Source organism: Carassius carassius, chromosome 41 (assembly GCF_963082965.1).
Source record: "Carassius carassius chromosome 41, fCarCar2.1, whole genome shotgun sequence".
Taxonomy (NCBI): Eukaryota; Metazoa; Chordata; class Actinopteri; order Cypriniformes; family Cyprinidae; genus Carassius; species Carassius carassius.
Genome location: NC_081795.1, coordinates 13,356,803 through 13,428,891, shown reverse-complemented (window position 1 = coordinate 13,428,891; position 72,089 = coordinate 13,356,803). Strand labels below are relative to the sequence as shown.

At 40.9% G+C, this 72,089-nt stretch overlaps 1 protein-coding gene and 1 pseudogene across 3 annotated transcripts; one reads left to right on the top strand and one right to left on the bottom strand.

The window, feature by feature from the left end:
* Positions 1-22,840: 22,840 nt before the first annotated feature.
* Positions 22,841-22,969, top strand: LOC132123734 (U2 spliceosomal RNA; annotated as a pseudogene).
* Positions 22,970-25,187: 2,218 nt separating this feature from the next.
* On the bottom strand, positions 25,188-68,530 carry LOC132122781 (alpha-2-macroglobulin-like). Of its 3 annotated transcripts, none has more exons than XM_059533183.1 (34): positions 68,400-68,522; positions 67,890-68,070; positions 67,661-67,817; positions 37,222-37,274; positions 37,080-37,100; positions 36,720-36,885; positions 36,509-36,593; positions 36,256-36,370; positions 36,039-36,159; positions 35,812-35,921; positions 35,549-35,719; positions 35,229-35,462; positions 34,903-35,115; positions 34,679-34,828; positions 34,238-34,363; positions 34,003-34,096; positions 33,375-33,504; positions 32,931-33,156; positions 32,736-32,862; positions 32,533-32,654; positions 32,383-32,434; positions 28,881-28,964; positions 28,578-28,754; positions 28,347-28,422; positions 28,022-28,178; positions 27,794-27,868; positions 27,552-27,714; positions 27,251-27,444; positions 26,957-27,169; positions 26,720-26,838; positions 25,991-26,072; positions 25,825-25,908; positions 25,621-25,726; positions 25,188-25,500 (listed from the first exon to the last, which is right to left on the bottom strand). In XM_059533183.1, exons 1-34 carry the CDS (start codon positions 68,468-68,470, stop codon positions 25,460-25,462), a joined length of 4,296 nt encoding a protein of 1,431 aa, XP_059389166.1. In that variant the 5' UTR covers positions 68,471-68,522; the 3' UTR covers positions 25,188-25,459. The 3 variants fall into 3 exon arrangements, with proteins under 3 accessions (XP_059389166.1, XP_059389165.1, XP_059389167.1); XM_059533182.1 differs by lacking the exons at positions 67,661-67,817; positions 67,890-68,070; positions 68,400-68,522 and adding exons at positions 38,077-38,233; positions 38,357-38,537; positions 38,797-38,943; XM_059533184.1 differs by lacking the exons at positions 25,188-25,500; positions 25,621-25,726; positions 25,825-25,908; ... (26 more) ...; positions 37,080-37,100; positions 37,222-37,274 and adding exons at positions 57,522-57,628; positions 57,725-57,830; positions 57,924-58,007; ... (26 more) ...; positions 66,146-66,166; positions 66,284-66,336 and having other exon boundaries at positions 68,400-68,530.
* Positions 68,531-72,089: the final 3,559 nt, after the last annotated feature.

The following is a 72,089-nucleotide window of genomic DNA, read 5'->3' as shown; positions in this document are numbered from 1 at the left end:
TGTACTGTACATGTGGAAATTGACAATAAAGCAGACTTGAACTTGAACTGTCCATATATACCGGCCTGTTTTCATTCTGTTTCATGGAGTCCTTGTTTTCCGTCACCCGGTTTTCTCGCGTTCCCTCGTGTTTTCTGGTTTCTTATGTTTTTCTTGTTCTTTGTCTTTTGGACTGCTTTCATGGTTTTTGACCCCCAGCTTGTTTTGGATATTGATTTTTGGATTACCCATTAAAACACACTGCTATTGGATCTCTCGTCTCCTGTGATCTATCGTTATACATGGGTACAAGACCTGCCGGGGACAGCTACGCGGGAGCATCCAGCTGTTTCCAACACTCCGTTATTTTGAACCATAACCCACACGATGTGATTTGGTTTATTTATAGCCTGACTCGGCTCTACTTCCACTTTCAGTAATATGAACAACTGATGTTTATGGCAGAGAATTCGTCCAATTTTGTTACTGTGTAGATAACTGTATGCTTTAGTTCAAGTTCCTTGTCACACCCTCAGACAAAACAAGATAATTGAATTTGTCAACATATGTGACTGCTGGCAATTTTTTCATATCATTAAAACCAGGAGGTGGCACTGGTCAACTTCGTAGGATGTGGAACAGACAAAGTTACATTGTTTACGGTCTTTGTTAAATAGTCTTGATCTTGCTGCCACCGCAAACTAATGTTGCCGTTGCTTGTTGACATTATGGATGCTAAAAGTAAGTAAAACAATTACAACTGTCATTTCAGAGCTGTCCAAATAACTCTGTAACGCCTAATTAAATGCATCCTCCATATGCGCAAAGGGGAAAAGGGGAAAAGACAATCAGTTAATGGACAAAACTGTATGGTGGATAAAAATGTTTTCTTATATTATGCACTTTATGTAACATTTATTCATGATAAACTTCATTTGAATGCTGACTATCACATGTAATAAAGTCCAGTAGCCAAGGAATATGGTTAATATAATAATTTAATAATGAAATATTTTCTATAATAAATAATAATTTCGTAATTCAAAATAAAATATGAATGAATACATCTCTGAAAATCCCGAGTTGCTATGGTCATACGGGTTTGTTTACGCATTAAACTCGTGGTCACTAGAAAAACATGTCGTTCCCTCAACATAAGAAGTCGTGGCAACGAGAAATGGATTTCGTTCCCTCAACATAGCACCTCAAGGCCACGACATAAGGATGTCGTTACCTCGACAAAATGATATTGTGGCCATGACATAATATGACGTTCACACAAATTAATATCTCGTGGCCACAACATATTAGTCGTGGCCATGACAAAACTAAGTGAACCACCAACCATGTCCTTTCCCAGGCACCGTACTAAACCACCAACAGACAGTGAAGCCACCGTAAGAGTTTGATTTGCCATCTTACTTATCCCTACCGGCAGAGAGCACTATTTGAGTCACATGCGAACCGCTCACCTAAAATCACCTGATTTGAAGCAAATCAGTCAAACGGGATTCGTTTTTTTCTTCATATGCTATCTGCAATGTTTATGTGGTTTTTTTTGGGACAAGATAAGCGATATATTTAAACTGTTTAGGTGGGTGTGTCTGCTGTGCACTGCCAACAAAGGTAACTGATACAACACAAAATATAGCCTATTTCCTTATGTACATAATTATTCAGCAATTATTACACATGAACATATTAGTATCAGAAATGGATTTGAATATACAATGAATAATACAATTGCCTCTTTTACTTGCTCTATTGAAATGAAAAGCCTAACTTACAATATTGAAATAATGCTTCATGCCTGTACTTTATGTACTAGTCAGTTATTTCTCTGAATAAATTATGATGTGTATATTTTTAATGTCCTGACTGAGCAACATCTATTTCAGACTCTTCAAAATCATGTGAATAATATAATGTTTACTAGCATTACAGTACGTTTCCATGTAAAATGTTGTATGCCTAATTAATATTTAATTTAACCACCATTTAAATCAATACCTGCTTCAAAATGAATGCTGTTAACGAAATCATTGTTGAAACATTTAAAGTTGGTGCCTACTGTATGAAACAAACAAAAAAACACTATAACAAAATTAAATAAAAAATGAATTACTATTCAAGGTGAATAAAGGTGGGCTATGTGTATACAAAGCATAAATCTTTCTTCATATTTCAGAATGAGCACTTGTCATTTGTTATATATATATGTTGAGGTGGTGTCCATCTGATGTTTATCATGTTTATGATGTTCACTACTGTAATGAACATAGCTTTTTTTATAAGTAACGTTAGGGGAAATTCCAGACATTAAAAAAAAAAACTTTTACATGCCTAGGCTGTTTGCATTGTAAGAATGTACAGAGGTACTTCAGATTTAAAAACATTTCCCAGGATGATGCAAAATGAAATGAGTTTTAACAAATTGCCAAAAAAAAAAAAGTGGAGAGAGTGCGCCGGGATGGGGTCCTTCTGCTGTTAGTAGACCCATTCTGGCCGGGCCGAGTATGGATCTCGAACCTGATTTTTGTCTTTGAAGGCACTCCAGAGATTTCCTCTCACAGGCAGAGGGCGCACCCCCGCACGGAGCTTGGAAGCTGTAGGTGTGATTACACACATGATTCAGGGCCGGTTACACTGAAGGGTCTTCCCAAAGCGTCCTCCGACGCAGCCTCTCGTTCCCTTGAGGAACCATGGTTACATGCATAACCTGAGACATATGCCCAGTTTTTATTTTGTAAATGTAACTCATGTATTATTATAACTCAGTTTTTGCTAAGAAAATTCTGATGTTGCAATAGAAATCAATTAGTACTAGTACTAAACAAATGTCTTATTTTTGAGCTACTGTCCTACTTTGTTGCCAGAAGATACTCTTCCCTCAGTGAGTCATTTCTGGCTGATTAAAGGGTAAATTTAAATTGTAAGATCATACTCTGGTTTTGATGCCATGGTTCTACTATGGTTATATTGTAGTAATGCTACACTAAAGCCATGGTAACCATGACTATAGTAACCATAGTTTTTGAAATCATGGTAAATTTTGTAGTTATGGTTTTACCTCAAATGCTGTAGCCTACTAATGGTTATTTATTGCACTTACAATGGTTTTACTGCAGCAGTCATAGTTAAACCATGTTTATTGTAGTAAAACTATGGTTGATTTTGTTTTTTTACCATGGTTTTACTGCAAATGCTGTGGTAAAACCATGGAATTATTTGAAAGAATACAAACAGTTGTGAATTGAATTCAGTGCTTCACATTTGTAAGTCACTTTTGAAAAAAGCATCTGATAAATGTATATGTATTTGTATATTTAATATATACATTGAAAATATTAATAAATTTGCAGCTGTTATTGAGAGTGGTGTGTATTGTTTTTTTATAAACCAGCGGCAGTAGCCGCGGGTGGTCCGTAACGATGCACAAGCACAGCTGAAGCACGTCCATGCAGAGCATTTACAGCTGCATCGTCCCAACAACAATATGTGGACAAGGCATGAAAAAGGTGTAAACCCTATGGCGTGTGAACCCGGATGTACCTCACACATCCTGAAAAGTGAAGCTGCGGGCACTTTGATCGTGCCCTGGTGGCTGGCTGTAGTACAGGTACGTTCAAAAAGTTCACAGCTTAAAGGGTAACTAAACCCCTGGTCAGGGCCTGACTCCAACCACTGGCAATATTTGAAAAATGCTGAAAAGTGGGGAGATCACAGCGGAGATAGAGGGGACGAACCTAGGGCGGGGCTGAGTGCGTTGGGCGTAAACTTGAGACCCGCAGTGACGGATTAATTTTAATTGCCCCAAATTCCGTGACGCGGCCACGGATATATCTCCAAAGCAAGTCAATGACACTGACCTTCCGTGGTCCACACACGGATACCCGTTTCAATGACGGAGTACAGAACTCTGTCACGGGGTGACTAAAAGCCAGAACTTTTCTTTTTGTCCCCCAAACCCCCCCCTGGAAGGTCTTTCCGGAAACCCCGAGTCCGATTCCGGTGGCTAGTGCGCATGAGCCTGAGACAGCTCACATTGATTATGAGAGATTGGCCGCACCTGTGGGAGGAGAACAAAGACGCGAGTGATATGCGAGAAAGACAGATAAAAGCAGCGTTCTACAGGAGTGTGCGTGCGTAAGCTGTGACGTTGGTAATTTGTGGCGTGAGCTTCTTGGGGAAAAATCAGCAAGTGCAGTGTTGGGAAGACGTGCTTAGTCCATCTGGCCAGCTTCTTCCAGCGAATCCGTGCATGTGGTGATGAATTACCGGCAGTGGAGTTGAGGAGGGAAGGATTATACAACCCGAATTCCGGAAAAGTTGGGACGTTTTTAAAATTTTAATAAAATGAAAACTAAAGGAATTTCAAATCACATGAGCCAATATTTTATTCACAATAGAACATAGATAACGTAGCAAATGTTTAAACTGAGAAATTTTACACTTTTATCCACTTAATTAGCTCATTTAAAATTTAATGCCTGCTACAGGTCTCAAAAAAGTTGGCACGGGGGCAACAAATGGCTAAAAAAGCAAGCAGTTTTGAAAAGATTCAGCTGGGAGAACATCTAGTGATTAATTAAGTTAATTGATATCAGGTCTGTAACATGATTAGCTATAAAAGCTTTGTCTTAGAGAAGCAGAGTCTCTCAGAAGTAAAGATGGGCAGAGGCTCTCCAATCTGTGAAAGACTGCGTAAAAAAATTGTGGAAAACTTTAAAAACAATGTTCCTCAACGTCAAATTGCAAAGGCTTTGCAAATCTCATCATCTACAGTGCATAACATCATCAAAAGATTCAGAGAAAATGGAGAAATCTCTGTGCGTAAGGGACAAGGCCGGAGACCTTTATTGGATGCCCGTGGTCTTCGGGCTCTCAGATGACACTGCATCACTCATCGGCATGATTGTGTCAATGACATTACTAAATGGGCCCAGGAATACTTTCAGAAACCACTGTCGGTAAACACAATCCGCCGTGCCATCAGCAGATGCCAACTAAAGCTCTATCATGCAAAAAGGAAGCCATATGTGAACATGGTCCAGAAGCGCCATCGTGTGCTGTGGGCCAAGGCTAATTTAAAATGGACTATTTCAAAGTGGAATAGTGTTTTATGGTCAGACGAGTCCAAATTTGACATTATTGTTGGAAATCACGGACGCCGTGTCCTCTGGGCTAAAGAGGAGGGAGACCTTCCAGCATGTTATCAGCGTTCAGTTCAAAAGCCAGCATCTCTGATGGTATGGGGGTGCATAAGTGCATACGGTATGGGCAGCTTGCATGTTTTGGAAGGCTCTGTGAATGCTGAAAGGTATATAAAGGTTTTAGAGCAACATATGCTTCCCTCCAAACAATGTCTATTTCAGGGAAGGCCTTGTTTATTTCAGCAGGACAATGCAAAACCACATACTGCAGCTATAACAACAGCATGGCTTCGTCGTAGAAGAGTCCGGGTGCTAACCTGGCCTGCCTGCAGTCCAGATCTTTCACCTATAGAGAACTTTTGGCGCATCATTAAACCAAAAATACGTCAAAGACGACCACGAACTCTTCAGCAGCTGGAAATCTATTTAAGGCAAGAATGGGACCAAATTCCAACAGCAAAACTCCAGCAACTCATAGCCTCAATGCCCAGACGTCTTCAAACTGTTTTGAAAAGAAAAGGAGATGCTACACCATGGTAAACATGCCCCGTCCTAACTATTTTGAGACCTGTAGCAGAAATCAAAATTGAAATGAGCTCATTTTGTGCATAAAATTGTAACCTTTCTCAGTTTAAACATTTGCTATGTTATCTATGTTCTATTGTGAATAGAATATTGGCTCATGTGATTTGAAAGTCTTTTAGTTTTCATTTTATTAAAATTTAAAAAACGTCCCAACTTTTCCGGAATTCGGGTTGTACATCGGAGATACCACTTGAAAGATAAGTGTTCCACTTTGTGTTGTGAGGAAAAAAAAGGGAGACCGTAGAGGAACATCCTTGACTGTGTTATCAGGAGTAAAGCTGTATTGTTTCACTAGATGTCCGCCATCGACCTGCATGGAAATATCTCGCTGGACTTGAACATTGTTCTAGTTTTGGGAATTGGAGTGATACTGCGGTGTCTGCTGAACTTTGCACGATTAATTAGAGTGCTATTGCGGTGATTGCACGTGTGGGGCGAAGTACAGTGTTTGCAGCGAGGGAAAGAGTGCAGCAACAACGTGTCGATGGACGGAGGATCCAAGCATCTAAGTTTAACGTGACCACAGGCTAAAGCGCTGTCTTCTATGCTGAGCCACCACAGCTGAACGCCCATTGTGAGTACTCTCTCTTGAAGTTACACTGAACGTTCTGAATGTCTCCTCTCTTTATGCTGTGGCATTGGCACCTATATGCTGAGTTACCACATTCTAAAGTGCTGTCTTCTATGCTGAGCCACCACAGCTGAATGCCCATTGTGAGTACTCTCTCTTGAAGTTACACTGAACATTCTGAATGTCTCCTCTCTTTATGCTGTTGCACTGACACCTATATGCTGAGTCACCACAGTCTAAAGCGCTGTCTTCTATGCTGAGCCACCACAGCTGAACGCCCATTGTGAGTACTCTCTCTTGAAGTTACATTGAATGTTCTGAAGCTCTCCTCTCTTTATGCTGTGGCATTGGCACCTATATGCTGAGTTACCACAGTCTAAAGCGCTGTCTTCTATGCTGAGCCACCACAGCCAAACGCCCATTGTGAGTACTCTCTCTTGAAGTTACACTGAACGTTCTGAATGTCTCCTCTCTTTATGCTGTTGCATTGACACCTATATGCTGAGTCACCACAGTCTAAAGCGCTGTCTTCTATGCTGAGCCACCACAGCTGAACGCCCATTGTGAGTACTCTCTCTTGAAGTTACATTGAACGTTCTGAAGGTCTCCTCTCTTTATGCTGTGGCATTGGCACCTATATGCTGAGTTACCACAGTCTAAAGCGCTGTCTTCTATGCTGAGCCACCACAGCCGAACGCCCATTGTGAGTACTCTCTCTTGAAGTTACACTGAACGTTCTGAATGTCTCCTCTCTTTATGCTGTTGCATTGACACCTATATGCTGAGTCACCACAGTCTAAAGCGCTGTCTTCTATGCTGAGCCACCACAGCTGAATGCCCATTGTGAGTACTCTCTCTTGAAGTTACACTGAACGTTCTGAATGTCTCCTCTCTTTATGCTGTTGCATTGATGCCTATATGCTGAGCCACCACAGTCTAAAGCGCTGTCTTCTATGCTGAGTCACCACAGCTGAATGCCCATTGTGAGTACTCTCTCTTGAAGTTACATTGAACGTTCTGAAGGTCTCCTCTCTTTATGCTGTGGCATTGGCACCTATATGCTGAGTTACCACAGTCTAAAGCGCTGTCTTCTATGCTGAGCCACCACAGCCGAACGCCCATTGTGAGTATTCTCTCTTGAAGTTACACTGAACGTTCTGAATGTCTCCTCTCTTTATGCTGTTGCATTGACACCTATATGCTGAGTCACCACAGTCTAAAGCGCTGTCTTCCACAGCTGAACGCCCATTGTGAGTACGCTCTCTTGAAGTAATACCGAGCAGCCTGAAGGTCCTTCCTCTTAAGCTGTATGCTTTGAAGCCGCAGTCTTGCGCCACTACCTTCAAGAGCCTGGTCCCCTACGTCGAAGCACCACCATTGAAGGCCTGAGCTGACTACCCGAACTACGATCTCTACCTACCTGAAGAGGTGACCCGAGTTCGATCCAGATCCCCAGAGGCCAGAGTGTCGGCTCCCCGCATTCTTCGAAGAGGTGTACAGCCCGAGTCCAGAGCCCGAGGCCGTTCCGGTGGTGCATTGATCCTGAAACACAAAAGCCGAAGAATAGATGATATAGCTACTTACCCACATTGACGCTGTCCCGAGCCTCCTGTAGTGCCATTTCTGCCCAAGCCGATGATCCTTCCCGGCCGCGGTCCAGGCTGACCCTGTGGAACAGATGCTTAACGTTAGCGCATTCACTCTCGTCCAACTGCTGCTGTGGAATTAGTGCTGCCACTTTCCTGTCCTTCCCTTGCTGGTTTCGGCCCGTCCTCGGAAGAATTCCCGCTTCCTGTAGTGGAGTCTGGCCTCGCTTCAAGAGAGCCCAGAGTCACTCAGGATCTGCCATAGCCAATCGCTAACGTGTGGTCGTGACATATGTCATGCGCCGAAACCGGCCGGAAACAACAAGTCCGTTGGATAAGATAGGATGTCTGTCAACGAGAGCTGCAGGTTTTGTGCATTGAATTTAAGAGTTCAAGGAACAATTAAACATTCTAAATATATATTTGACAAAAAGGACAGTGGTCTATTCAGTCAATTGTCGAAGCTGGGTCTAATCATTAGTAATACGCCGCTGCGGTCATTTCGGATCTGCAGCAAATGCTGTACAGTCATCACCAGGCTACTGCGCGATACCGAAACATTTCAAAGGTGGAAGAACGAGGAGACGAAGGAGACATGCCAGGGTGGAGATGCCAGTTCATAGAATGGCTACTTTGAATGTTTGTGTACGTGTTTTAAAATAGTTTTTTTGTTATGTACAGACAAGGAATAAATATTGAAATAACATCTGTACACTAAGTGTCCCTGTATATAATGATTTTATTTTATAATAGTTTAAATAATTTGCAGTGCATACTCTCTATCTGCAGAGGTGTAATAAACAAAAGATTTTCACATTATGTCTTATTTTTCTTAATTACCTTATTTAACTAGGGTATTTAAAGTTTTGTACATATTTATGACATTTAGTTTATTAAAACAAATTAAATATTTACAACAAGTAAAACTGAAAATGAAACACAAATTAGTCTTCAGAGTATGTGTTTTCACATGTTTATTTATGACATGTAAAAAATTTAGTAAAACAAATTTTAACTATTTACAACATGTAAAACTGACACACCAACCATGCTCCTGCACAAGTACACAAAGGGCCTCAAAGCTTTCTATTCAACACAAGAATCACTAAATTTACTGTTCAGAATCTGAGCTACTGACATGACTCCTGAGTGCATCTTCAACAACAGCATCATCATCATCATCATCATCGTCAAAGTAGTTACTGTAATACAGATCTGGATCAGTTAAATAACCCCCTGAATCATCTTGCAGATCCACATCAATATCACCAAAAACATCATTAATGATGATTAAAATCTCTCTCGCATGGTCCAATCTAAACACAGGAAGGTTAGCAGTAATGTATGTCAGGTCAAATATGTGTTGACAATGGTCCAAAACGGCGTCCATCAGTTGCTGACTGAATCCAGTGCAAGCTGCATGTGAGGTGTACAGTCGATTACAGGATTTGAATAAACTATCACTGTACTCCTTGAGCAATTCTGCAATCAAAGATTTGTCTTTTGCATCCACATGCCTACATCTCAGAGTGATTGGTTAATCTTCAATCAGTTCATAATTAGGCGTTGGTTCTGTACATGTTCCAGACGAACAAGAGCAAACCTTCTGACAGTTTGTACAACAGAGATGGCGTGGCTCTACATGGCTGGTTTCTGCTTCAAAATGTGCATAGAGACATTTCCTAAGACATGTGTTTTTTCCAAGATCAAGCAGTTGTTTTACTTCTTCATCCACCTTGAAATACCGTCCGGTGTTGTAGAGGATGGCATGTGCTAGTTGACCATGTCTTCCAGCCCTGCCGACCTGTTGTAAAATTGCCTCTATGTCCCCTGGAGCCCCATACATTACCACATGTGAAACATTAGGGAAATTCAACCCCATCCCCAAAGCTGTAGTTGCAACAACTACCCGGCACTTCCCTTCCCCCCTCAGTGAAGCCAACACTCTCTGCTTGTTTTGGGGTAGGGTTTTGCTGTGGAACATGCCAATGAGGAGGTTTTCACTTGTACAGGACGGATCACAATCTTCCCAGGCATGTCCTTGCAGTTCAGCCTTTAGGTATGAGAATACTCTCCCCACTGATTTAAGTGTTTGACAGTAAATTAAAACAGGTTGCATGGTTGAGCCCTTGTTTTTAGCATGTTGAACTATCCAGTCTAGGCAGGTCATGTTATGGCTGGGCACCTTGCACAATCCAAAACGGATGTTTGTCTTGTTGGGACTAGCAATGATTTGTACGGCATTGTCCATATGGAGTAATCTGATGACTCTGCTTCTGGACTTGATGTCAGCTGAGGCAGTCAGAGCCAAAACAGGTGTACCTGGGAGAATAAAAAATACACACTTAGATGTGTGTTTAAAAAGATAAACACACTTGCACAATTTTATAACGTACCAAACAATTTGTCAGGTGTGTTTGTGTTATAGGCTATGGCAGGGAGGACTTAATGAACATCACTATGAACAGTACTGCACTAAATCCATGTAATCACGCAATCCTTTTTTATTACAGGGAAAGTAATTAATCTGTGCAATAAGAGATTATACATAAACTAACTATTGACGTTACAATAGCCAACAAATGAGATATTCCACAACAACTTGGGCAGAAGCAACACAGGGGTCAGTGCATTTAACTTACCCTTCTTGATGATAGATCTCAGCTCTCTGAGCTTGGCAAAACTTTCTCTGAATGCCGACTCGCCTTTGGAAGCCTCGCCCCTGAGGTAAACGAAATAGAGAGTGCAACATTTCTCATGAATCTTGTATCATATTCTCAAATTACAACATTGTCTAAGCTATCGATTATGCAAAAAACAGCCCTTATGTTGTTTAAACGTATTTAAGTGTTAACTTACCATTTGTATGTAACGTGGACCTCATCCACAACGATGCCAACGAGGTTGTCCTGGTATATTGTCGAGGCTAGCATTTGACGCCATTTGTTGTTTAGCAGCCAAGACTCGGGGCTTCCGAACACCAGGCTAAAGCGTCTGTACAAAATGTCACGGTCATCGTGCACGCCGAGCTGCCCAGCACTAACTCTTAACTTTTCTGCCTCCTTCACTTGGTCCTCCATTAGTGCAACAAGCGGGGAGACGACAACAACTATCGGCTTTGCATCCCTATCGTTCGCCTTAGCTAACTCACTCACCACTAGCGGAGTGAGCTGGAAAATCAAACTTTTTCCGAACCCCGTGGGAAGGAGGGCCACAACATCATGGCCACCAACAAAACTTTGCAAACATTGTTCTTGCTCTGGCTTTAACTTCTGTATATTCGGCAGTTTTGCAACAACGGACCAAATAGCATTACTCACGTTTATCTCCGCTGCCATTACTCCAACTCAAACTGACGCACTACATCAACGTCATCGTTCTCAGCCACTCCCTCTGTTCGCTGATTGGTCCTACAAAAAATTTGGTTCTGGAAACCTAAGAATATACTGCAAACCCAGACGGAGTACTGAAGGGAAATGAAATTGAGCGGAAGTACGTAGGAGGGCGGAGCCAGGCTAGTGGTGCCTAGCCCGTCTAGCCGAATCCGGATCCTGGGAAGTAGAAATCAACGGTAAATAGTACCTCCATCGAGTCCCCCGCGCCCACCCCTTCGTAAAAGACAGAACGGCCACAAGGAGTGAGGATCTGCGCCACTGTGCTTGAGAGCTTTTCCCCCAGTGCCATACTCGCCCACCAACGGACCTGACCTTGGTGTCCAGATACTTACCATCCGTCCACATTCAGAGCAGTCTCCAGTTTTAGAATTATTTAGATAATAAAGTCTTTTAAATTGTTACTCTGTTGTCTGTCGTCTCTGGGCTGTGGGGTAGCTCCTCGGAAGGGCACTGCCAAGGGGTTAACGGGGAGGTCGGTCGGTCGGCACGGGCCCACACTACCCCGTACCTGTGACAACTCACTCAACGGACGTGCTTTCTCATTTGGAAACGCAACATTTGAAGTATTTGTTTCTTTTCCAATGCCATAATGACGTTAACCAGACAGTTATTGTAGTTATTACATTGTCCTGCCATCATAAAAAATTCACTTTGATTCTGTTAGCCTAACTAAAATCTGTGATACGAGCACGGAGTGAGTCTGTGCTGACATCACGGATAACTCTAACGCAAGTCAATGGCACTCATCTTCCATGGTCCACACACGGATACTCAGTCTCACGGCAGTTCGCAGGGCTCTCAAGTGTCACGCATTGAGCGTGACAGTCACTCATTTCGGTCTTTTGTCACGCACTCCCGCCACACATTGTATTTCTCACGCAGAAAAACTATTTATAATATATTTAATATGCCGCAGCGCCCAAAAGTTATCTGGTCGCGGCGCTCTCACTATGGAAACCGGCAGGAATCAAGCGCGTCTCGCCTGGAGTTCTTAATCAAGCCTGCCACTTATCAGCCAATCAAAAAAAAGAAATAGGCTACACATTAGCCAATCAGAAAATAGCACTATTGTATCTGGGTAAGATTTAACGCAACAACCAATGAAAAAAAGCATCCTGGAATTGTTCACCATCTTCCTCGTTCACCCACAGAGGAAACCACTGGAGCTCTGAGCATCACTTTGAGCACAAAGTAAGTAATGATCTCCTGTTACAACAAATTCACAACTTGTTTGACACAAACAATGACAACTTGACTGCTGTTAGAGAATGTTTCCCAGATAATTAGCATCAGTTTTTCATGAGTGTCTGTTACTTAGCCAACAGTTTTACAGCCTGTTCACTGACAACATCTGCTCAGAACAAGTAACGTTAGTGTAGGCCTAGTCATATTTTCGTTATCACACGATGACTGACATATTGTCACATTATAAATATATCTCTCTCCAATAGGCTTAATAATTTTATTAGCACTAAATTAATTAAAGTGTATTGCATAGTCGATGTTATAGGTCACTTTTAAAATCATGTCATATTTTATAATTATATAATCCTGGCCATGGATGCATTAATCATTGCATCTGTCTTTCAAAGATGTCAGGTAAAAGGCAACTAAGCATCCTTTCATTCACCCTGAGATGTAAGCCCCCCAAAAAGAGCAGGTTACAGGATGCTGGCCCAGAGAAGGTGGCAAAAATGGTAGGAGTCCAAAAAGGCAACAAACACTAACAACAAACAACACCAGTCATAATCTTTCTCTCTCTCTCACACACAAACACTCGCATTCAAACACACACACACACACAATTTAGAAATGGAAATTGAATAAACACTTTGTATTTGGTTAAATTGTCAGTGTCATGTGTCAAATATTTTCTTCTGGGGGGGGGGGGGTAGTGGTATGGTTTGGGGGTGTCACTCTTGCCTGTCTTCAAAACTTTAGAGCCCTGGTTCGTGATTTGGTCACTAAAAACTGAGCAACATACTGTATTGCTGAAAAAAAATCTAGGCCTATGAAAAAAATAAAAATCAATAAAAAAAGTAAAAAAAGAACCATTGCGCATTTTAAAGCAAAAAAAAGTTGTAATATGTGTTTTTTTGTCACCAGCAATACAGTATGTTGCTCAGTTTTGTTACAGTAAGTTAAGCTCCGATTTTTAAAAAAAAAAGTTTCAGTGAGTTTCTTCTGTTGTCCTGTGGGGAAAAAAAAAACTTAATCAGAAAGTATCGTGCTGATGCACGAAAGATGCCTCCAATTGAAATGCATTAGTTTAAAAAACGTGCTGCAATCACGAAAATAATGAAATAAACGTGTCCCTGCCACGAATAAATAGATTAAATTACATGACCAAATCACGAACTGCCGTGAGACTGGGTATCCGTGTGGACCATGGAAGATGAGTGCCATTGACTTGCATTAGAGTTATCCGTGATCTCAGCACAGACTCACTCCGTGCTCGTATCACAGATTTTAGTTAGGCTAACAGAACCAAAGTGAATTTTTATTATGGCAGGACAATGCAATAACTGTCACTGTTCGTGAATGCACCGTCTCCAGCTGTATTCATGTTATGTCATGTTGATTGGTTCATGTGGGTGCGACTCATTCCAACTGCCTATTTAAAGCCCTGTCTTTTGTCTCCCGTTTGTCAGATCGTTGTTTGAGGTCCTCCGTGTAGATGTCTGTTCGTTCTCCTGTGTTCCTGTCCTTGCTCGGTTTTCTGTTTCGGTCATCTCTGGATTATCACAGCCACTCACGGATTATCACCGCCTCTCACAGATCTACCACCACCGTCATCTCTACCAACGCACTCAAGTCACCAACTCACCTGTCTGTGCTGCCGTCGTGGTCCCTGCGTCACTCTCCAGCATTCATTCATCACACCTCCTTTCAATAAACTCTATTTACTTGCATTTGCCTCCTGTCCTCCATTGCTAGCGTCACAGAACGATCTGACCAACATGGAGGCAGCGAGTAATCAACCTTCCTCCCTCGAAGATTTCCTCAGCGCCAGTGTTCGGAGGATGGACTCCCAGGAGAGGAATCTTAACGACACTGGTCGCGCGGTTCAGGCTTTGGTGACGCAGGTGTCCGAGCTCACCCAACAGTTCCAGCTACTACGAGCTCCCACTGCGCCACTCACACCGCCTGTTCCACCAGAACCATCTGAGACCCCCTCCCAGCCGGAACCACGCCTCCCGATTCCGGAGACGTACTCAGGTGAGCCCAACTTTTGCAGAGCCTTTCTAAACCGCTGTGATATGCACTTTTCCCTCCAGCCCAGAACCTTCGCCAATGAGAGGGCCAAGGTGGCCTTTGTGTTAACCCTGCTTTCTGGGAGGGCGGCATTGTGGGGAACAGCGGTGTGGGAGTTACGCCAGCACAAGAGATCCGTCTCGGACTATTCGATCGAGTTCCGGACCCTGGTGGTGGAGTGCCATTGGAACGACGAGGCGCAGTGGGACATGTTCCTGCATGGGCTGGCTGACCGCGTCCAGAGGGAGATCTACGCCCTGGATCTTCTCCCGTCCCTCAATGGGCTTATTGAGCTGGCGCTACGGGTCGATGCACGTCTGACACGGATGGAGAGGAGGGGTCTACTCAGCACCCCATCCAGGGGACCGGCAGACGTGCGATTCAGCGGCAGGGACATGGCCAGCCCCGTCTACGATCACGAGCCCATGCAGGTAGGGCGAGCTCGGCTTTCCCGGGAGGAGAAGGAGAGGCGGAGGTCCCTGGGCCTATGCCTTTACTGCGGGGGAGCCGGACATCAAGCCCATGCCTGTCGGGTAAAAGGCCAGGCCCGGTAGTACGTATGAGGCTACTATCGGGTGGGATCTCCGCCGAGAAGACCTCATCATCATCATCATCATCTACGCTCCTCCCGGTAAGGCTGCGGTGGTCAGCACAGACACACCACTGTCAAGCACTACTGGACTCTGGTAACTTCATGGATAGCACATTAGCTCACAAACTCCACATTCCCCTAAGACCCCTTCCGAACCACATCACGGTTCACGCCCTCACTGGACAGCAACTCCCTACCATCTCATACATTACTGAAGACATCACACTCATCACATCTGGCAATCACTCCGAGACCATCTCCTTTCACATCCTTGACTCTCCCCTGGCACCCATTGTCCTCGGGCACCCATGGCTCCTCCTCCATAACCCTAGTATTGACTGGCCCTCTAATTCCATTTTGTCTTGGTGTAAAAAGTGTCATGAGTCTTTTTTAGTGTCTGCCTGTCCGTCTGTGTCTGTGTTACAGGAGGAGGCGGTGGATTTGTCTAACGTGCCCGCTGAGTACCTCCATCTGAAGGAAGTTTTCAGTAAGTCTCGGGCTGCTTCTCTTCCTCCGCATCGTCCTTACGACTGTGCCATAGATTTACTATCAGGTAAGTCTCCGCCTAAGGGCAAACTCTATTCACTTTCTGTTCCAGAGAGGGAGGCTATGGAGAAATATATTTCTGATTCTCTAGCTTCTAAATTCATCCGCCCTTCCTCTTCTCCTGCGGGGGCGGGGTTCTTTTTTGTGGAAAAGAAGGACGGATCACTGCGACCTTGCATTGATTACCGGGGACTGAACAACATCACGGTAAAGAATACTTATCCTCTGACGTTGATGTCTTCGGCCTTCGAGAGGTTGCAGGGAGCGTCAATTTTCACAAAACTGGACTTACGCAATGCATATCATTTGGTTCGGATCAGGGAGGGGGATGAATGGAAGACCGCTTTTAACACCCCCAGAGGGCACTTTGAATATTTGGTGATGCCCTTTGGGCTCTCCAACTCCCCAGCGGTCTTCCAGGCACTCGTCAACGACGTGCTGCGAGATATGATCGATCAGTTCATTTATGTCTACCTGGACGACATATTGATTTTTTCTTCCTCTCTCCAGGAACATGTGCAGCACGTCCGACAAGTACTTCAGAGGTTGCTAGAGAATGGGCTTTTTGTCAAGGCGGAGAAATGCGAGTTTCATGCACAGTCAATTCCATTTTTGGGGTATATCGTGTCGACTGAGGGAATACGCATGGATCCCGAGAAGGTTAAGGCTGTGGTAGAATGGCCAAGCCCAGATTCCCGTAAGGCCCTACAGAGGTTTCTGGGGTTCGCTAACTTCTACCGGTGTTTCATTCGCAACTTCAGCCAACTAGCCGCACCTCTGACCGCCTTGACCTCCGTCAGGACTGCGTTCAGGTGGTCAGACACAGCTGAGGCTGTGTTTGCTAAACTAAAGAGCCGTTTCATTGCTGCCCCTATTCTGGTTACCCCTGACCCTACACGTCAGTTCGTGGTGGAGGTCGATGCGTCAGAGGTGGGGGTAGGTGCGGTGTTATCTCAACGTTCTCCCTTAGATGACAAGGTCCACCCTTGCGCGTATTTTTCATATCGTTTATCTCCGGCAGAACGAAATTACGATATTGGTAACCGAGAATTGTTGGCAGTTAAGATGGCATTGGAGGAATGGCGACACTGGTTAGAAGGATCGGGGGTTCCTTTTATAGTATGGACTGACCACAAGAATTTAGAGTACATTAGCACCGCCAAAAGGTTGAACTCCAGGCAGGCTCGATGGGCACTTTTTTTCGGACGTTTTGACTTTACTATTTTGTACCGCCCGGGTTCCAAGAATATCAAACCCGATTCCTTGTCACATATTTTTGACCATTCCGAACGCCCGTCTACTCCCGAGTGTATTGTTCCTGAGACATTAGTGGTCTCCACTCTCACATGGGAGATCGAATCGAAGGTCAGAACGGCCTTAGAAGGGGTAACGCCTCCGCCCGGGTGCCCACCGAACCATTTATTTGTGCCGGAGGGATTAAGGTCCAACGTTATCCAGTGGGGACATTGCTCGAATGTAGCTTGCCATCCAGGGGTTAACCGTACTAGATTTTTAGTCAAGTAACGATTCTGGTGGCCACTTATGGCTCGCGACATTCACAGTTTTGTTTTGGCTTGCTCGGTTTGTGCCACTGGTAAGACTTCCAATCAGCCCCCGGATGGGTTACTCCAACTGCTGCCGGTCCCTTCGAGACCCTGGTCCCACATCGCTCTAGATTTTATTACCGACCTCCCGCCCTCCCAGGGCAACACGGTAGTTTTAACCGTGGTGGACCGGTTCTCGAAGGCAGCCCACTTTATTCCCTTGCCCAAATTACCCTCAGCCAAGGAGACAGCGTTGACCGTCGTAGACCACGTCTTTCGTTTACATGGCCTCCCGATAGACGTGGTTTCCGACAGGGGACCCCAATTTGTGTCTAAATTTTGGTGAGAATTCTGTAGACTACTGGGAGCGACTGTAAGTCTGTCCTCAGGGTTTCACCCCCAGAGCAATGGTCAAACCGAGAGAGCCAACCAAGATTTGGAAAGGGCGTTGCAATGTTTGGTCTCCAAGAATCCTTCCTCCTGGAGCCAACAATTGTCTATGGTGGAGTACGCCCACAATACCTTACCAGTATCAGCTACGGGCCTATCTCCTTTTGAGTGTAGTGTAGGTTACCAGCCACCTATTTTTCCCAGTATGGAATCCGAAGTTGCAGTCCCCTCTGCTCACGCCTTCGTCCAGAGGTGTCACCGCACTTGGACCAGAGCCCGTGAGACTCTACTCCAAGTGGGGGCGCGCACCAAGGCCAAGGCCGATCGCCACCGGTCTAGGCCTCCCGTATACGTCGTGGGTCAAAAAGTGTGGCTTTCTACCAAGAATATTCCTCTCCGTTCCGTATCTAATAAATTGGCTCCCAAATTTATTGGCCCGTTTACTGTCACCAAGATCATTAGTCCGGTGGCAGTCCGCCTTAAACTCCCTCCTACGTACAGGAGAATTCATCCCGTCTTTCATGTGTCCAAGATTAAGCCCGTATTTCATTCTCCCACTAATCCGCCTACCCCGGTCCCTCCCCCGCCGCGTCTCGTAGATGGGGAGACCACCTATTTGGTTAATCGCATTCTGGACTCTAGAAGGAGGGGACGTGGATTTCAGTACTTGGTGGACTGGGAGGGTTACGGTCCGGAGGAGAGAAGTTGGGTACCTGCTAGGGACATCCTGGATCACTCCCTTATCGATGATTACAATCGACAGGTAAGAGATTCTGGGGACGCCAGGAGGCGTCCTTAGGAGGAGGGGTACTGTCACGGTTCGTGAATGCACCGTCTCCAGCTGTATTCATGTTACGTCATGTTGATTGGTTCATGTGGGTGTTGCCGCTGATCGTCTGATTCCAACTGCCTTTTTAACGCTCTGTCTTTCGTCTCCCGTTTGTCAGATCGTTGTTTGAGGTCCTCTGTGTAGATGTTTGTTCGTTCTCCTGTGTTCCTGTCCTTGCTCGGTTTCCTGTTTCGGTCATCTCTGGATTATCACAGCCACTCACGGATTATCACCGCCTCTCACAGATCTACTACCACCGTCATCTCTACCAACGCACTCAAGTCACCAACTCACCTGTCTGTGCTGCCGTCGTGGTCCCTGCGTCACTCTCCAGCATTCATTCATCACACCTCCTTTCAATAAACTCTATTTACTTGCATTTGCCTCCTGTCCTCCATTGCTAGCGTCAAAATAACTACAATAACTGTCTGGTTAATGTCATTATGGCATTGGAAAAGAAACAAATACTTCAAATGTTGCGTTTCCAAATGAGAAAGCATGTCCGTTGAGCGAGTTCTGTACTCCGTCATTGAAACGGGTATCCGTGTGTGGACCACGGAAGGTCAGTGTCATTGACTTGCGTTGGAGATATATCCGTGGCCGCGTCACGGAATTTGGGACAATTCCGTGATGGTTTCACGGATTTTGAGTTAAGGGCCCGTGGACATTTCACGAAATTCTGTGAGACCAGGTTGGAACTCGCGGTCTTCCAGGCCAAGTGCATGCAACTGGCGCCTAAAGTCTGCTGGAAAACTATGCAGTCCAGCAGTGCTGTTGCAACCAGCAACACTACACCTACGTACCATCCTGACCACTGTACTAAATGCAGATAAATCTATGCTAACTTGAAGCTATCCTAACTGATGCAGTACTATGCTACTAACTAACTGTGCTTCTAACAATACTAACGTTACACTAACAACTATGCTAAGTAGTGGCCGGGGGCGTGGTCAACATGGACAAATAAAGGCCGGTCTTAAATAAAGGCTGGGGGGGGATTTCTGCAGCAGAGCTAGATAACGAACGTACACGCCCACTGCCGGAGCGTTTCTCGTTCTCGAGTCAAGAACCGGTTGCATCAGTTTTCGGATCACCAGTGCACTGAACCGAGAACCGTTTCTGTCGGACACGTCCGAATCGAGAACCGAGGAGCTGATGATACTGCGCATGCGTGATTCAGCATAAAGCAGACTGACACAAAGCGCGTGATAACCGAACTTGTTCTTTTGGTGATTGATTCTGAACTGATTCTGTGCTAATGTTATGATCTCTGTCCACTTGAACGCTATCCCTTTTAATTTAAAAAGGGTTATTTAAAACAATTACTTATCAAACAGATGGAATTAAAATTAAAGGCCTGCCTCTAATAAAAGCCTGCTTCATTTAAAAGCCTGTTATCTTCTGCAGTTCAGGTAAATAAAGGCCCCAGCTTTTATTTGAGGAATTACAGTAATTGCTATGCTATAAATAGATACTATAATAGACAAGATGGCTTTATACTGCCAAGGGCGTGGTAGCTCTTACCAAGGAGCATGGTGAGCTGGAAACTGCTTACGTCACCTGCCACCACTTACGTCACTTGCCACCGCAACATCCAATAGGAAAAATCAACTGCAGTAGCCACCGTTCAACCTGAAGAGGGCAGCACTCAGACGTTTTTACACCATATATTGTAGAATTAAAACACTTTATACTCAAATGTCAAAAAAGTTACTTGAATCAATGAACAGCACTAATAAAGCCCCATTCTTATAGATCATTAACTAAAAAAAGTTGGTTTAGGCTTTAGTTACTCTTTAAGTCATTTGTGGATTAATGCTTATTGGAGACGCGAACCATTTCAAATGATTCAGTTAGATGTGGTGAACTGGTTCAAGAAGAACTGGTTAAATTGAATGATTTGTTCGCGAACTGGATATCACTACACTTGAACGCACTCACAACAGACCCGGAAGAGAAGACTGAATAAAGTCATATTTTTTGTTATTTTTAGACCAAAATGTATTTTTTGATGCTTCAAAAAATTCTAACTGACCCTCTGATGTCACATGGACTACTTTGATGATGGGTTTCTTACCTCTCTGGACATGGACAGTATAGTGTACACACATTTTTTATATCTTAAACTGTGTTCCAAAGATGAACAGAGGTCTTACGGGTTTGGAATGACACGAGGGTGAGTCATTAATGACATAATTTTCATTTTTGGGTGAACTATCCCTTTAACCCCACGCTCTCCATGTAAACAAATGGCACATGAGTCAAAATAAAAAAAATTATTACACTTATAATACAATTTTCTGAAAGATGGTTTTGGTCATTTAATGTAATTATTATCATGCTGATATGTTAAATTGTTCATTTTCGTGATGCTAGTAATTTGATGCAATAAAACCGGGGTATGTCATTATGGTTGATTGTGTCTGAGGGCGTTTGGGTGGGAGTTTGATAAAGTCAAAATTCAAAGTCACCTTTATTTATATAGCGCTTTAAACAAAGTACATTGCGTCAAAGCAACTGAACAACATTCATTAGGAAAACAGTGTCAATAATGCAAAAATGATAGTTAAAGGCAGTTCATCATTGGATTCAGTTATGTCATCTCTGTTCAGTTAAATAGTGTTTGTGCATTTATTTGCAATCAAGTCAACGATATCGCTGTAGATGAAGTGTCCCCAACTAAGCAAGCCAGGGGCGACAGCGGCAAGGAACCGAAACTCCATCGGTGACAGAATGGAGAAAAAAACCTTGGGAGAAACCAGGCTCAGTTGGGGGGCCAGTTCTCCTCTGACCAGATGAAACCAGTAGTTCAATTCCAGGCTGCAGCAAAGTCAGATTGTGCAGAAGAATCCTCTGTTTCCTGTGGTCTTGTCCTGGTGCTCTTCTGAGACAAGGTCTTTACAGGGGATCTGTATCTGGGGCTCTTGTTGTCCTGGTCTTCGCTGTCTTTCAGGGATGTAGAGGTCCTTTCTAGGTGCTGATCCAGCATCTGGTCTGGATACGTACTGGATCCGGGTGACTGCAGTGACCCTCTGATCTGGACACAGACTGGATCTGGTGGCCACGGTGACCTCGGAACAAGAGAGAAACAGACAAATATTAGCGTAGATGCCATTCTTCTAATGATGTAGCAAGTACATAGGGTGTTATGGGAAGTGTTTCCGGTTCCGGTTTACCTAATTAATGCAGCCTAAAAATCCTTTAACGGATTTGGATAATAAAAGCATATTAGTATGTTATGTGTATGCCAGGTTAAAGAGATGGGTCTGTAATCTAGATTTAAACTGCAAGAGTGTGTCTGCCTCCCGAACAATGTTAGGTAGGTTATTCCAGAGTTTAGGCGCCAAATAGGAAAAGGATCTGCTGCCCGCAGTTGATTTTGATATTCTAGGTATTATCAAATTGCCTGAGTTTTGAGAACGTAGCGGACGTAGAGGATTATAATGTAAAAGGGGCTCATTCAAATACTGAGGTGCTAAACCATTCAGGGCTTTATAAGTAGTAAGCAATATTTTAAAATCTATACGATGCTTGATAGGGAGCCAGTGCAGTGTTGACAGGACCGGGCTAATATGGTCATACTTCCTGGTTCTAGTAAGAACTCTTGCTGCTGCATTTTGGACTAGCTGTAGTTTGTTTACTAAGCGTGCAGAACAACCACCCAATAAAGCATTGCAATAAACTAACTTTGAGGTCATAAATGCATGGATTAACATTTCTGCATTTGACATTGAGAGCATAGGCCGTAATTTATATATATTTTTGAGATGGAAAAATGCAGTTTTACAAATGCTAGAAACGTGGCTTTCTAAGGAAAGATTGCGATCAAATAGCACACCTAGGTTCCTAACTGATGATGAAGAATTGACAGAGCAACCATTAAGTCTTAGACAGTGTTCTAGGTTATTACAAGCGGAGTTTTTAGGTCCTATAATGAACACCTCTGTTTTTTCAGAATTTAGCAGTAAGAAATTACTCATCATCCAGTTTTTTAAATTGACTATGCAATCCATTAGTTTTTCAAATTAGTGTGTTTCACCGGGCTGCGAAGAAATATAGAACTGATAAGTACGATTTAAACCATGCTAAAGCACTTCCACTGATGCCAACAAAGTGTTCAAGTCTATGCAAAAGAATGTTGTGGTCAATTGTGTCAAATGCAGCACTAAGATCCAATAAAACTAATAGAGAGATACACCCACGATCAGATGATACTGTGGCTCCACCTCTCAACACTACTGCACAGACTGGCTCCAAATGACGTCATTTACTCAAGATTGCAGCGGCCAGACTGAGATGATTTGGCTTCACTTTTTTCTATAGTGGAAGGAATAGGAGACTCATCATCCATCTTTTCTTAAAGGTCCCATATTGTCAAAACTATAACTGAGGTCTAGGGGCTGTTTAACCACCATATCGCTTCTCTGCCTGTTGGCTAAGATCAAGTGTAGTATCTGTTCTTATCAGTTTATTATATGATACATTCCCTATCCAGGGACTACATTAGGAAAGCATGGCCTAATGGTTAGAGAGTTCGACTCCTAACTCTAAGGTTGTGGGTTTGAGTCTCCCATCCGGCAATACCACAACTGAGGTGCCCTTGAGCAAGGCACTGAACCCCCCACTGCTCCCTGGGTCCCGCAGCATAAATTGCTGATCACTGCTTCGGGTGGATGTTCGCTCTGTGGATGGGTTAAATGCAGAGCATGAATTCTGAGTATGGGTCACCATACTTGGGTGTATGTCACATCATGTCATATAAGTTTCAAAACAGTCAGTCCACAGTAAAATGCACACTGCCTGCATAAAGTAGCTGTTTTCACAAACCTTTGTGACTTCCATAAAAGGTTGACATCAGAACCACACAGCCTTCCCACCCTACTTTTGCCAAACCCCAAACAACATCGGTTCCATGACAGTGCTGAGCATTGCGCAACAAAAACAGAAAAATGCAAAAAGGTTTTGTAGAATTTGGGAATTTAGGCTATAAATGTATTATGTATTTTTTCAGTCAATATTAAACTAATGAAAGAACTAGAGTTTCTCCTTGCAGTGTTTTTTTTTTTTAGGTTTGATAACTTGAAAAGTAAAAGTACACTTGAAAGTAAAGTAATTATTAATCTGATTACTTTTTTAAATACAGTAATCAGTAATGTAATCAAATAAAATTTTTAAAGAAGTAATTAGTCATTTGTAGTGGATTACTTTTTTGAGTAACTTACCCAACACTGATCACTGAGGACTTGAAAGATTCTGATATAGATAAAGTTAAAGATCTGAGATAAACTTTCTTTATAACAAGCAAAACATAGTTTACCAGAGATATGCTTATAAAGCTTTTATTAGGAATCTTATCTTATAAGTTGAAGGTTAGTCAACACTAGTCAGTCGTATCTGGCATAATCTCAGCCTCAGACGTCACGTCCTCAGACCGTTGGTGAACATCTGATGCATATGGCATACACGTGTGTGTGTGTGTGTGTGTGTGTGTGAACACTTCAGGAGTTTCGACGTCATCATTAGATTGGCTGACTTATACAGGATTTCCGGGAGATGTGTGTCATGTGGCTTAATGCCACTTTGACTGTCGGGTAGAAGTCTGCTGCGGAGCTCGCCCCAGTGCAGGCTCATCAGAAGTGCGGATCAAGGGCGCATAATGGCCGCAGAGGGGGCCCTCGCGAGCACCCTTCTGAAGGCTAAAATGACAAATGGGACACCGTATGGCAGGGTGATTGCACTACAGATTGCAAGTGAACATGAAGTGTTCCATTTGGGACAGGGCCTTAATCTGGCATAAAGGATCCACGAATGAAAATGACCACTGATGCCATTAACTTTAGTGAATGAAAGGCAATCAGCAATATGCATTCACATATTTTATTTGAATGTTTCAATATGTGTTGGCACAAATGACTTTATTTGTGTGGTGACATCATTGCTTTTATGATGTCAGGAACCGATGATTTGACTTTTTGAACCGGTTCAATGAGCCTAACTGTCTGAAAAGAAAACCGGTTTTTGGAAAAGAATCGTACTTTGATTAAGGTACTGTATCAGTGGTGTTGCTGAGCCAGATAGTGAAGACGGAGGACAACTGAGGAAGGTCGGAGAGGAATGGCCAGATAAGTTTTTACAGGTAAATAGTTATAGGTAGATGATGGGAAATGTAATGCTTGACTATCATTGATTTGGTGACCCAGGAAAAGCACAAGGTTTAAGATTCTTTCTCATATATGCTTCTGTTTTTCTGTTTTTCTCCTTATTACTTGACAGTGATGGGATGTGTAACATTTCTATGGAAGGAAGCCCATTTCCACCAATAATAATAAAAAAACAAATTTTGGTCGATTTATTTTTTATCTAACAATTCTGATGTTTTTTTAATTCTCAGAACTGCGATATAAACTTGTGAATCATAAAGTCAGAATGGAATGACAGAAACTTGTAGTTTTGAGCTACAAAGTTACGTCTCACAAGTCTGAATTGTGAGATAAAAAGTCACAATTACATTTTTTATTTTCATTCAATGGTGGGAATGATCTTCTATACGTTTCTGACCACCTGGTTTTTGTTAAAAAAAATAATAATTGAATATTGTTGTTGGTTGATGCTGTTCAATCAATAAAAGGATAACACAAATATTCTAGAGCAGAAGGATCTATAAAATAAATTATTGTCTTAGTGTTTTAAGACGATCAAAAAGCCGAGCTGAGATAGAACAACCATCATAAAACATCTGATTCTGAAATGTTGCAAGAGCACGATGGTTCTAAACTTAAATTTTAATAAATTTCAACCAGTTCACCATTATTGTTTTCAACACTTTTATGAAACACATGTTGTGATTTGATTAGCCAAGATTTAAAAAGACATGATCATAAAGTCAGATTTAGGGTTGTGTTCAGATTTGTGTTGATGAATTGAAAATAATTGTGCCCAGGATAAAGAATAAACATCATAATATTAAACATTTGAGTGTTTAAACATCTTTTTCCAAGCTGAACTAGGAGCTGATGTGCTTCAGTTCTGCCGCTTCATTGACAGTGGAAGGAGTATTCAGTCTCTGACTGATCACCTGAAGAAAAAGAAGAATGTTAACATTCATACAACAATGGAAACTTGCACATGGAGAAAAAATAAAGGATTATCTACATTACATGATAAAAACATTCAACACTGGCATATAAAATCTTACTTGTTTGGTAGTAATCATACACTTTCACCACAGCTGGCTTGAGATTCTTCACTGGAAGAACCTGTTTCATTTGAAACTGGTAAATCAATGGAATATATTTTGGGATCTGTGGGAGGAAACAGTCACCTCAGTCATGACATTATGGATAAAATGTTTATGAATTGACCTAAACAACATAAAATATGAACGTTGCAGTTCTCTCACCTCTTTCAAATACACAATGACATGATCATCTTTAGCATCGACCCGCTCCACAAGTGTTTCAAACCATCCAAAAGTTGTTCTGTACTGTGTGGAAGAAGTGCTGGTTAATCTTTAAATACTGACCTCTATAAATTTTACAAATTTGTGATGAAACACTCAAATTCACCATTGATGTATCAGCTGTGAATCCAGACAAGAGTTTAATATCCACAATGACCATGTTAGTCATTTGCTGTAGACCATCATATCTGGAAAAAGCAAATGGAAAGGAATGGTTCTTAAATGCCTCATAAAAAAAAAACTGTTAGTGAAAATTATGCTTATATATTAGGGATGCCCTCTAATAGCAGACTAATCTTTAGTCAACTTGACAACCTCCTTTGACCAAGTACCACATATGGTAACCCCTTTCAAATAAGGTTAGCAATTAGATGTTACATCACAACCATGGAAACATTTGGATTCAGGCCAAATGAGAGAGGTACATGAGACCATACATTAAAGCCATTTGTCGGCTTTGAATTGCTTTTGCGATCTGGTCACACTATTTTCTACAAATTGAACAATATTCCATGAGTTACTCCAGAGTTATGAGTTATAGCTTTAATGTCTTGTATGTCTTGTAAGACAACATTTTCTCTTCACACCTCTCACAACAAGTGTTATTTGCTTTGGTACCTTGGTAGAAGACATGTAGATAATAGACAAGAGATAGTCTCTGTCCTGTCAAACATTAACTTAATTTCATACAGGTGCGATTAGTTGACAATAGCTTAAATGAACGACTAGTAGTCAACTAGGAAAATCTTTAGCTGATGGCAGCCTTCATATATATATATATTATTTACACACACACACACACACACACACACACACGGAAAGTGTGTGTTCTTACTTGACAGTTAATGTCAAGATGAAATTTTGTCCCAATTTTTTGCAGTCTCCCTCAATCTTAGCATCAATGCTGAATGTTTTATTTTCAGTAGGAGTGGGAATGTTGTAGAACTGAGCCACCTGAGAAAGACAACAAAAACAAAAACACATTTATAATCCATCTCACAGCAAAAGAACCACAAAATGCTAAGAGACGAAAGAGAGAAAGTGAGTCGGTGAAGCTGAACACACTACAGACCTGCACAGACACACAGGTTGAGCCCTTGACTTCAATGCTGTATTTGGCTGGAACGTTCTGCAGTTGCTTCTCTTGATACAGTAACTTGTTGTCTTGATTGACATCAAAGAGGTGAGTGTCTCCTGCTGACTGTACAGTCACTGTGCTGGAGCCGTCAGAGCTGAACACTTTAGTGGCGTACAAAGACAGAGCCTGAAGAGCCACCACTGTGTCCTGAGAAATAAATGTGTTCAGTAATTAGACATTCACCCATTATTCAGCAATCATTTGTCTGATTTGAGTAGTTTGAGTCACCTGTGTGGAGGAGAATCCTCCATATGAATTCTGCTGCTTCACGAGCCAGCTGACAATCCTGTTAGCAAATCCCAGATCAGCTGTAGTGAGTGAATCTGTAGAGAGAACAGCTAGCAGCACATATGAGCTGATCTCCACTGCCAGAGAATCAGAGTCATCAGCAAATGAAGACTGAGACCAGTGGAGATGAGACCCTTTAGGACACATGGACAAAAGAGACAACATTAACTCAATGAGCATGACAAAAACAATAGTGCAGTCATAAAAGATAACAGAAAGTCACTGGAAACAAATCTCTTACCCTCTGAAATAGCAACATCCTCAAGTTTCTTGAAAAGCTGCTGTCGAGTGTCCGTGTCTCTAGCCAGACTGAAAGTGTACGCGAGCAGAGCAGTGATATAAGTGTTTTTGACATTCTCAATGACGGACCTCAAGCAAGACAAACCTTTAGTGACGACAGGATCCTAAGACAAACATCAGAGAAACAGCTGCTGTGAGTTTTTTTCTATGAGGTCATAGTGCGTTTCCTGTAGATGAACTTACTGTGACTGGAGTTTCCAGTTCAAGTAATGATGCAGTAATGTAGGCAGTCATGGTCACATTATCATTCACTCCACCCTGCAATGAAGGAGAAACAGAGATAAATAAAGTAACACACTCAAAACTGTTAGAGGAAAGTTAATCTAGATGCTAAATGTTAATATTAACATTAAAGCTTAAATATAAAAAATACATTTACACTTTTACAGGTAGATAGATACAGAGACAGACCTTCATTCGGTTGTTGAACAGTCTTCCCTGTTGGATAAAACAGCCGTCTGAATCCCGTCTGCTTATTAACCATTGCTTTGCACTCTGAATAACTTGTGGATCAATAAATATGTATTTCTGTGCTTTGCCAAAAGACCTCAGGACAAAAGCAGTCAACCTGGTGGTTTGGAAGATTTACTTTAAAAAATGTAATCAGATGTTTAAATGAAAAAGAAAACAAATCTCTCAAAACAAATTATTTGAGCAGATAGAATTTTATTTTTTCTACTATGTTATTTAGATTACTAACAAAACTTACTTAACAAAAGAGTGTAAACAAATTTACCATGTATTTCCATCATCATGTCCAAATGTGCTGTATGCACCATCATAATGCTTGTAGTTCAGTTGTCTCTGGTATCCTGTTAAGTGTGATAATGGTTCACTTTAACAGTTTGTTTGGGGTGACACAATGTGTCTGACTATTCAGCTTATTTGAATGACATTCAGGTGTGTTGAAAAATGAGCAGTTTGTTTTCAGTCTCAGTATTTTCTTGACATGATTGGTTTCTCTCACCGCTCTTAAGAAAGCCGGTGGCTCTCTCTCGGATGGCTGAAGTGAGCTGCTCTGTGTTTTCCAGATACTGCAGGATGTAAATATTGGGAGAAAGAATAGCCATGTTTTGTTCTCCACAGCCGTACGGCATCCGTAATAATCCGTTAAGATTCCTCAATGCACGACCCAATATGTCTCCTACAAACAAAACACAAATATAACAATACATTTTTGAAATCCAAACAAAAATCTTCAATTTCTGATTGAATATGTACTAATTTCTGTACTAATTTACTCATTTCTGCTTGTGTATGTAAATGTTACCAATGACTGAAACAGAGGATCTGGCTGATCCCTCTATCACATCTTTAGGAAGAGTCAGATTCACTTCCTCTGAGAGACTGTCACCTGTGAACCAGAGAGACAGAAACACACATCAGTGATCAGCACAGTAATGCTATAAAAGAACATTCTAATATCATGTGACGAGTGGGGCGGGAGCCGAGGGACGTGGGAACAAGGAGTGAGGCCGGTGGAGGGATTGGAGATGAGCTACACCTGCGACCCACCATCGAGTCCCATGTAGGAGATGGAAGGATATAAAACTGGAGCGACGACAGTGAAGGACGAGAGAGGACCAGGCCTGGGCTTTATTTTATGTTTTGTGTTTATTTTGTAATTAAAGTTTCATTTGATTGTCCGCCGGTTCCCGCCTCCTTCTTCCGGATGAATATGAAGGTGTTAATATTACATATCATCTGTGAAATCCCATTAATAATAAAAAGATCATAGGCAGAAATTTTGATTCAAGCACATTGTAAAAAGAAGAAAAAAAATAGCCACAAGTTTGGCACAACTAGTTGTCATGAAAGGTTGACAAATTTGAGCTTTCTCTATTAAAATATCACACATATATATATACAGTACAGACCAAAAGTTTGGACACCCCTTCTCATTCAAAGAGTTTTCTTTATTTTCATGACTATGAAAATTGTAGAGTCACACTGAAGGCATCAAGGGCTATTTGACCAAGAAGGAGAGAGATGGGGTGCTGCGCCAGATGACCTGGCCTCCACAGTCACCGGACCTGAACCCAATCGAGATGGTTTAGGGGTGAGCTGGACCGCAGACAGAAGGCAAAAGGGCCAACAAGTGCTAAGCATCTCTCGGGGAACTCCTTCAAGACTGTTGGAAAACCATTTCAGGTGACTACCTCTTGAAGCTCATCAAGAGAATGCCAAGAGTGTGCAAAGCAGTAATCAAAGCAAAAGGTGGCTACTTTGAAGAACCTAGAATATGACATATTTTCAGTTGTTTCTCACTTTATGTATATAATTCCACATGTGTTAATTCATAGTTTTGATGCCTTCAGTGTGAATCTACAATTTTCATAGTCATGAAAATAAAGAAAACTCTTTGAATGAGAAGGTGTGTCCAAACTTTTGGTCTGTACTGTAAAAAAAAAAAAGCTGTAAACTAATTCCACATTGCACAAGGTGCAAACAACTTTACGCCTGTTACACATACTCCGTCTGCAGTGCGTATGCGTTGCATATTTTTTTACGCACCCATGTTAATGGATTCCAGTAGCGTTCCAGGAGCGTTGCGTCTGCAGCAGTGCAGCGATCGTTTACGTACCGAGTAGCGAACTGCAAACGTGTCCTGTGTGAAAGCACATCGAGTCCGTGCTGCACCACATACGTAACGCACACGGACTGCATACGCACTGCAGACAGAGTATGTGTGAAACAGGCGTGAGCAGGGCTGTAGGGGACCCGGTGAAGGTTGTACCAGTGGGCCCTATTTGAAATTGTTTAATTTGTATGTTCGTTTATTTTTATTTATTTGTGCTATTTACACAATGTTTAAGTTTTTTTCAAGTTTGTAGGTGTCAAGGTACAGAAACCAAATAATTAAATGTAAAATAGCACTGGATAGTCTTCAATGTAAAAATGAAATATACAATCAAACCTACATTTATTCAGACACCTTCAACATTTCTCACATTATTACAGTTTTGCTATATATATCAAAAATTATATCTGGTGTCTGAATAATTTTTGGTTTGACTGTTAAAACTACAAAGTAATTCAGTCAAGAGCAGTGAGTGATTTTCTTTTTTCATTTTCTTGGATCAACATTACAGCAGCCAGTAGCTAAATTAGGCGCGGTCACTTTAAGAGACGATGAATGCATCTAATATAATACACATCCCATTTTTTCCCTCAACTGTTTACTTTCACGTAAGAAATAACTGACAGTTTTTTCGAGCATAATTTCCAAGGTGGATATTTTGACAAATTTTGTATGTATTTGTCGGCACAAGAGCAAAAATAAGCAAATTCGATGTTCAAGTGTTTTGAGACGCCTTTCTCTGCGTGAGCCTTGAACATCAGAACACGGCGGTACTGAATTGGGCTCTTTCGCATCTTTTTGTTTGTTCAAACTGCGATTTGTAATTGTTCGTTCAGGTGCAGGAGGGACTTCGAGGAGAACTTCGCAGAAGAGAACTCGGTTCAGTGACTGCGTTTACATGCAGCCAATAACCCGTTCAAAACCGGGATATTAGCAATAACCCGGTTGCGCACGGCCATATAAACACCGGCAAAAACCCGGATATGCTCATATCCGGGTTTTTAAAAACCGGGATATTATACCTGGGGTACCCCTTTTCTAACCCGAATATTTGGTCTTGTAAACGCGTTTCGGCATATCCCCATCAAAATGTGTGTTCTGCGCATGTTCTATTCGCAAGGAATCTTGGTCTTTTGAGTAGAGACGGCGCATAAAAAAAACCCCGCGTGCAGTATAGAGGCACAGTAGTGTCAAGTGCTGCTGGTGGATCAGTACCAGTGCCAAAGCGCAAACAAAGACTATCGCTATCTGCCCCAAACTATTCATTATCCGCCTGCTGCTGCTGTTGTTGTTGTTTTCTTTGGATACAGGAAGAAGAATCGGAAATGACGCATATTGCGTCTTGTTGTCCGTACGTCCAGACGCTAACCATGCGTCGCCGTTTACATCGGGATTGGCGACTGATTACACATTCCATGCATACAGGAGTAACTCTCTCTGCTCACGCATGTAAACGGGTTATCCCGAATGTTTCAGAAACCTGAATAATGACCTTAACCCGACCATAACCCAAATTTTAACAGCATGTAAACGTAGTCAGTGTCGCTGTCCGTGATACGTGGCTCTCTCTCTCGTGCGCACCGAACACAGCGCGCAAGTGACCAGCTAAGTTACTCTGTTCAGCTTTTCTGCGTCTTGTGTTTGGATGCTTTAATGTTTAAATCGACAAGCGGTAAGGCTTAAAAACACGTAAAAAAGATAAGCTTTCGTGATGATGCGCAGCAGTGGCCCGTCAACTGTCCTGAGCTTCTTTTTAGGCTGGCCTCAGCCAGTCGATTATATAAAATATCAAGGTGAAAGTCATCATAGCTAGCTTAGTATAGACCCAGCTCCCAACCCAACTTTGAGAATAGAATAACGGCGGTATTTTTTTTATCGCCCGATAAAAGTCTCACGTTAACGCAGCACGTTAACGCCGATAACGCCCACCACTTATATATATATATATATATATATATATATATATATATATATATATATATGACATACAGTATAAGCATATGTTGGTTATATTATTATATGGTTTTTGTTTAGAAATTATTAGGCTAATTAGTCTTTACAGAACAAACATACCAAAAAACGACATTAATCTAAACTTTAGCTTGGACCCCTAAAAACTAAACACAATCCAAAGGATTCCAGCATTATCGGTGCTTATACATCAAAATATATTAAATATTTGCAGACAAACCCTTTGGACAGAGTAACCAGCTGTAGGTCTCTGTCTTTTCAGTTCCTTCAGCCTGCAGCATAAAACAATTACATTAGCACATCAAACTGGCATAAGCAGCTTTAGGATCATGGATAAATGATGTCTGAGAGCGGTTTGACGTGTGCTGACCTGCACAAGCAGACTTCGTGTGACTGTGTCAATGCGTCCTCTCTCTGGCACGCCCACAATCTCATTGTCACACACAGTCTGGGACGCCTCTGCCTCTGCACTGACTGTAATATTCATGATCCCTGCAACACAAGACATGTACGTGAAGATACAGTACAACAGACACAAACACTGAGAAACAATGATTCAGACTGGAAACTCACCAATAACAGAAGAAGTGAGGATCCATTTAAATGTTTTTCTTCCATTAGCACACAGACAGGATGAATCCTGATCATCGGCGGAGGCTTTGAGAGTGTAGTCTGAGGAAGGAGCTGGAGTCACTTTAACCTGTCAATCAAACACATGATTAGTGGCATATTTGATGTGATAGGATAAGACTGGGTCTGAAATCTCACCATGATGCACTTAGAAAGATAGTTGAAGACCGTGGCCTTCAGCTCAAAGATCTCCCCGCGGATGATGGAGTAAGGCAGAGAGAGCTCCAGGAAGAAGGGCTGGAAAACTGTCAGCTGAGCAGGAGGAGCCAGACCCAGACCTTCGGAGGACAGACAGAAGGCCTCCGTCTCCCAAGAGGTGATGGTGTCAGGAACCGTGACAGGAACCTGAGCTGATCCAGAGTCCCTGTTGTGGAATTACAACAAAAGGTCTATTTGATTCTGACTCTGCCATTAAGCATCAATTTGTTCTGTGTTATATATAACATTCAGCACAGAAAAAAGCTCAGAATCTGCAAAGTTAGAATTTTTTTTTTTTTTTTTTTGATGGGACTTGAGGGAATATGATATATTTAAGATATGTCTCAAATTTGATGTCACATGTACTGATTATTTTTCACAGACCCCACTTCAGCAAGTTCCCAAATCCATGTTTCTGGAAAAACTTTCCGAATCGTCACTTCTGGGGAATCTCTGCTAGATGTATCCGAAGTAGCATATTCTATTGACAATGCAATAGGATGATGATACATCCCTGAAAAAAGGTGATAGTAGGTTATAGTAAATGTGGAAATATGTATGTTGACAGCACATCCAAATAATCAAGTTTATATACTGTGGTGAGTAAAATAGCAAATGGAAGACAGATCATCATTATAATACAAAGATTATTTTTATATACAACTTCATTTTAGGGTTGCTTGGCAAAGTGTTTTACTTTCAGATCATTTTGATTAGTAATTTTAGTTTTAGTGTTTTAGGGCTGTCAAAGTTAATGCATCAACTTTCATTTCATTAAAAAAAAAAAAAAAGTTGTAGTTTTTTTTTTTTTTTTTTTTTTTTACAAAAAATAATAACGATTCAAAATAAAAAATGGACTAATGAACTAATTACCCCAGAAAAATGTTTGCCTTTTCCTACTACACCAGTCTAGTTGAATTTCAAATTGAACATATTTTATGTATGAAATACATTTCAAAACAATACATTTCATATTTTATTACAGCATAAATTATAATAATGCTTCATTTACTTAAACCATCTTCACTGAAATAAGTCAGGCCTCTGTATGACAGACACTGAGGGACTCGCACAGCCAAATTTGTTGCCATCTTCAATCCGACTCTCTGTCAAACAGTAACAAAATTGCACATTTAATTGTCAAGAAAAGAGGGCTTTTATGGATTTACTTATGAATAAACAGAATTTACTGAATCAATATATCCCAGTCATTATTTACTGCACTGTCACTCATATAATCCACCTACCTTTAAGGATTCATAGGCGTTGTCTGTTGGCAGAGCTCGACGGGGTCTCACATGCAGACACTCTCGCTCATCTTCAACACTGTAAGGATAATCTGACAACGATTGCACTGGCAGCAAGTTGAAGATCTGTGATGAGACCACATTCACACTGATTTCTAAAATTTCAACACTAAATAATATATATATATATATATATATATATATATATATATATATATATATATATATATATATATATATATATATATATACAGTATATATATATATATATATATATATATATATATATATATACATATATATATATATATATACACACATACATTATTTATTTATTTTTGATGGGGAAAAAAAAGAAGATTAATGATCAGTCTCCTGAGATCGGGATGTCATCATAAATACTGATGGATCACAGTTTCTGAGGATGGTCTGTTCTCACACCTTTTCAGTATCCAGACGTTTTCCAGACTCCATGATCAGGACGCTCTGATCTACAGCACTGAGGCCACACAGTGAACCAGGCTGAGCTGAGAGCTGGAGAGTGTTTTTCTCTCCAGGAACTGCTTTAGCAGGAGAAAACTGTAGTGAAACCTGTAATGAGAGTAAATACCATTTATTTTAGGACTGAGCCAGAAATACATCTCAATGCATATCTCAATACATACCTTGTTACTGAAACATTTTTCAACATCAAATTTTGTGCTACCAGCAGCCACATTTTCACTGGGCAGAACACAGTAGGCCAGAATCTGCACTGCAGGAGCCAGATCTGCACCAACAGACAGTTTGAACGTCACTGAGCCACTTGCTGCTCCATTAGAAGACTTCACTTCAACCTTCTCAGATCCATGATGAACGATCACTCCTCTGGACAAGACCTGAAATAGACAGATGACACTTCCATGGCAAACTGACCAGTGCAGCCAGTTAATGCTGTTAACAAACAATGAAGGCATCAGTGGACTAATGTACATACTACACATGCTCTCACCATGTAGACAATGTCAGTTTTGAAGTCTTCAGCAGTCTCTCCAATAAAATAATACTTGATGGTCGTTGTCAACTCAGCATCACACTTTAATGGTTGCTTAATATTCTCTATAATCAGTTCACTTAATGTTGGGGTGTATGGAGTGGCAGGCTGGAAAAGCTTAACTGGTTTTCCATCCATAGAGATGTGAGGTGCTTTGTAACTATCGTAACGAAGCTCTGGATACACACTTGCCTGAAAAACAAAGCAACTACAATTACTCAAGCAACTGAACTCTTCAGCGAACACAAAAAAGAACTAGGTAAATAAAGTGATCATACTATCAGATTAATATCCCTTTCAGGAAGACTGGATGTATTAAGAGAGAAGCTGGTGAAACCATCGCTGTCTGTTGTGAGATTTAGGAGCAGTTTTGAGGACCAAATTTCACCCTCAAAAAGATAAACCACTTTGTTTTGAATTGGTGCATCTTTGAAATTTGAGATTTTGATCTGTTGAAAAGAAGAGATTTAAGGAACAAACGATGGAATAATTATTCACAAATCAGTGTTATTAAATTGAGACAAACTGATTTTAGACCTACTTTTCCTTCAATAACTGATCCGTGTTCATATGTTTTGGGCAGGTCAGTGAGTGTGACTTTGCCAATTTCATAAGTGAGGGACACAGATTTATATTTTTTCATGGTGATCTCTGTAAATTGTTAAAAGAACAAATTATTATTTATTCAAACAAAATAAAAATAAAACATAAAAAAATGAAAATCAAGAAATGTAGGTAACAGGGACCTTACCAAATCCAAGAACTCACCTGTTCCTTCTTCTGTAACTATTGCTTCAACTTTAAGAGAATTCTCCAGAGAATACTTTAGTGTGGAGTTGAAAAAGACTGATGCATCTAAGGTATGGGTGGCACAGCCTGTCTTTTTTATCTAGTTGTAGTAAATGAACAAACATTAAAGAGTAGTTTACTTGGATAAACTGAAGACATATGTGGCATTACTTGTATTGCACTTTAACTCACATACCTCAGTGGTTTCCTCTAAACATACTGGACTGCTATCGATGGTAAGAACATAGTTCAGAAAATTACGGCACACTTTCACCCATGATTTACCAGGTACAGGCTGCCCGTAAGTGTATCTGTGAAAAAGGTACAAGCAACAGATATACAGCCCAGGGCTGAGTTAAGAAACTAAAATAATAGGTTGGGGGTTATAATAAGTAAAAATGGAAGAAAACACAGCTCTCTTAATGCAGGAAATAAAATAGACCACTCACTTTCCGCAAACTTCAATTAACAGTTCGTCTTCATCAACACTGACTTCATCTGGGCTTTGTACAGTAACTTCAAACTTAGGCAAAACTAGAATTCAGGAGGCAGAAATTAGACTTATTAGTAGTCAAATTAGAAATTAATATACTGTACAAAGATATCACTCATAAAAGTAATCTCACACAATATTATAAATCGTTTGTTTTTATGACTTACCATATTTTTTCACCTCAAAATCATGTGAGATCATCCTTTCACCAATATAAACCCCGAGTCTGTACACACCTTGACGTGCCTCTGGGTTTAATTCATAAGAACGCTGCAAAATCCACCTTGCTGAAGAAACATTTGTCCACTGACCAATTCTGTTATTTTGACTGTCCTATTTAATAGCAAAGACACAGTTCAGATATTTAGATCAAGTCAGCTACACATATCCTGACCATTAATGAAGAAGTGTAGCCTATAATTACTGAAAATACAATAACTGCAATTTTAACAGAATTTCAGCAGCATTAACAGGATTTAAAAAGTGTACTTGTTATGACTGTACAGAAGAAGGTTTTGTGTTCTTACCTCAAGCACGATTGAACCATACTGCAAAAGAGGATGAGGATATTAAAATGATTTAGCTGGAAATGTGTTGATTATTAATAATGCATTCAACAATGCAAAAGAAAATGAGGGAGATAAAAATTCAAGACAAAATACATCCGACCTGCTGATCAAGTGGTGCAAATTTTGTATCCACGGTAACAACTCTGAAGTTCACTGTGAAAACAGAAATGTGTATTATAAACTCTGCTTTTAACGTGTTAATCTTTTATGTAGTCCGACAGTCATTATAGCATAAAAATAAACCAGAACTATTTAACAAAATAGGCCTACTTACTGAGAAGAATCAAATTTAAGACCACATAAGGCTGGAGGACATGCAAGAATCTATTTGCATCAGTTGTAACCATATTAGTGATAGTCACTAAAGTAATATCAAAGATGACGCAAATGAAACTGTAAAGTCTTATCACATTAAACGACAAGAGTGGAGGAGAAAGTTCATCATTTAGAGCTAAATAACTTTTAAGCCTTTTTTTTTTTTGCCGTCATTTAAAAAAAAATATTTGAACATTTTGCCCCATTGACCCATTAGAATCAGGTATTCCAGACAGTCATGAAAAGTTTGTCACATGTCCATGTATCCCTATATCCTATAAAAAGATTCATATAGTGATTTATATAAAACATTTTTGGTAATGACCAAAATGGTTATTAAGGCAGAATATAGGTTTGAATGTGAGGGGATTTCTCACACTAGATGGCCATTCTTGTGTTAAAGCAGTTACCAGTGAACCCCTGCTCCTGTTTTCTGTTTACAAACCCATTTAACTTAAATTACTTAAATACCATCTGCTGGTTTTTGCAACATTAGTCATGTTTGATCTATGATTATATCAGTTAATTTCATGATAACATGCTTTACTTATATGTGCTGCATCAGCTGTGATCAGGGTTTAGATGTCAATGACACTGGCATTATTTACTGAGGTTTACCTTTGAAACATTCACAGCTCACCTGTCTGTCCTGGATTATAGATGGGTTTATCAGTCTGGATAAAGGTCAGAGGATTGTAAGGCTTGAACATGACTTTTCTCTCTTCAGTCATCTTGAAAGCATCTCCGTGAAGTTCTACCTTCATTCTCTGCACTGAGTCTGCTTCTACAAGAGGAGCCTGATGAGAAGAAATATGCTGTGTTCACAACCTCTGCAAACATGTTATCAAAAAAAAAAAAAAAACCCTAGATGCAATATGAAACAAACTATAAATATTCATTATAATATGCTAATGACAGACCCTGAAGTTAAAGCAGTTGTGAAACTCTTCCTCAGCTTTCTCCTGTAGCAGTAAAGTGCTATTTTCACCACGAACCAGATAAATTTTCATGACAAGGCTTTCATTGGGCTTGAGAAGACTTGCACACAGTTTGGCCTCAGATCCAGACTCGATTACTGCAGGAAACGTCACCATGAAATATCTATTGAAAGATAATAATTACACAATATTGCTCAAGGCATTAGATACAAATATTCCTTATACATGCTTTAAGTTGTTCGTTAAACAGCAAACATTTATCTTGAAGCCCAGATCAGTCAAATAAATACAGGAGAAATCACAACTTAACCTGCACAATGATGGTATTCTAATAATTTATCAGACCTAGAAAACAAAATATTTCTCGTTGTCCCTAGAATAACTTCCTATAGTATATTTAACAGAAATCATTAAAAACTTACGGCCCTGATGTTTGTCCATTCACACAGACAATGAGGAAAGAGACCAGAAGGAGCCATTTCCAACAGCGGCTAACATTCAGATCCATGATGACCAGTGACTGTGAGATCAACTGGACCGTCTCTTATAAATAAGACTCTCATTCTAAAGGAGGTCCTTCAAAAAAAGTTGTATTGATCATCTGATTAATGATTCAACCATGTATGCAATGCAGTTTGAAAAAACTTGTGCTAATGTGCATTGGTTTGTTTGTCCAAACATTAATTTGTAACGATGAGTTAAATAAAGAACAAGCGTCAAAATATTACAAGCAATCTCTGATAAGGAGATACAGAAGCTGTACTCTTGCACAAAATAAATATGAAAAACATTTAGTTCTTTATGAATGTCCCTCACAATCTAATTCTGAGTTGAACAATTTAAATTTTGAATATTGGAATGTCCAAGCATGTAAATAATCTAAATAGTCATTTTATTTGTAGTTAAAAGAGATGTTGAAGCATTCAATTCTTAGTCAATGGCATGCCATAACTCAACTGAAATCTTTAAAGTACAAAGTAAGTGTACACATGTGATCTTCTGAAAACATACTCAATTTCTTATCTTCATCTACATAGAAATGCACAGCTACTGACCTTTAACTCTCTGTAGACAAATAGTGTACTAGACTAGAGCAACTGATATTTACCTTCCAGAGGTACATACACCTACTCAAATTGAGTGGGAGAGTAACCAACTGTAAGTTACTGTTTGCATTCGTCTCATTTGTTCTCTGCCCACACAATAACGGTAAATGTGGCTTCTCAAAAACACCCAAAATCTGTTGTGTAATATTAAATGTGCGATTAAAATGTATTTCCTGCTACCTGCAATAATACGCTATTGCTATTTTTTTATGTCAAGGCAGAATATTAAATAATGCTGAAGTAAACATTAATTAGTATAGCATGGTTTTTATGTCATTATCTCTAATCTCCTGATTTCTTACTTTATTTCTGGAAAAAAAAGTATGGTTTACATACTCATTGCATTCATCTTAGCAAAGTCTGACGGAGTCTCTGCAATTTTGAGCAATCAGTGGTTTACTTTGGCAAGTTTACTTGAGTTTATTGAACACAATTTATCTTTGGCGGTATGGTTCCTTATGGGGGTTCTTTCTCCCACAATAACTGAACACACAAGAGCTTTAACATTAACCCCCCGGAACCATGAATTTAGAAATACATAACAATTAAGACTTTTAATAAAGTCTTTAAAGCAAACAGTGACAATCATGTAGATGTGGCAAGGGTACATCTATCCTATAGCCTGGTTATGAGATGGGTGTCTCTCAGCAGTGAGGTCCATGCCAGCTAAGATTTTTGGAAGCCTTAGTGATCTGAAACAAAGAAGACGACAGCCAGAAGGTGCGCAGTAGTGTGCTCATGCTTATAATGGGGAGGGAGGGAGGGTTGCGAGTCATTGAGCATACTTACCGAGCAGTAGTGCCACGTATATATATGTCCCGTGTCTAATAGGAGAGAGGTGGTGATTGGAGCGATTTGACAGCTGACCGCATCAGCTGTTCACAGCCTTGCCTCCATGGCCTGACTGAACTAACGCTGCGCTCGATTTTTTTAATTATTTTTTTTATTCTATGTGTTGCGGAAATTCTGACTTAATAAAGCAATAACATAATTGTGAAGACTGAGAATGAAAAACCAAACCGAGTTTGGTCTTTATATTGTTTTAGTTCTCTGCAGAGAATGACCTGGTTTACACACAGCTTGAGTCTGTGAGCAAAGAGATAACACATAGACCACTTTTTGTAGTACGTAAAAAGATACATCGAAGAACAGATTAGGACCTTTGAGCCAATCATGTTGCTAAGTGCACATCACCCCATAACACAAGCACAGCCCATGCACATTACATGGTAGATATCTGGTTATTCTCAAAACTGCCTGTCCCTGGTACAGTTTCCCCTTAAATGTTATTTTTCAACCTAAAGTAGTTACGTGCACTAGTTACACATAAAAGAACTCAATGTCCCTATGGACTATAAACTACCTCGATGATCATTGTATGTTTAAAAAGATACTTAAATGAGATGAATGCAATCAATGCAATTTCCATAACACTCCTCCCTTTTGATCATTATTGATCACTTATTTTGACTAATGTAGATACATTTTTGAACACATTACCCTTATAGTTCACATCAATCATGTAAATTCACTACGATTTAAAATACCATCACTCTCAAAAGTAGTAAGTAATATTTTTTTGTCATTCCTAACATAAGCAATATAAATAAAACAGAGAAAAACAATAACTCTTATATTTGATTATATGTAAAAAAAAAAATAAAAAAAAATCTTAGTGTGATATTCAAACAGAAGAAACATCTCTGGTTACTTGACTGTAACCCTGTTCCCTGAAAAAGCGGGAACGAGATGCTGCGCTCAATAGCGCTAATGAGAACATTCTTGTTCGACCGGTTGTGAAGCATGTGTGTTCAACACGCCAAGAATTGGCTTAAATAACCTCGGCATGTGACGTCACTGATAAAGTGCACCTGCAGGTTATAAATAGACGTGAAACGGAAACATCATCAGGTTACCCCTTTGTCTGAAGAGACGTCCGGACACTTCAACAGTGCTGCATTGAGGCGCAGCATCTTGTTCCCGCTTTTTCAGGGAACAGGGTTACAGTCAAGTAACCGGAGACGTTCCCTATCAAAAGCTACTCTCGATCCTGCGCTCAATAGTGCTAATGGGAACGAGAATACCAACGCCGCCGCACTGTAAGTGTCTGGACCCCCAAGGTTGTGTAGTGTGCGCACAAACATCGAAGAGGTCTCAGACATGACTCTGGGATGTGGACTCAAGGGCATGCGAGCCCGGAGTAGCATCGACATACAAACTATAGAATCTGACAAATGTGTGCGGAAAGGACCAACCTGCCGCATCACACACTTGCTGCAAGGGCGCACCTTTTGCTCAAGCCTTTGAAGATGCAACCCAACTGGTTGAATGGGCACTAACTCCTAGAGGCGAAGTTTGACCACGCGCCTCGTAGGCTAGGGCAATAGCAACCCTCACCCAATGTGAAACTGTTTGCCTGGTGGCAGCCGCACCTCTGACTGCGGCCCCCATAGCATATGAAAAGCCGCTCTGACTTACACCACTGGCTAGTGGGGTGGAAGTAAACCTGAAGAGCACATACTGGACACAGTAAGTGAAGTCTTTCCTGGTTCGGTGTTGTAAACGGCGGATGACAGAAGTCTTTGGAAATGAGTAGGATGGACATCCAAACTATAGAACCTGACAAATGTGTGCGGATAGGACCAACCTTCCGCATCACACACTTGAACAGGAGCATCCCTCACCCATCTCCTGTGAAGCACAGAGGTCCACTTCTGTTACTTGAAATCTTTCCCAGATTTGACTACTTAGGGGTGGAGTTTCCATTTCCTGTGTTTCACAGCTTGTCTGGACTGCAAGTCTGCTCCCGCATTCATATGCCCAGGAATGTAAATCACCCTGAGGGACAGGAACTTGTCCTGTGCCCAAAGCAGAACCTGGCGCGCTAACTCGTTCGAGTCCGCCCTGGCGATTTATGTAAGAGACTACAGATGTGTTGTCCACCCGCACTAGGACATGGTAGCCTCTCAACTGTTGGAGGAAGTATTTCAGGGCCAGAAATACAGTATTCATTTCGAGGCAATTGATGTGCCAATTCGAGAAGATGACCTCTCTAGATCCCTTGGGCTGGACAGCCAACTAAGGCCGCTCCCCAGCCCATGAGGGAAGCGTCTGTCATTAGCATCTTGCGATGACAACACGGACCTACAGTGGGACCCAAAGTCAGAAACCGGGGTCTGAACCACATAGATAGGGTATGAAGCCTCTGCCGCGTAACCCTTATTTGCCACTGGGGATTGGCCCTTGGATGAAATCCCCTGGCTCCCGGCCACAACTGAAACGAGACCTGAACAGTGACTTTCTGGCCTAGCTTGATGTTCTTTAGGGTATTTAGAATGGATTTGACGCATGCAGGAGATAGCTGTGCCTGCATTGTGATCGAATCCCATACCACACCCAAATACGTTGTCCTCTGAGCCGGAGAGAGAACGCTTTTCTTGGTGTTGAGTCTCAACCCCAGAGATTCGAGATGAGCTAGGACGACATGCTGATGTCGAAGCGCAAGCTCTTGAGACTGGGTCAGATTCAGCCAGTCGTTTATATACATTTTAAATGTGGATGCCCTGGAGTCGTAGAGGAGCCAGAGCTGCATCCATGAATTTCGTTTAAGTGCGGGATAACAAAGCTAGGCCGAATGGAAGAACCTGATACTGGTAAGCTTCGCCCCCGAAAGGGAACCTCAGGAACCTCCTGAGTTGTGGCAATATTTCAGAATGAAAATACACATCCATTAGATCTATGATTGGACGCAGACCCCCGTCTTTCTTGGGAATCAAGAAATACCGACTGTAATAGCCTGACTCTCTGTCTGGCAGGGGAACACATTCTATGGCCCCTTTGACCAGCAGAGTCTGTGATTCCTGTGTCAACAGATATGCACGGAAGGAGCCTTACACTTCTGATGGAATTTTCCAGGGTCCTCCCTGAGGGGACACACCCTTTGTCCTGGGCACAGCTTAAGGCCCTTGATTTGGTCGTGATGACCGTACTTTAGTCCAGCTCCATCTGCGGCTGCCAAGTGTTACAAGCTGCTCCCCAGTCTTATGAGGGGGCGCACAACTCGCCACACTCTTTGAACCTCCTACCCCAGAGGAGCTGGATAGGGTCGGGACTGTTTATTTATTTATTTATTTTTTGACAGCCCCGACACTTGAGCACAGTGAGTGAGAAACATATTAAAAGTCTCCTTCTGGCACTCAGATTTTTCAGATCAGCCTGATACGCCTGCAGAACCCATGGTGTGCAGGGCAGCACTAGTCTGACCCACAGCATGAAATGCGTTTAATCCAAGTGTAGATGTTGCTACAGTACGTTTGGCAGGGAACAATTGCTGTCTTTTCGTATATACATTTTATATATTTGTTATTCATCATTATCATCATCACTTCATCATAATTTTTTAATTTATATTTTTATTTAAATGATGTTGCTCAAATAGGGGATAGATAGCAGCTAGCGTCTCTCTCACCTATGAAATCATAATGTACAAAATCAAATTTTAAGGCTTTAATCTTGTCACTGCACGAGTCACTACCTAGTAACTCCTCATGTCTTTATAATCGCGTGAGGAGCGCTAGGAGAGAGCACTCTCAATGTCCATTTCAACAGGAGCTAGAGCTACAGCAGCCCAATCCAAAGAAGTGCCTGGGCACGCTTCGGAGGTGGGCGCGAGAACCGTCCGATCTTCTAGATCGGAGCGCGATCTTAATGAGCGGGAAGCAGCTCGTTACTCGTGAGAGCAAAGAGCCTAGCACGGATAGGAAGTGAACCGTGGTGCTCACAACTGCCACTCTAGAATGCGAAAGCAGCCTTTTTTTTCAAACAATAAACATGCAATTTCTCTTCAGAGATCGGCCATGGAGAGCGAAGCACGCATCTCTTATAGAATCAGCAAGAATAGTTAAGAAAACTTTCTTTTTCCTTTTTTTAACTCTCAACATACTTCCTTTTAAACTAATACTTTCATCAGCGTGACACACACACAATACGGTCTCTGAAGACAAAAGAAACCTGAGGATGTTTCCGTTTCACGTCTATTTATAACCTGCAGGTGCACGTTATCAGTGACGTCACCTGCTTAGGTTATTTAAGCCAATTCTTTTTTGACACAAAAAGAGTGTTTGAGTGTTTGACACACATGCTTCACAACCGGTTGAACAAAGAATGTTCTCATTAGCGCTATTGAGCGCAGCATCGAGAGTAGTTTTGATAAGGAACTTTCTTAACTTTCCTTCTGGTTGCATCATCTCGTAACACAGACAATGGCCTGCTTTAGACCCTCTTTATTTTACAGCATGTAATGCTTACATAATACTTCTGTAGATCTGCTGCAGGTCTTCATCATTTTCATCAGAAGAACTCAAATTATTCTTACTTTCACACAAGATATTGTACATTACCATCTGATGAACTACTGAAGATTCATGGTTGAATTTACAGCTCTTCTAATCATTCCCACTACACAAGGCCACATACACAGCAAAAAAAAAAAAAAAAAAAAAAAAAAAAAACATGGCCAGTGCTGAGACTGCAATTAACCCAATATATTCTGCCTTCTGCCATAAACCCTTAAACCAATTCCATCCCCAGTCATTATCAGCATTTACCTCTCTAGCTGTCAACCTGTTAATTGCATTATTCATGTTCTTAATACCCATATCTATCACGTGGCCATGATATCATATCATGACCACACAAGACAGACAATCTGCTCAGGATCACCCCCAGCCTTGAGGCACACAACATCCTGTATCAGCAGATTGAAACTGTCAAAGCAGATTACAAAAACTAAAACTACGATTCTACTACAACGAGTCTACAGCAGATGACAGAACAGGCAACAAGGGAGGAAGGTTGCAACTCCGGAACCTACCATCCACCCAAAATCCGCAGCACATTGGCCTACAGAGAACACAGTGCTGTCTCCATAGAGACAGTTAAAATCCTGCCTATCTCTGCACAGTACCAGATTTGACAGAAACAGACCAGCAGACTCCTTTTAACTACGAGCGGCATGAGAAACAAATAATCTACCAGAATGACTTCATACTAAGAGAAATGCCCAGATCATGACAAACAGTCTCTCTCCACAGAAACATCCATCCTAAAGCCAGACGTTCATGGTAACCAGACATCTCAGCTGGTCGGGAGAACCCAGTCTCAAGGTCAGACCAGCCCACAACCCAGATCTTTGCTAACCAGCCACTGAACACAGGGCCAGCCATTCCATCACCAAGTAATAGCATCACCCAGCCACTTTAGTTGATGGCTGCACATCCAGGATGATCCAACACCTTTCAGCATACCATTCATCACACAAACCCGGTATCAAGACTCCTGAGGAACCCAATCAAAAAGGGGGGCATGTTGGAAAACAAGGTGAAACTTGGAGCTCTGGTGACACTGAAGTAAACTCAACTTTTATGTCACCTCTAACTCTTTGATAGACCCCATTATAAAGCTCGGAAACTCTTAAGGCCCCAAAGGTGTGCACTGAACATGCAGTCAAACACACATACCACCTTCATATAGATAAAGAGCTGCTGGATCACATTGACCCTTTGCTGAACTTGAGACAGCCAAAACTCAAGGCTGAAGTGCAATGCACTTGCCAGTTTAGCCAAACAGTTTACCAGACAGACTGTCGGGTCACCGGGTTTACGAGAAAATCTCACTTGAGCCTCACACTCTTCAAAGCATGCATCAAGCAAACACCAGACCTGCCTTAACAAGCAAGTGCAAGAGCTTCCCAATGAGGTTTTGTTGTCAACCATGTTGACTGCCAAGGATACCTGCGTTTTAACCTGAAGTAAAATAACCAAAGCTCAACCTGCTACTTCCTGTTTCTCTCAGACATCGCAACCCCCTGGAGAAGCCCTGTCAAGTGCGAGAACTTTCTGCCAAGACCTTACCAGACATTTACTCTTGTGACTATATAAGACTGCAGTCCCAGCATATACAAAAAGGGGTCACTGTTCAGCTCAACAGACACGAAGTGTATATGTTCTCTGAACATACATATACTGTACAGAGTACCAACAGTACATAAACTGTGTAACCTCTCCTCCTCCAGGGATGCAAAGGGTGGTGAATGAAAAGCTAGCAGGTCCACTGATTGACTGCACCAGCGTGATCAAACACTTTGAGTACAAGCACAGGGTTAGTTTTAAGAGGGGCTTTTTGAATACCTGGAGTGAGTGTTGCATTGTCTGTCCTGACCAATACATGATGATTCTTGAGAAAATGCACAAAATGTCTCAGACCTAGTAACACTGTCAGTAGTTCTAGAAAATTAATGTGTTTCTCTATCAGTGCTGGAGACTCCCTCCCCTCACTGTTCTGCCCTCGACTGCCCCCAAGCCTGTTAGAGATGCATCTGTTGTCACCACTTTCCTCAATTGTACAGGACCCAGAGGGCATCCTGTCCTGAGAAAAGATGTTTTTTTCCAATGACAGAGTGCTCATGCATTCTGGTGATTCTGCTGAGATGGCTTATGGAGCATCATGCCCTGTGATGCTGTCCAGTTCTGAAAATCCCTCATTCTTAGCAGTCCCAGTGGAACCACTGATACTGTTGAGGCTATCAGACCCAGCATTCAAAGACACATTCCGAAAGAGACTAAACTCCCTCATTGAAAGAGGGAGAGGCAGTTGAGAAATTTTTTGATGTGCTCTTTTGATAGGAACACTCGAAACCTCACTGAATTCAACCTGAGACCCAAGTAGACTATTTCCTGTGAAGGAATAAGACAACTCTTCATTTGGTTTATCTTGAAACCTAATCTCTCCAGATGCATCACTAGTGTGTGTGTATTGATCTCTGCTTGATGAGGAGATGCATATGATGATGAAACTCTCAGAGCAGTCAGAGCTGCTTCCACACATTTGATAAATACCTTGGGTGCTAAAGCCATGCCAAAGGGGATTCTCATATACTCTTATGATAAGCCCTTATAAGTGAACCTCAGATACTTCCTGTGAGCAGAAAAAATATGTATGTGAAAATATGCATTCTGGAGGTCCACTGAAGTGAACCAATCCCCTTGACGAATACTTTGACACAAAGTTCTGAGCGAAAGCATTTGGAATTTTTATTTTTTGAGGTGTTTGTTGAGGACCCGTAAATCTAAAATGGGACGGAGACCTCCCCCTCGTTTGGGAATCACAATATAACGGGAGTAGAAGCTTGTCTGGCTTTCCTCCGTTGTAATCATTCTTATCAATCCTTTTCTCATTAAAGAGGATATTTCTTCCTCTAAAACCTGAGCTGTTTCCCCTTGGGCCACTGAAATTACCACTCCATTGAACAATTCTCCACTTGAGTAGCGAGTGAGCCCTTCCTGGCTTTGCTCACTAGCGGTGCTGTGGTGAGTTATTTGTAATTTTTTGTGATTATTTTACTTTTTTGTGATATCTTTTTGTGACAATTCTTTAGGGGGCGCCAGGGGAACATGGGCCATTTTCCGGCGAACACTTTGAACTGCCCATACGAACACTTTGCTTATTTAAATTCCTTCTCCATTTCCCTGCAGGAGGGAGAAAGCAATTGTTTTGAAGGGATGTTACAGATAAACCCTAAGTGCAGTCTCCAAACCCTGATTGTTGCCAAACTGATGTCGACCGCCTCTTTTTGTTCCCCTGAGGGGGGGCTGACTGGTGTTTCGCTGCTGTGACTGTGAACGATTGTTTCAGTTTCACGAAACCAGGCTTTGACTGAGCTTTGGTGATAAGGATGAGCTGTCGGCTTTCTGGGGAGACAGACCTCAAATGCTTCTCCCTTTTTTTCCACAGGTCATATTGCTGACACATAGCTGTTACTGTAACGCCGAACGTGGCCTTTGGATCGATAAGGGCATCCAAAAACTCCACATTTTCTTTGTCAGAGAGGCCTGACAAACCCAGCCATAGTGATCTCTCTCCCACAACCTTTAAGCACATACTCCAACCGCAACTTTGAACTGCTCCACTGGACATGCGCAGGTTTCCTGTGAGCAGGAAAAAAATAAATGTGAAAATGTGTCCTGGAGGTCCACTGAGGTGAACCAAACAAAAAAACATCTGCAATGATGCATATCTCCTTTCAGAGTGCTGGGTTGGGAGAACTGGAGTCCAGCTGATGCCCCAACTCCTCTAATAACTACGCTTGATAGGCTGTAAGGAGGTTAGTTGCATTCAAAGCATGTACGGCCAGTGCAGAAGATTTACAAATCTTATAAATCTTTATAAATTTATAAACCTTGCGGGTCGAAGTGCTCTGTTTTCCCTGGCAACGAGGCCCCGGTTGAAGAGAGCACTGCCTTGTGGGTCAGATTTAAATGATTCGCCACAGATGATTCTACAGGGGGGGGGGGGGGGGATCTGCCATCCCCAAATCCTCCATTCCCTGGACATCTATCCTCTTGAAGCCCTTAGCAGGTACTCATTGTGAAAAAGGCTTATCCCAAAAAAATTTTATCCCTTCATTTCAGCCACACAAGCCGGGACCGCTGGAATAAACTGCCTCGCTGGAGGGAGACATGACAGAAGTCTCTTTACGTCACACAAGTCTCTTTCAGCTCCTTGATCTGCTGGTTGGGATGGCCAGTCGATCGACAGTCTAGCCGCGGCCCTGCGACAGACCTCGAGAAGATCTGTATCCGTCTGCACAGGGGAGGGTGAGCTCTCATCCTGTGCACTCAGCGGACACGACTGCATCGGGGTGAAGAATAGCATCTTCATTGTCATCATCCTCATCCTTGAGGATGGTCGACAACACTTTGTCATCTTCCTCTCCCACTAACGCATCTTCAAACAGTGGGGGAAGGATGGGTGACACCTTCTCCATCATCTCACCCCAGGAGCTGGAGGCCTGTGGACAATCCATTGGTTCCTCTCTGGGTTGAGCAGAGAGGCATGGGTAAGACTTCTGCAACACGAAGCCTTCGCTCTGGGGTTTTGACCGAGAACATCGTGCAGTGGGGACAGCCCTTGGGGTTGGACAGCGCTGCCTAAGTGTGTTTAGCAACCAAGCAGGAGATGCAGAGACAGTGTGAATCTTTCGCAGAAATCCACATTCCGCATGTACACGGATGAGGAGGACAGCCTAGCTCTAGCTCTTTTGCAGTGGCCATGAAGCCTGCACTCTCTTCGTACGGTAAGCCCACCACAACATGACAACTAGTACGGAGCTGTGCTGCAATAGAGAGCTCTTCTCCTACTTTTTGGTGCATGGTGAACGCGGCAAAATCTTGGATAAATAAATAGAAAAACTTAAAGTAGAAAACTCACCTTGATGCGTTAGTTATCTTACTCTAAGTGACAAGTCACTTGACAAATGTTAATAATCTATTGCGTTTGGGATTTAACTTTCCTAAATTCTGCTGAGGACAGCTTCCGAAATCTTCATGGGGAAGAGAGCGAGAATGATGAAATGGCAGGTAGCTGCGGTTTATATACAGGGAGGCGGGACTCCCTGATCACTTCAGCGATTGGTCTGCCATGACGAGGCGGTCCCATAGTGAGATACTGAATGAATGTTAGAAAGAGAACTCACTCCTCAAGCTTTCTCATCTGTCCCTGCCTTTACCAAAACATCATATGACTCTTTCATGTTATTTTAACTGAGTGAGAAAATGGTGGGAATATTTTTTATTGACCTCCCAATCTCAATTCATCTTTACTCATTTTCAAAAAACATCTAAAGACTCCTCTTTTTCGACAGCACTTAACCAGCTAATACTAGCACTTACTTTTCTTTTCGTGTCTATCATATTCTTAAAAAAAAAATGCTATGTGCTCTGTATTAGACTAACTGAGACTTGTCATGGCACTTGTATACTGTTGTTGTTCTCATGTGTAAGTCACTTTGGATAAAAGCTTCTGCTAAATGATTAAATGTAAAATGATCTTCTCTTTAAAATTTATCTGTAAATTCTCTCTTTTCAAACTTTTCTACTTCTACAGTTAATCTCCAATGGACTCCATTCATCCTTTTGTACACGATTTCTATTCACATAAAGTATATATATAATATATATATTGTTATGTGTTTTATAGGTACACAGTAACCTTTATAGGAGGCTTAACACAAGGGGTGCTTCTCAATATCCCTACTCGTCTCCTCGCTCCTCCGTCCTCCATCCTATGACCCGGAAACCGATCGAACACAGCCATCTTGAAGGACATCTCAATTCTCTAATTGCACCACGAGGAGACGAGGATCAAGGAGGGAGGAGGCTTCATGAGGAGAGATGAGCGAGGATACACAGGTGTATCCTATGCGGAAGTATTTTATCGACTTAACGTGACGCACGTATAAATTCTCCTCCCCCTTCACATCTGTTGTAACAATTTTTATTTATATTTTACCTTTTCACTTCAAATAAACCATGCATGTCATATATTTCAAACAGGGCATCTTGCTTTATTAATATTTATTATGAATGTCTTAATTAACAAAGTTTAACAACATAAGGGCAGATCCCTTTAATTACAGCTGATGACACTTTGAAGTAACGCTGAAGGGAGCGAGGATAAATCATTTCACTTGATTCAAGTCCTCCATCCTCACGTCTTTTCCTTGCGTCCTTCCCTCGCATCCTGAAAGGGTGGAGCTAAGACATGAGGAAAGGAAGCGAGGAAAGGAAACGAGGATGCACAAATATGAATTGAGAAGCACCCAAGGACCACAGCTGCACATCCGTTGAACCCACGGCTTTATTATCGTTCCCCCCTACAACAACAACCTACACATGGTTCCTACCCCATTAGTTAACCTGATACTACATCCCCCTTTCTAAGCAAAGGATAATCTTTGTGCAGATGCAAAAATAACATTAAGGCATTTCTAAACTATAACAGAAGGCTCTTCCGATTACTTATACTGAAAATATAACCCATACCATCATTAAAATGATAATCAAGATCAGTAACAGTAATAACACACATTTATGGTTCTCAAATTTTTCCATCCTGTTCAGCTGTGAAGTACTATGAACATGTGCTTCTGTAAACACTTTATCAACAACATTAATTGGCGACAATCAACTACTCCCTGCCCTCCTCCATAAATCAGGTGCCATTCTTAAGACCGAACAAAGTCTTTCAAGTAAGATGGAGGATTCCTTATTTGGGCTGGGAAACGTCTTTCACACACAGGAGACTGCTGACTGGCTACACACTGTGCTCCGGGTGTGACAGGAGTGTGTCATCAAGAACTGTGCTCTCGGGTGCTGGTTCAATTAAGTTAGCAGGTTCTCCAGGAGCCACAGGGGTTGGTGAAAGATGGTAACTGTTCCTTCGCAGAGTGCCCCTGGGCGTCTCAATGATGTATGACCTCGGCGTGCCAGCAGTAGACACCACCATGCCTCTTTCCACTGTATCTTTGACCCACACATGATCACCGGGTTGAAGGAACGGCATGTCGCGTGCTCTGTGTCTTTGGTCATAATTCTGTCGCAGTTTTTGTCTGTACCTTTGATCTGTTCTTTTCAGGTTATCCATGTCTGCGCACCCTGGGTTGAGCTTGGATGGAATGACAGGAACTGGCGTTCTTATTTTCCTCCCCATCAGAAGTTCAGTGGGACTGTATCCATTTGCCAGGGGAGCAGCTCGATAGGCCATCAGGGCGAGGTAAGGGTCGCTGGATTTCTTGAGAAGACTTTTGATCGTCCTCACAGCGCGCTCCGCCTCCCTGTTGCTCTGTGGGAAATGGGGACTGGATGTCACATGACTAAACCCCCAATCCTGCGCAAACTGCCTGAAGATCTCAGATGCAAATTGTGGGCCGTTGTCTGAGCGGACCACTTCAGGTATACCATGATGAGCAAAGATAGACTTGACATGATCAATCACAGCTCCAGATGTTGTAGATGTTTTGCTACTTCAAAATATCTGGAGAAATAGTCCACGATGACCAGGTATTGTTTGCTGTCTATCTGGAATAAATCCGCTCCTACAGTGGACCATGGTCTTGGCGGAAACTCAGTAGACATCATCTTTTCTTTGAAATTGACTCTTTCACGGCTGCACACATCACATTTCTCTATCATGTTTGTCAGCTCTCTGCTGAGCCCTGGCCACCACACTGAATGCTTAGCTCTGCATTTTGTTATTCCCAGATGGCCCTCGTGCAGCTTGGACAGGATGTCTGCCCTGAGTGACGCTGGGATGACTATTCTGCTGCCATACAACAGTAGACCCTCTTGAATTGTGAGCTCACCTGAATATTGCAGATATGGCTGGAACAGTCTGTTAATTGAGATTTTATCTGGCCATCCTTCGACACAGAATTTCTTCAAGTGCTTGAGTATGGGGTCGTCATCCTGGTCTCTCTGAATTTCTCTTAATCTCTTTTCTGTAGCTGGGAGATTCGCTACAACAGAGTCAACATAGAGGTTGATTTCCTCCTCCTGCAATCCTTCTGCAGTGTGACTGACGGGAGCTCGGGACAGCACATCCGCAGTTGCGATGTCTTTGCCAGCCACATGCGATATGGTGTAGGCAAACCGCATTAGTCGCATGCGCAGGCACTGTATGCGTGGAGGAAGTTAATCTAAGCTCTTTGAGCCTAGTAGAGGAATCAGGGGCTTGTGGTCAGTTTCAATGTGAAAACTCTTTCCAATTAGGAACTCTGCGAACCTCTCACAGGCCCATGTTGATGCTAGCGCCTCCTTCTCGATCTGGGTGTATCGCTGCTCAGTGCTGTTGAGGGCTCTCGAGGCATACGCCACAGGTTTCCACTCTGAGTCTGTTTGCCGCTGGAGAAGAACGGCGCCCATCCCATATGAGGAAGAGTCAGCGGATACAAGCGTTTCAGCGTTCGGGTCATACAATGCAAGCCCTGGGGGTGTCGTCAAATCTTCTCTTATGTTATCGAAGGCCTGCTGTTGTTGCGGCCCCCAGGCCCACATACTGGACTTTTTCAGGAGGTCTCTGAGTGGTCGTGTTTTCTCAGCCAAGTGAGGCAGGAACTTCCCCAGGTGGGTTGTCATCCCCAGGAAGCGTCTCACTTTGCTGACGTTACTGGGTGCTGACATAGCTTTTACAGCGCTCACTTTATCAGGGTCAGCACTGACGCCTGATGCCTCAATGACCTGTCCCAGGAAATTCATCCTGCTCTTAGAAAACTCACACTTATCGTTGAGCAGTACTTTCCACAGTCTCTCATCATGCTCCGTCTGTGTGGCTCCCCAGATGAGCACGTCATCCATCTGTCATAGAACCCCCACCAGGCCCTCCAAGATGCGTGACATGCGCTTTTGGAAATGTTCTGGTGCTGATGAGATCCCAAAACACAGGCGATTATAACAATACCGCCCGAACTGAGTTATGAAAGTGGTTAGCAGAGATGACTCCTTGGCAGAGATGTATAAAGTACTAGAGACCCAGACTTGAGTAAAAGTACAAGTGCTCTATCAAAAAAGTGACTTGAGTAGAAGTTGAAGCACCACACTTAAGTAGAAGTACTAAAGTATTCAACATTTTTTGTACTTAAGTATTGCAAGTAGTCTATTTTAAAATTTACTACTCAAGTACTGAAAGTAAAAGTACAAGTATTGTGTTATGTAGTTATTAAAGAAAGTAGTCAAACGTTTGAACGTATTGTTTTTATTATTTCAAATGATTAACCTAAAGGACAATCACACTTCCTTTGACTGAAACTTTTTGTAAACAAAAAACAGATTAAAGGGTTAGTTCGCCCAATTTGCAAAATTACGTCATTAATAACTTACCCTCATGTTGTTTCAAACCCGTAAGACCTCAGTTTATTTTTGGAACACAGTTTATGATATTTTAGATTTAACGTTAGTCCGAGAGCTCTCTGTCCCTCCATTGAAGCTATGTGTACGGTCTACTGTTCATGTCCAGAAAGGTAAGAAAAACATCATGTGACATCAGAGGGTCAGTTAGAATTTTTTGAAGCATCGAAAATACATTTTGGTCCAAAAATAGCAAAAACTATGACTTTATTCAGCATTGTCTTCTCTTCTGTGTCTGTTGTAAGACAGTTCAAAACAAAGCAGTTTGCGATATCCGGTTCAACAACGAATCACTCAATGTAACCGGATCTTTTTGAAACAGTTCACCAAATCGAACTGAATCATTTTAAACGGTTCGCGTGTCCAATACGCATTAATCCACAAATGACTTAAGCTGTTAGCTTGTTTAATGTGACTGACGCTCCCTCTGAGTTGAAACAAACCAATATCCCGGAGTAATTCATTTACTCAAACAGTACACTGACTGAACTGCTGTGAAGAGAGAACTGAAGATGAACACCGAGCCGAGCCAGATAACGAACAACAGACTGACTCATTCACGAGTCAAGAACCGTTTCTGTCAGACGTGTCCGATTCGATTCGTGCTAATGGTATGAGCCCTGGTAAACCGAAGGCTTGCATTCATCGCCAATGACGCCATTATGTCGAGCGCAAAAGAACCTGTGAACCGTTTTCTTCAACCGGTTTATTGAATCGAACTGTCAGAAAGAACTACTGATGCAACCGGTTCTTGACTCGTGAACGAGTCATTATCTGGCTCGGCTCGGTGTTCATCTCTCTCTTCACAGCAGTTCAGTCAGCACGCGCAGTCTTCTTAATCGCTTGATTCGCTCAATCATGTGCCAGCTTCATCAAACCTGCCATCTACAGTTCTGGCAGTGGTAATGTGGGTTTGTAAAGGAATGATTCGTAACATTTTTATAATTATAACGAGTTACGATGCAGCACATTAAAAAATATCGGAGTAAAAGTATTAAACTCATAGAAAATATGTACTGAAGTAAAAGTGGAAGTAGGAGAAAAAAATAATACTCTAGTAAAGTACAGATACCGCCTTTTAGTACTTAAGTACAGTAGTGAAGTATTTCTACTTCGTTACTATACAACTCTGCTCCTTGGACAGTGGAATCTGTCAAAAGCCTGCGTTGGCGTCCAGCTTTGAAAACACTTTGGCCCCAGCGAGCTGTCCTAAAGTGTGTTCAACTGAGGGGAGGGGATGCTTCTCTCTCATGACTGATTTGTTCAGCTCTGTAAGATCGGTGCATATTCTCACCTTTCCTGTGCGTTTCGGCACCACCACCATAGGCGCACACCATTCAGTGGGCCCCTCCACCTTTGAGATAACTTCCTGCTGCTCCATACGGTCCAACTCCTCTCTGACCTTTGGCAGGAGTGGGAGGGTGATGCGCTTGGGAGTTTAGAGGGAGAAAGGCTGAGCGCCTGGTTTCAATACTATGTTGTTCTCGCCCTCCATTTTACAGAGTCCACAGAAAAGCTTAGGGAACTCCCTTTTTACTGTCTCTTTAGGAGTCTAGGCTGATGTTATTTATTCTGGCGACCAACTGCAGTGCCACTGCAGCAAGCCCGCCTAGCAGTGGTGTGCACAGCCCCTCCACAACGTAAATTTCCTCTTTAGTACTTTTACTGTTCTTACTGAGGGTGGCTATGAACTTGTCCTTCACATTCAGACGAGTCCCTCCTGGCCCCAGCAGAACCCTCGTTGACATCTCCAGCCTGCTGAACTGGCCCTGGTTATACAGCATTTCCGATATAGTGGTGACGTCTGCGCCAGTGTCAATTTTAAAGCGTGCATTGAGATTATCCTCATGTATGTCTGTCATCCATTGGCTGTCATTTGCGTCCACTGACAGTAAACCCAGAAATGCAACTTCCTCACCAGTGTCCTCAACCACTGTAGCTACATGCATTTCACACATTCTTTTGGTTTTGCACACTCTGGCGTAATGTCCTTTTTTTCTGCAGTTATTGCATATTACCTCTTTAGCTGGACATTGTTGTTGGCTATGCCATCTTGAATCACCGCATCTGCCGCATTGTACCTGTCTTTCCTTCAGTTTTTTCTCTGTTTGCTTGTATTGTGGCTTGAGTTGTTTTGCGCGTGCGCCGTTGCGCTGTCGCGCGTGCACGCTGTCAAGCTGAGCATTGGAAATATCTGCTTTAAAGTTCATTTTTAGCATTTCTTGTTGCTTCTTCACCTGCTCGCTTTGTCTAGCTCTGTTAATTGCTTTCTCTAGAGTCAGTTCGGGATCGAGTTGTAGCTGTTCTGACAAGCGTTTATCTCTCAGACCCACAACAAGTCTATCTCTCACCATTTCGTCATGCAGAGCCCCGTATCCGCAGTGCTCCGCTAGACAGTACAGCGCAGTGTGAAAGCTGTCAGCCGACTTGCCCATTTCTTGCTGCCTCTGGTTAAACTTTGCCCTCTCGAAGATCACATTTCTGCGTGTTATAAAGTGAGCATCCAGCTTTCTCTTAACTGTGTTGTACTCACTCGCTTCCTCTGGGCTGAGGTGCAGAGAAACCAGTATATCCTCCGCCTCCTCCCCCATTGTTTAAATCAGTGCATTAACTTGATTTTTGTCCGCTTGTGTCTCCAATCCAGATGCGATGCGGAATCTGTCGAAGCGTTTAATCCATTTAGTCCAGTCTTCGGCTTTAAATGTGAACTTTTCTGGTGGGGAAACTTGAAACTGATTCATTTTGCCCTCTGTGAGCTCGCTAGCATTAGCGTTAGCCCCAAACTTTCGGTAATCGGCAGAGAGAAAGCAAAAAAACAACTAGCCTGCGTCCTGTGTTATCTCTTATTTGTTCGACGTCCGTTAATATTAAGTTTTTGCTTCTTACACCATGTTATGTGTTTTATAGGTACACCGTAACCTTTATAGGAGGCTTAACACAAGGACCACAGCTGCACATCCATTGAACCCACGGCTTTATTATCGTTCCCCCCTACAACAACAACCTACACATGGTTCCTACCCCATTAGTTAACCTGATACTACATATATGAGATCATCAATATATTTTTTTTTTAATCTTTGAATCTTTTTGCCAAACAGTTTAAAGGAAAGTACAATAGCTATTTTGCGGTCTTGAAAGTACTAGTATTTACATGTTTTTATTTTTACAATGAAAAGTGTTTTCATTTTGTTTGGGATTCATTTAAATTAAGGTTGAGACTATAATAACTTTTGAATGGCTGGTTCAATGAATTATAAAATAATTTTTTCCTGGATAAAGAATAAACACTGGACAAAACAGTGAATCATTAAACATTTAATGAGAATAAGCCACTTTATTCAAGCTGCAGAACTGAAGCATGACACTTTATTCACAGTGGGACGTGTACTCTGTCTCTGACTGATCACCTGAGGGAAATGTTGATATGGAGAAATTAGCCTAATAGCAACTTACACTTTTGAATCATATAAAAATAACAGAGAAAATTGCACATAAAATCTTACTTGTTAGGTAGTAATCATACACTTTAATGACAGCTGGTTTGAGATTTTTCACTGGAAGAGCCTGTTTCAGTTTTATCTGGAGATTCACTGGAATATTTTTTGGAACCTGCAGGATGTTAAACAGGATCATGGAAACTGAAGATTTTAGATCAATTATTAATTAATCGCTGTAACTTATGAATGTTGCTTTTTTTCTCACCTCTCTCAGATACACAACAACATGATCATCTTTAGAATCGACCCGCTCCACAAGTGATGTTCTTGAAGGGCGTTGAGGTTCAAGCTGTGTGGAAAAAGTGATTAAAAAAATGAATAAAAAATATATTATTTGTCACATGCTCAGTAGAAGAACACTGAAAAGCTATTTTCTGTAAGTTATCACGCCGTTCAAGCAGAAGTGAGCCAGACAATATATTCCATCTTAGATTGCAGTGAATCAGTACAGTGAATCTAATAATTAATAATTTTACACTCAAACACACCAATGAAGTATCAGCTGTGAATCCTGATAAGAGTTTAATATCCACAATGGCCATGTTAGATCTTTCCTGTGGACCATTATAACTGGAAAAGAGAGAATATGAAACATCAGAGTTATGTTGAATAAACTAAATATTACCATAACCATAATCATGTCTTACAGCATAAAGTAACCTACTTCACAATGAAATTTAAGAATAGGTACTGTCCATAGGTTTTCTTGCAATCTCCCTCAATCTTAGCATCAATGCTGAATGTTTTATTTTCAGTAGGAGTGGGAATGTTGTAGAACTGAGCCACCTGAGAAAGACAACATAAACAAAAACACATTTATAATCCATCTCACAGCAAAAGAACCACAAAATGCTAAGAGACGAAAGAGAGAAAGTGAGTCGGTTAAGCTGAACACACTACAGACCTGCACAGAAACACAGGTTGAGCCCTTGACTTCAATGCTGTATTTGGCTGGAACATTCTGCAGTTGCTTCTCCTGATACAGTAACTTGTTGTCTTGATTGACATCAAAGAGGTGAGTGTCTCCTGCTGACTGTACAGTCACTGTGCTGGAGCCGTCAGAGCTGAACACTTTAGTGGCGTACAAAGACAGAGCCTGAAGAGCCACCACTGTATCCTGAGAAATAAATGTGTTCAGTAATGTGACATTCACCCATTATTCAGCAATCATTTGTCTGATTTGAGAAGTCTGAGTCACCTGTGTGGAGGAGAATCCTCCATACGCATTCTGCTGCTTCACGAGCCAGCTGACAATCCTGTTAGCAAATCCCAGATCAGCTGTAGTGAGTGAATCTGTAGAGAGAACAGCTAGCAGCACATATGAGCTGATCTCCACTGCCAGAGAATCAGAGTCATCAGCAAATGAAGACTGAGACCAGTGGAGATGAGACCCTTTAGGACACATGGACAAAAGAGACAACATTAACTCAATGAGCATGACAAAAACAATAGTGCAGTCATAAAAGATAACAGAAAGTCACTGGAAACAAATCTCTTACCCTCTGAAATAGCAACATCCTCAAGTTTCTTGAAAAGCTGCTGTCCAGTGTCCGTGTCTCTAGCCAGACTGAAAGTGTACGCGAGCAGAGCAGTGATGTAAGTGTTTTTGACATTCTCAATGACGGACCTCAAGCAAGACAAACCTTTAGTGACGACAGGATCCTGAGACAAAAATCAGAGAAACAGCTGCTGTGAGTTTTTTTCTATGAGGTCATAGTGCGTTTCCTGTAGATGAACTTACTGTGACTGGAGTTTCCAGTTCAAGTAATGATGCAGTAATGTAGGCAGTCATGGTCACATTATCATTCACTCCACCCTGCAATGAAGGAGAAATAGAAATAAAGACAAATTTTAAATGTATTACCAGACTGGTTTCTATTGATCACAGGAAACACTGCGAAACAAATAGCACACCTTCATTCGGTTGTTGAACAGTCTTCCCTGTTGGATAAAACAGCCGTCTGAATCCCGTCTGCTTATTAACCATTGCTTTGCACTCTGAATAACTTGTGGATCAATAAATATGTATTCCTGTGCTTTGCCAAAAGACCTCAGGACAAAGGCAGTCAACCTGGTGGTGTGGTAGTTATTAGTTATACCAATAATGTTATCAAAATTTACTGAATTAAAAAAATGTAGAAGACAGACTACACAATATTTTGTACTGGATGCCTTGGTTTATTATTGTTAATTAACTTATTTGCTTTGATAAAAGTAAGAGTGAACTGTATTTACCATGTATTCTCTTTTCCATGTCCAAATGTGCTGTATGCACCACTGTTATGTCTGTAGTTCAGTTGTCTCTGGTATCCTGTTTAGTGTGATAATGGTTCACTTTAACAGTTTGTTTGGGGTGACACAATGTGTCTGACTATTCAGCTTATTTGAATGACATTCAGGTGTGTTGAAAAATGAGCAGTTTGTTATCAGTCTCAGTATTTTCTTAACATGATTGGTTTCTCTCACCGCTCTTAAGAAAGCCGGTGGCTCTCTCTCGGATGGCTGAAGTGAGCTGCTCTGTGTTTTCCAGATACTGCAGAATGTAAATATTGGGAGAAAGAATAGCCATGTTTTGTTCTCCACAGCCGTACGGCATCCGTAATAATCCGTCAAGATTCCTCAATGCACGACCCAATATGTCTCCTACAAACCAAGCACAAATTTAACACTACAATTGAGAAACACAAACTACTCATTTCTGCTTTGTATATGCATTCATTTCTGTACTAATTTACACATTTCTGTGTATGTAAATGTTACCAATGACTGAAACAGAGGATCTGGCTGATCCATTTATTACATCTTTAGGAAGAGTCAGATTCACTTCCTCTGAGAGACTGTCACCTGTGAACCAGAGAGAGACAAACACACATCAGTGATCAGCAGAGATACACTATGATGCTATATATTGTCTGCAGACAAACCCTTTGGACAGAGTAACCAACTGTAGGTCTCTGTCTTCTCAGTTCCTTCAGCCTGCAGCATAAAACAATTACATTAGCACATCAAACTAGCATAAGCAGCTTTAGGATCATGGATAAATGATGTCTGAGAGCGGTTTGACGTGTGCTGACCTGCACAAGCAGACTTCGTGTGACTGTGTCAATGCGTCCTCTCTCTGGCACGCTCACAATCTTATTGTCACACACAGTCTGGGACGCCTCTGCCTCTGCACTGACTGTAATATTCATGATCCCTGCAACACAAGACATGTACGTGAAGATACAGTACAACAGACACAAACACTGAGAAACAATGATTCAGACTGGAAACTCACCAATAACAGAAGAAGTGAGGATCCATTTAAATGTTTTTCTTCCATTAGCACACAGACAGGATGAATCCTGATCATCGGCGGAGGCTTTGAGAGTGTAGTCTGAGGAAGGAGCTGGAGTCACTTTAACCTGTCAATCAAACACATGATTAGTGGCATATTTGATGTGATAGGATAAGACTGGGTCTGAAATCTCACCATGATGCACTTAGAAAGATAGTTGAAGACCGTGGCCTTCAGCTCAAAGATCTCCCCGCGGATGATGGAGTAAGGCAGAGAGAGCTCCAGGAAGAAGGGCTGGAAAACTGTCAGCTGAGCAGGAGGAGCCAGACCCAGACCTTCGGAGGAAAGACAGAAGGCCTCCGTCTCCCAAGAGGTGATGGTGTCAGGAACCGTGACAGGAACCTGAGTTGATCCAGAGTCCCTGTTGTGCAGGATAATATAGTAAGATGTCGTGTAAACTTCCAGGGTGACTTGCAGTCATAAAACTGTAATGCACACCTTATACATTTTTAATATATATTAAAATAAATTATAAATCATTTAGGTAAAAACGAGGCCCGTTTATCACTTTCAGGCACATTCCTGTGAAAGTTTTTTTTTTTCAGGTTCCCAAATGAAAATTACCCATGGTTTTAACAATAACACCAGAAATCATCGTTCCTGTAGCCATCGTAACTGCAAATTAACCATGGTTTTGTTACTGCAAATAATAATTTACAAAGAAGTATTAATATACTGTAATATTTTTGTTGTTGCTATAAAACAGACCCAAGTGATCAATATCCTTTAAAATGACTTAAAATGCATTATATAAAAAAACAATGAGGCAATATTGATTGGTTAATAATAACACTGTTAAAATACATAATGTTGGCAAATACAAAATAAACAATTTATGTACAAGTTATTACAAATGCCTGCAATGTAATGTACACTGCCAAATGCAATGTAATTGCTGCTGTTACACTTACAGGACAATCAAATTTTTAAACATTTAATTCAAATATTCACTTAATCTTTCCTTTTTGGCCACCTTTTTGCTATAGATGACACAGCCTTTATAATTCTTCAACAAAAAACGTGCATATCACAAACCTTACAAAAATAAACCATGGTTTTATCATAGTAAAAGGGGAGTTGTGGCCTAATGGTTATTTGAGTCGGACTCCCAATCGAAAGGTTGTGAGTTCGAGTCCTGGGCCGGCAGGAATTGTGGGTGGGGGGAGTGCATGTACAGTTCTCTCTCCACCTTCAATACCACGACTTAGGTGCCCTTGAGCAAGGCATCGAACCCCCAACTGCTCCCCGGGCGCCGCAGCATAAATGGCTGCCCACTGCTCCGCGTGTGTGTTCACAGTGTGTGTGTGTGTTCACTGCTCTGTGTGTGTGCATTTCGGATGGGTTAAATGCAGAGCACAAATTCTGAGTATGGGTCACCATACTTGGCTGAATGTCACTTCACTTTCAATTTCACTTAAAACTGCTTAATTTCCTTTTGCATGATTTCTGAATGCTTGAGACTATAAAATAAATTAGAGTCATAATAAAGTTATAGCCATAGGTAAATGTCGAGAGTTACAAATGTAATTTGTAAATAATACAATTTATTCATTTACATTTTTTATTTGATTTAAGTTCTGTTTTCACCCTTATAGTATGTGTTTTTTTTCCATCATCATATTTGAGCAAGGGGGCACAACAATACAATCCTGCTTAGAGAACCCATTTGGCCAGCAGTGGAACTGTGTATGAATTTCCCCTTTGCATCAAATAAAGTGGTCCTTAAGGCATGTACATACCCCACTTCTGTGAGCTGCCAGATCCATGTTTCTGGGAAAAAGGTACGAACTGTCTGCACAGGTGAATGAGAAGATCCTTCTAAATGATTTAGGTAGGCAAGCTTCTCTGAAAGTTCAAATAAATGACTAATGCACATGTGCAAAGAACCAGTGCTCTCAGCAGATAAAAAAAAAAAATTCTTAGTGAGTTTCCGTATCAGTCTATTTATGCATTTAATCATCCAAAACTCTTTTTGTTAGTTTAAGCATCTGTATCAATTTTATACATCAGCTGTTAACACTAAGAAACTGTTATTTCAAAAACAGCAGGTCAAAGTGATAGTCACATGATTTCAGTAAACATTTTCTGCAATTAGGCCCACATGTAACAACAAAACATTCATCATATTACAAATTTCAAGTATCATACCTGAGTGAAAACGTCTGTGATAATAAGTTACACCATAGTATCTCAGACAAAGGGGTTGTCTCACAGGCAAATTTGTTGCCATTTTTAATCCCACATTCTGTCAAACAGCAATTACATGATATTTATCTATTTATTATGAAATGTAACATAAGGCTTGAATGTTAAAAACAAAGTAAATTAAAATCTATATTCCTTGGGTATGGCGTAATACTAAAATATTATTTTTCTTTATCTTTATTTTCATTATGTCATACTTTCTCCTCTTTATAAGTAACTTCAAACATTTTTGAACCATCTGTTACCTTCAAGCTGTTATAAACACGCTCTAATGACACAGCCCGACGAGGTCTAACTTCCAGGCACTCTGGTGTATCCACAGCATTATAAGGATAACCTGATACTTCCTGTACTGGCAGCAGGTTAAAGACCTGTGATGAGATTAAAAAACATTTACCAATGATTAAGTACATAATTCTAAAGGTTTGTCATTGGAAATATCAATCTTTTGTAATGTAAAAGGCTCTTTAAAGTTAGATTTCTAATTTTAACCATGTAAGCTTAATTAAACCTTATCAGTATCCAGACGTTTTCCGGACTCCATGATCAGGACGCTCTGATCTACAGCACTGAGGCCACACAGTGAACCAGGCTGAGCTGAGAGCTGGAGAGTGTTTTTCTCTCCAGGAACTGCTTTAGCAGGAGAAAAATGTAGTGAAACCTGTAATGACAACAGTAGGTTGTGCCATTTTAGTGGTGCTATGATGAAAATGGAGCCATTTGGTGGTGTTAAAATGAAGTTTAAAAACAGCAATATCTAAATGATCCCAGAACTTTTTGTATACCTTGTTTTTGAAACACTTTTCAGTTGTAAAATCTCTGCTATGAGCAGCCACATTTTCACTGGGCAGAACACAGTAGGCCAGAATCTGCACTGCAGGAGCCAGATCTGCACCAACAGACAGTTTGAACGACAATGAGCCACTTGCTGCTCCATTAGAAGACTTCACTTCAACCTTCTCAGATCCATGATGAACGATCACTCCTCTGGACAAAACCTGAAATAGACAGATGAGATGAATCCCAGAGGATCACTGTAATACTGTACAGTACATAGCCAATAAACATGCAGCAATTATACTCACTATGTAGACAATTTCAGTATTGAATTCTTCAACAGTCTCTCCAACAAAATAATACTTGATAGTCACTGTAAACTCAGCATCACACTTTAATGGTTGCTCAATATTCTCTATAATCAGTTCACTTAATGTTGGGGTGTATGGAGTAGCGGGCCGGAGAAGCTGAACTGTTTTTTGTTCAGTAGAGAAGTAAGGCTTTTTAGAGCTTTGATACTCAAACTTTGGTTTTGCGCTTGCCTGAATAACAAGGAAGCTCCAGTTATTTTCAGTTACCAAAGACATAATTTGATCAAACACTGGGTGCATGAACATTATCATACCATTAGATTAATATCACTTTTAGGAAGACTAGATGTGTTAAGAGAGAAACTGGCCAGTCCGTCGCTGTCTGTTGTGAGATTTAAGAGCAGTTTTGAGGACCGCCTTTTATCCTCCAAAAGATAAACTTCTTTGTTTTGAAGTGGTGCTCCATTTAAATTTGCAAGTTTGATCTATTCATCAGGAAAAAAAAAATCATTCTATACTTCAATCCAGCTAAATATTAATATAAGAAAGAAACAAGACATACTTTCCCCTGTATAACTGACCCATGCTCATAAATTTCAGGTAGTTCAGTAAATGTAACTTTACCACTTTCATATGTCAGACTTATAGTTTCAGATTTCTCCATGGTGTTTTCTGGGAAAACAAAAAAATGTATTGTTTAATATCATTATTAATATTAACTTGAATAAGAATACTGCTTGGATCAGTCACCAGTTCCTTCTTCTGTTACTTTCATTTTTACAGTAAGATGTCTTTTTAGGAATCTCTCATTTGTAGAGTTAAAAAAGACTGATGTGTTCAAAGTAAAGGAGGCACAGCCCATCTGACTCATCTGTTGGTAGAATACAGACACATCCATTAAAAACATCCAAACATAAAATACAAAGACCATATGATGAAAATGTTTTCATAAATTCAACACAACATACAATAATACAGTTTCACACCTCAGTAGTTTCAACCAAACACGGTGAAATCAAGTCTGTTTGAAAAGTATATCTCAAAATTTCTCGGCATGCTTCCACCCTTGCTTTACCAGCAACTGGTTGTCCAAATGTGTATCTATGAAGTACAAGCTTTGCGTTACACATTTGAATACTGATTTAGGATATTATAATAATAAAAAAAAGTTATAAAAGTTAATTATTATTATATTTTTTTATATTATATTTATAATTTTTTTATTTAAGTTTAATGTAATAAAACTGAAGAAACCTTAACTTACTTCCCACAAACCTCCACATTCATGTTGCTATCACCAAAACTTATTTCTTTTGGAACTTTCATGGTAATTTCAAACTTGGGCAAAACTGTAAATCAAGTACAGGGAATCAGTTAAAATAGGTTATGAGTGTGGTTTCATAATCACTCTCAGAAATGCTCTTTGATATAGTCACTTACCATACTTCTTCACCTTAAAATAGTGTGTATTCAACCGTTCACCAGTGAAAGCCTTCAGTGTGTAAGTGCCTTGACGGGCCTCTGGGTTCAACTCATGAGAAAGCTGCAATATCCACCTTGTTGAGGAAATATTTGTCCACTGACCAATCCTGTTATACTGACTGTCCTGTTTGATCCCAAAGAACACACAGCGAAGATATAGTTTAGCTTTAGTCATCTACATAGATCCTGACCATTATATAGCAAGCTATAGTCACTGAATATTCAATAACTGCTGACACAACAAACATTTGAAGAGCAAATTAGATCAAAATTTTGTTTTGCCTGTTCCATGAATGGCTGGAAAAGTGTGCTTACCTCCAGCACGACTGTACTGTACTAAAAACATACAAACAAAAAATAATTTAGATAATTTAGATGTTTTTAGAAATCCATTGTGCACGTTCAAACAATTATTTAAAAGATAAATGCTGATTTTGCTTAAATGGTACGAACCTTCTGATCAAAGGGTACAAAATTTCTATCCATGGTGACAACTCTGAAATTCACTGTGAAATGAATAATATGGTATAACATGAGATTACAAATTTCACACTTGTCTTTTCTCAGATGCAATGCAACATTAGAGGCTCTGAGAAATCTTGCAAGAAAATGTGATTTTAATCCAATTTGAAAATTAATTAATTCATGATGATTACAAAAACACTGACTAAAAAAGTGCACATTTTGTCAGCAATTTTTAATTTAGCTAGTCTTAGTCCTCGTGTCAGATGTACTTTTTTTAAGTAAATGTCTGAACATTTTAGCCTAGTTTTAGTCACATTTTCGTCATGCTGTAGGGTGTAATATTAAACAGATATTTTTTTTTTTTGCTCAAAATTATAATCAAAAACATTATTGTTATGTAGGAATTTTTTTAATATTTCATGTAGAGGTTGTCAGGGGCCGGTGTGAATAAATCTAGATTTAAAATCAAAGAGAAAAGATGTGCATGACTTGATGTTTTATTTCTATCCAAACTGAGGCGATGTGAAGATTATGGATGGCTAAACACTCTCATACAGTGTACTGTTGGTATGTTACATTCATATTCAAAGATGGAGGTGCAAAACGGACTCGTAGAAGTAATAACTTATGATGTGCTGGGAAATCCCTAATATTGACAAAGACATCCAGTTTTGACCGATGAAATGTGAAAACAAAAAGCACACGACAATATTGTTTATGTGTGTTTCTAAAGTCATCTCCAGGTAATAAAGTATCCAAATTATGCAATGCTTATTGACATTCATTACAGTATAAAAATTATTACATATATTTTTTGCCTTATACTGTGATAAAAAAGGAAGAAAGTGTTTATGGTATAGAAAAATATCAGGAATAAATATTATAGAATACAATTATATTCTCCCGCAGTGTATTTGAATTAGCCAATCAAAAGTAAGTTGATAAAAAAATAAAACCTTTTAATTAGACCAACAATTTAAATTAAGTATTATTACGTTTGACATTTCTGTCCCCCTCACTTCTGAAATTATGGCTACGTCCCTGCATGAGTAACAGTTTAGACATATAGAAGTTCAGTTTAGGGGTAAATATGACGTATTTCACAATTAAAACAAATAATTTTAAGATTTTTATGTTTTCGTTTCTAAGCTCCATATACTTTTTCTAGCATTGTTAGGTTCGAATAAAACAAGCAGCATGAAACAGCCAGTGGTTTGAGGTGTGGCTACTGTGGACTATATCTGTTGTGCCCCACAATGTTAATGCTCTAACACTAATGACATCCCGTTAAAACAATGTCATCAACAGTGTGAAACAAACTAAACAACCTTAGTATTCACTGAACTTTAAATCTCAAAAGCTCACCTGTCTGTCCTGGAATATAGATGGGTTTATCAGTCTGGATCATAGTCAAAGGGTTGTAACGTCTGAACATGACTTTTCTCTCTTCAGTCATCTTGAAGTTCTTGCCCTGAAGTTCTACCTTCATTGTCTGCACTGATTCTGCTTTTACCAGAGGTGTCTGTTGGGAGATGTGTTATTTCAAATCTAAAATGTTCAATAATGTGTGAATGCACTTTTCTTGCTGGCAAACCTGAAAGTTAAAGCAGCCGTGAAACTCTTTTTCAGCTTTCTCCTGTAGCAGTAAAGTGCTATTTTCACCATGAACCAGATAAATGTTCATGACAAGGCTTTCATTGGGCTTGAGAAGACTTGCACACAGTTTGGCTTCAGGTCCGGACTCGATCACTGCAGGAAACGTCACCATGAAAGACCTGTTGAGAGAAATCAAAGCATAAAGAGATAGACTTGCCCAAATTTCAGACATAATCAAAGACAAAAATGTTTTAAACAGTTCTGCCACTTTTATATTTGAATACATATTATAGAACTTCCTGCACTTCAATTTAAGCATGTGCCATCTGTGCTAAAAGTATAAGTAAAAGTAAAGTATTTTTAAATTCAATTATTGCATGGTATAGTGGAGCACACTTTCAGCATTTTAAGGATACTATTCAAGTGCTAATTTCACACACACACACACACACACACACACACACACACACACACACAAAAACCTTATTGTTATGATAATGTTACTTACGGCACTGAGGCTTGTCCATGGACAGAAAGGAAGAGCAAAGAAACTAGAAGAAGCTCTTGATGAGCCCTCATGATGAAGAGTGATCGTGCTGAACACTATGAACAAAACTTAGACTGTGACTTTATTTCAAAGGGCACTTATCCCAAACAAGCTACTGAGAAATTATTTGTATTTAATTAATGATTAATTTCTGGTGTTCCCTCCATTTTGTTAATCCTAGTACTAGTATTCTAATATCAGATCATTACTAAACATGTCTTTCCAATTGGTGCTTTGAGCCACTGTGTAAAGGTCTCAAGACATTTCTGAACTACTCCTTCTAATATCATGCACAGTATGGATCATTCAAATTCTGTAAGATAAAAAACAAGTAGGCTAATTAGTATAGTAATTAGACATCATCCAGAGTGACTGTTTATGACTCAGATGCAAAGCATATATATATATATATATATATATATTGTTACTTTTTCGAAAAAGTAACTCAGATATTTTCTTGTAAATTAAAAAGAAATGCGTTACTTTACTAGTTACTTGAAAAAAGTAATCTGGTTACGTAACTCGCATTACTTGTAATGCGTTAACCCCAACACTGATCATAGTGTGTAAATGTTTATCAGAATATGGTTGTAATTATATTTCTTTATTGTTATTTTAGACCATTAATACTGATATCATTGCCAATGAATAACTGGTGCAGATGACAACCAAAATATTGTTCAATAAATGTATCTTTGTGAAGAATCCCTTCTCCAATACCTGATTCTCTTACCGGAATCCTTTCCATATTTGGCTGCCTCAACCAGCATAATATAGAGTTGTAATGATATTGTTTTTATCATCATGCTCTTGCAATAAGTAAAAAACCATGGTCACTGACCTGCTGGCCATTTACACAGTAGTTAAACTACACCCAAAGAGGGGCTACCAGTCAGTTTGTATTAATAATCAATCTGAGCAGCATTTGTTCAGCCATTTAAAATAAAACATCATCAGTGTCATGTAAAAAGAACAAATGTGCATTTTAAGTACTTTTCCACTAAAAACATTTTACACCTACAGAACATATTAAAATTACTTGACCAGCCATTTCTTGCATTTTGACAGTAAACAAACTTGGAACCATAGCAACCCACCTAAAATATGCACTTTGTTCACCAAAAAGCTATTGCCATTGCAATATTATGGCAAAGTGAGTCATTGTTAGGGTTGGTACATTTGTGCAATAAAAAAGCTTTCTCATTGCATTTATTAGATTATACTTGCAATAAAACATTTGCAATTGGTTTGCAATTGGAAATTGGGCTGAGATTTTGTTCATGAGAAAGATGCAATATTCACCCTGCTGATGAAATATTTGTCCACTGACCAATTCTGTTATATTGACTGTCCTTGTGATCCCAAAAACACACAGTACCTAGTTATAGTGACCTACATAAATCTGTAATCACTGAATATTCAGTATCTGCAAGTAGGTAGTGCATGTCATGCATGGCTGCAAAAGATAGGTTTCATGTGCTTGCCTCCAGCATGACTGTAATGTGCTAAAAACGAGAATAAATATTCATTCAAATTGTTAAAAATTGTGCAAATAAAATATTTATTGCTGGTGCATTGGGGTATAGTGCACAGAAAATAATTGATTACAAAAAAATAAATAATTATAATTCACTGTGAAATGAGCGATATGTGATAACAGGAGATTACAAAATGTACACTTGTCATTTGTCAAATTCAGTGGAGGCTTTGAGAAATAATTATATATATGCTCAAAAAAAAAATAAAGGGAACACTTGTGGGTTACATTGTGTTGTTTTTTTTTGAGAAGTACACACACATACAGTATATATATATATATATATACACATACATATATAGACTACAGACAAAGAGTTTGGACACACCTTCTCATTCAAAGAGTTTTCTTTATTTTCATGACTATGAAAATTGTAGACTCACACTGAAGGCATCAAAACTATGAATTAACACATGTGGAATTATATACATAACAAAAAAAGTGAGAAACAACTGAAAATATGTCATATTCTAGGTTCTTCAAAGTAGCCACCTTTAGCTTTGATTACTGCTTTGCACGCTTTTGGCATTCTGTTGATGAGCTTCAAGAGGTAGTCACCTGAAATGGTCTTCCAACAGTCTTGAAGGAGTTCCCCGAGAGATGCTTAGCACTTGTTGGCCCTTTTGCCTTCAGTCTACGGTCCAGCTCACCCCTAAACCATCTCGATTGGGTTCAGGTCCGGTGACTGTGGAGGCCAGGTCATCTGGCGCAGCACCCCAGCTCTCTCCTTCTTGGTCAAATAGCCCTTACACAGCCTGGAGGTGTTTGGGGTCATTGTCCTGTTGAAAAATAAATGATGGTCCAACCAAACGCAAACCGGATGGAATAGCATGCCGATGCAAGATGCTGTGGTAGCCATGCTGGTTCAGTATGCCTTCAATTTTGAATAAATCCCCAATAATGTCACCAGCAAAGCACCCCCACACCATCACACCTCCTCCTCCATGCTTCACGGTGGGAACCAGGCATGTAGAGTCCATCCGTTCACCTTTTCTGCGTCGCACAAAGACACGGTGGTTGGAACCAAAGGTCTCAAATTTGGACTCAACAGACCAAAGCACAGATTTCCAGTGGTCTAAATGTCCATTCCTTGTGTTCTTTAGCCCAAACAAGTCTCTTCTGCTTGTTGCCTTTCTTTAGCAGTGGTTTCCTAGCAGATATTCTAACATGAAGGCCTGATTCACACAGTCTCCTCTTAACAGTCGTTCTAGAGATGTGTCTGCTGCTAGAACTCCGTGTGCCATTGACCTGGACTCTCTACTCGGAGTTGCTGTTAACCTGTGATTTCTGAGGCTGGTGACTCGGATGAACTTATCCTCCGCAGTAGAGGTGACTCTTGGTCTTCCTTTCCTGGGGCGGTCCGCACGTGAGCCAGTTTCTTTGTAGCGCTTGATGGTTTTTGTGACTGCACTTGGGGACACTTTCAAAGTTTTCCCAATTTTTCGAACTGACTGACATTCATTTCTTAAAGTAATGATGGCCACTCGTTTTCCTGTACTTAGCTGCTTTTTTCTTGCCATAATACAAATTATAACAGTCTATTCAGTAGGACTATCAGCTGTGTATCCACCTGACTTCTGCACAACACAACTTCTTCTTCTCCCGGGTTTAATGGCGGTTGGCAACTAATCTCAAAGGTGAATTACCGCCACCTACTAGACTGGAGTGTGGGTATTAGAATGACATCAAAAAGAGAAGAAAAAATTAATTAGTAAAAAAAAAATAAAAAAAAAAATAATAATAATAATATAACTAAAAAAAAAACGTATGCAAGACCTTTACAAAAGAAAATTCCTTCCTATTAAATTCTTTCACTTAACCCAGTGTTTTTCAAAAACAAAATTAATAAATTGTGTATACTCCCAGATGCTTTCCCTAATAAATGCTCAAGTGTCATGCTTTGTTCATCCATCTGTGCCTTTAATTCTGCCCGATCTTCTTCATATTTTTTGCAGTCTAACAGTATATGCTTCACTGTCTCTTGCACATTACACTCAGTGCATAATCCAGTGGGATGTTTTCATATTCTGTGCAATGTTGTATTTAAATCAGTGTGACCCATTCTAAGACGTGAGACTAACATCTCCTCCCTAGGGCTTCTGCCCTTCCTCATT

Coding starts and splice junctions, on each gene's coding strand:
- LOC132122781 (XM_059533182.1), bottom strand. CDS start 38,882: ATGGATCTGAATGTTAGCCGCTGTTGGAAATGGCTCCTTCTGGTCTCT. Junction 35,922..36,038: donor AGTTACAGAAGAAGGAACAG/GTGAGTTCTTGG, acceptor AACAATTTACAG/AGATCACCATGAAAAAATAT. Junction 25,727..25,824: donor TCATTGTGTATTTGAAAGAG/GTGAGAGAACTG, acceptor TTCCTCCCACAG/ATCCCAAAATATATTCCATT.